Below are 65,230 nucleotides of genomic sequence, written 5' to 3' on the forward strand. Positions count from 1 at the left end.
GAGCATAGCAGGGATACTAAGTCAGATCCATTTCTGGAAGACAGAACTATTCCAACAGGCAGCTTGGCTACAGGACTCTCATCAGCCAGGGCAAATTTTATTAGAACTGCTCTTCAGTCCAAGATTCTTCCTTCCAAACCTTCTTCTTGCCTTCTCTTATCTATAAAGGTCAGGTTTACATTGCAATCTGACAGCTCTTCCAGCCTCTTCCAGTTCTCACCTTGTTATGGGCATTTCCTGCAATCAATCTCTTGCATAACTAATCCCATCTTTTAGTATCTGCTCCTTGGAGAATCTGCGCTAACACTGATGGCAGTAGGAGTGGTGGGTGGTAGGCATTCACTAGTGCTAGGGAGGTGATCTGGCAATGGTCCAAGGTTCATGATGTTTCCTGTTGCTTTCTACTCTTAGTTTGCCTATTGCATCATCATGTAGTCTAGGGGGAGTCTCTTTCTCCTATTGGTGGTAGTAACAGTGGCAGCTGTGATGTTGGCTATGTAGGCCTGAGTCTAGTTCTCTAGTCCAGCTGGTGATTTTGTGAGCTGTTCAATATACTTTCAATATACACATTTTCTGTCTAAATTTGCCAGTCAATTTATGTTGCTCACAACTGAAAACCCTCTGGATTATACATCGAACTGACAAAAACATTCAATCACAATACACCATGATAAGGGTTGTGTATTAGTCCATTCTCACACTGCTATAAAGAAATACCCATGGCTGGGCATGGTGGCTCACACCTGTAACCCCAGCAGTTTGGGAGGCCAAAGTGGGTGGATCACTTGAGGCCAGGAATATGAGACAGAGCAAGACTCCCTATCAAAACAAAGCAAAACAAAACAAAACAAAAAACACTGTGGGATTTAGTCTTGAATCTGTCTCTAAGTCTTCATGTCATCTTGGGTTTCTCTGGAATTTCTAAGATCTCTTCTAACTCTAACATCTGGTGACTCCCCATTTAAGCATGGCAAATTGATTCTACACACAGCACTGTGGTTACACAGCCACTTCAACAGGTAAATCACCAACGTGTCCTAAAGCTATACTCTCACATGTGAAATATGTATAATCATGTTGATAATCACCAAAGATGAGATGCAATGTAAACATCCATCAATAAAGAACTGCTAAAATACATTCTGGTACATCTGCAGTAATTATGAAATACTTAGATTCCACACAGTCCTGCCCTACAGCCATAAAGAAGCTCTGTATGTACTGATATGAAACAGTTTCCAATATATATTAGGGGATAAAAGCAAGGTGCAGGATATCATTTATGGTATGCTATAATTTGTATAAAACTTAAGGATATAAAGAAAAAATATAAGGTTATACATATACATTCATATGCAGAGTATCTCTGGAAGGAGGCACAAGAACCTGGTAACTGATTGCCTCCAGGGAAGGGAAATGGACAACTAAAGAGATGGCAGGGAATATATGTATTAATCTTGTCAAAGCATTAAAAAGAGAATCTTAACCAACCGTGTAATAGACCTCTCTTTTTCAACCACCTAACAGAACCTAAGAGAACAAAGTTAGAGGTGACTTTGTTTCTGAAAGCAGAAAGAAGTTTCTGAGGCTACGTTCTGGCTCGGACTGGCTCAGAAGTACGTAGGTAGCTATCATGGGTCTTAGCTGTTTCCTTCCCTCCCTGCCGCACTTGACTTGAAGGTGCACCTTGAGAGTTGCTTCAGGCAGCTGACAATGCAAAGGAAACTGGAGAGGCTAGAAGCCTCTGTGTCAGTGAGGTCTGGAAGAAGAGTGAAGCAGCAACCAGAAGTTAACATGCTTTCAAGTAAGGCATCTGAACAGACTTTCTCACTGCTTCAGAAACCTGTTGCCGCACCTCCAGGGTAAGTCAAGGGATCAAGTGACACCAGGACCCCAGGCCACGTACCAAGATAACATATCAAATTTTATTTCCACACTCAGTTCCTCTGAAGAGCAAAAGAGTGTCTGTTCTTTTCTTTGGAAATAAATAACACAAATAGCATCCACTGAAAGCTAGTTTTTCAAAAGGACAAAGTTTAAAAAGATATATCATTCATAGCCAAGAACTAACCATAGGTTAACACACTCAGTGGGAAAAGCAATACATCCCGTTGAGACTTATATTATGAAGGATAGTTATATATAAAATTAATGGAAGCATTATGCTTTGAAATACAACTCATTCAGCAAAAAGTCTAGAACTCAGTTTTAACATACCAAATGGGCACATTTAACTTTTTTTTTTTGCAAAAGGTAATTGATTGGTTTTAATTATCATACAAATTGTAATAAACTAAAGAGCTCTTTCATTTAAATAATATCATATCAAAAAAAAAAGAATAAATAATATCATATCAACATTTACTGAGTGCTTACTATGTGCCAAGTACTGTTGTGAACCCTCTATGATCTAATTTAACACCTGCAATGCCCTTATGAGATAGCAGCTATAATCATCTCCAGTTTATAGATAAGGAAGTTGCAACACAGAAAAGTTATGAAAACTTGTCTAAGCTAAAATCGCTGAGGTAGTAGAGCTTGGATTTGAACCGAGCAAGTCAGGCTTTGGTGCCTGGGCCCTAGTCATTTAAAACAGCAAACAAATTGTGTTGAAAATTAAAATATGACCTGCAGGGAAATTTAGGAGTCAATTTGACAATTCCAAGGATACCAGCCAGGAAGAAAATCTGAATTTGTGAAGCTCATGTCTGAACTACTTTAACAGTCACCAAACTGGTTTCCTTACTCTAGTCTCTACACTCTACACTGTCCTACCCTATTAAGCTTCCTAAGATACTGCTATTATCACATCACTCCCTTCACCAAAAGCTCCCATGGGCTCCTTTCTGTCTATCTAATAGATCTCAAACTTGAATGTGCATCATCTACATCTGGGAAGCTTGCTAAAAATACTGATTTCTTAGCCTCCAAGCCAGAAAATTTGATTTAGTAGGTCAAGGTGGGGCCTGAGAATCTGTGTTTTAAGCAAGCCTGGCAAAACATCTGTGGACAGCCCAAACTCTGTGTGCTAGGATTCAAGGCTGTCCATGTCCTGGCCCAAATGCACCTAATTCCCAATATGAGTGCTCTATTTTAGAATAGTCATTGTCCTCAAACTTCTCATGTAGGAGACATTTTTTAACTCGAAACATTTGCCCACCCCTTCCAACCCATCCAGAATAACCTCTTGCCTTCTTTCCTTCTATCCAAACACTGTAACTTACTTTACAAGACTCTTTAAATTCTCCGGCCAAGAGGGTATCGCTTGTTTTCTGAATAACTAAATCTCTACTGTCTGACTCCAATTCTTTTGGTATTTAACTGGTCTCAAGAGTATATGCCTTGCTCCCCTAATAACAGTGATGGCTTTTTCAGGGCAGCCAGAGCTGCAATGTCCATTAGGGTAGCCACAAGCCACACATGGTTATTTAAACCTAAGCTAATTAAGATTAAATAAAATTAAAATTTCAGGCCTGGCACTGTGGCTCATGTCTGTAATCCTACCACTTTGGGAGGCCAAGGCGAGTGGATCACCTTTTGAGGTTAAGAGTTCGAGACCAGCCTGGTCAACATATAGTGAAACCCCGTCTTTACTAAAAATACAAAAATTAGCTAGGCATGGTGGTGCATGCCTGCAATCCCAGCTGCTTGGGAGGCTGAGGTAGGAGAATCGCTTGAACCTGGGAGGCAGAGCTTCCAGTGAGCTGAGATCATGCCACTGTACTCCAGCCTGGGTGACAGAGCCAGACTCTGTCTCAAAATAAATAAATAAAATTTCCGTTCCTCAGTCACACTAGAGCACTATCATATTTCAAGTGCTCAATAACCACATGTGTATGGATATATTGCACAGATATAGAAGATGTCCACATCACAGAAAGTTCTAATGGACAAACACAAAGAGTCTGCTGTGGCTGTCACAGCCGCAGCTACCTTCTTATATATTCTCCCTATTAACATTGCTTCCTGTGAACTTAAGTAAATATGTCTCCTGAGAGCAAAAAGTGATCAAATCTTTTTAAACTCTGATTCCCATTTCCAATAAAAATACGGAGCTCAAAAGATGGATCTCAAATGTAAGTGTCACTCAGCATTTCTTTTTTTTTTTTTTTTTGAGATGTAGTCTCAGCTCACTACCACCTCTGCCTCCTGGGTTCAAGGGATTCTCCTGCCTCAGCCTCCCAAGTAGCTAGGATTACAGGCACACACCACCATTCCTGGCTAATTTTTGTATTTTTAGTAGAGTTGGGGTTTCACCATGTTGGCCAGGGTAATCTTGAACTCCTGACCTCAGGTGATCCACCTGCCTCAGCCTCGAAAAGTGCTGGGATCACAGGCGTGAGCCACCGCACCCAGCCTATCAGTCAGCATTTCTAATCAAGCCTCAACCCTTCCCTTCTCTCAATTCTCATCCTTCTGTACCTCTCTGCTGCATTTGGCACTCTGTAGACCAGACTTTCTTCTCCTACTCAAAATGCTCTCCTCCTTTGCTTCTCTGATACTGTAACAACAACAAGAAGAAAGATCATCACAAATTTATTAATTATTTACTTACCTTGTGCAAGGCACCATGCTGAGCACTTTACATACCTTAACAACCACACTAGGTAAATACTATTATTATCTCCATGTTATAGATGAGGTATCTGAAGTTCAAAGAGGTTAGTTGATCTGCTCAAGGTCACTGAAATAGAGGTAGTAGGACTAGAACCCAAACAGCTCCCAAGGCTATCCTCATGAGTCATTACTAGATCAAATGCATAAAAAAAGGCAGGTCAGATCATCAAAGGACAGAAACAACCCATTCAAAAGGGTCTCCTCTTTTATTTTCCTCCTTTTTGCCTGCCCTTCTAAAACTCTCTTTCTCACTCTATCTCACATACCCCTCTGGTATATTTTCGAGGTCTTGACAGCCTGGGGAATTTAAAGGCAATTGCTAAGTAATTGAGAAAAAAGCAACCACAGGAGCTCCAGGAGAGCAGGGGCCATGTACTGCCTTTCATTTTCCAGAATTTCGTCTTCTCCTATACCCTGTAGACCCTTTACATGAAAACCTACATTGTTCAGCACTCAGAATTTTGATCCAGCTACTATGCAAATAGTCCATTTTAATCATACCAGAGGCCATTTATAGCTTTTTGGTTCTCTGGGTTTGGCTCTGTGTCCAGTAGCTGCTGCCAAAGCTAGTCAAACGTGACTGAGAAGTGCTGGAGGAGTTCAGCTTTAGGTTGGAACAGTCACCAGCTTACTAGTGTTTCACATTACCATAACTTTAATCAGGTCAAACTCAGCATTCCTGGCCAGTAGACAGGGAACGAGAATGTGGGGGGAAAAAAGTTTATAGCAACCTTGCCCTCTGCCTTCATGTAAAACAGATACTAACTCCACTCCCACCAAACTTACCAGGCTCCCATAACATGTTCTATGCTATACAAAGCCTAGCTACCGGAGACAAGGAGCCAAGTTAATGACCGTGCAGACCGTTTAGATTTTGAAGCCTCTACTACTTCGGCTAAGGAAGAATAAGGAAAAGTCCAGTATCTGACAAGACTAGGCTTAATAAGGAAAAAAATGAAAAAAAAAAAAAAAAAAAAAGAAAGGAAGGAAGAATAAGGAAAACTGGCTTCTCGTCCTAGTTATGTAACTGACTCTGTGTGTTTGTGTGTGTGTGTGTTTGTGTGTGTGTATTTAGTGAGAGCTCTTTTCCTTTTACTCTCTATGCACATAACATAAACATTAAATCTATGCATGTACCATAAGCATAAATTCTTTTTAAATTTTCCTTTTACTATCTATGCATGTACCACAAATAATATATAATAGGATATTGTTTTATGTTTTTATACTTTAATACTATTATACAGAATTTTCTATAACTTTTTTTTCCCTCAACAGTATTTTTTTTTTTTTTGAGGTGGAGTTTTGCTCTTGTCGCCCAGGCTGGAGCGCAATGGCACAATCTCAGCTCACTGCAACCTCCACCTGGGTTCAAGCAATTCTCCTGCCTCAGCCTCCTGAGTAGCTGGGATTACAGGTGCCCACCACCAGACCCAGCTAATTTTTGTATTTTTAGTAGAGATGAGGTTTCACCATGTTGGCCAGGCTGGTCTCAAACTCTTGACCTCAGGTGATCCACCCGCCTTGGCCTCCCAAAGTGCTGAGATTACAGGCATGAGCCTTCGTGCCCAGCCAACAGTATGGTTTTGATATATTTTGCTGTAGTTTTGTGTTGCTACATATGGCTATAATTCATTCATTTTAAATGCCGTATGGAATCCCATCAGATGAATACACCATAGTTCGTGCATTCACTCTGTTGATGATCATTCAGGTTGCTTTTCATTTTTTACTGTCTCAAACAAAATCCTTCAATGGACATCTACATATGTATATGTATCCTTATGTACATGTGGGAAAGTTTCTCTTGGTTAAATATCTAAGAGTGATATTACTTTGTCACTGGGATATGCCTAAGTTCAGCTTTGGTAGATACTGCCAAATAGCTTTTTAGAGTAGTTGTACCAATTTATATAATCACCAGTAGTGTACAAAAGTTCCAATAAATCCCCATCTTCACCAATACATGATAATGTCAGTCTTTCTTCATTTGAGCTGTTCTGATGGGTGTGCAACAGTATCTCATTGTGGTTTTAGTTTTAATTTCCCTCATTACTAGTGAGATAGAGCACTTTTCATAGATTTATCATCTGATATGCTCTCTTAAAGCAGATATCAACAGAAATAAGAAAGGGGTGGCATGATGAACATGGGGGGAGGAAGTGAACACTGTAGAAAGGAGAGTCTAAGGACACTAAATCCACCTTTTTGTTTTGTTTTGTTTTGCTTTGTTTTTGAGACTGAGTTTCACTCAGGGTGAAGAGTGGATCAGGAGGGGTAAGTAGAAGATACCTGGTACCCCACCTGTGACACATATACTCAACTGAAATACATCTAAACGAGAACACTGTATTCCTCTGACCAAGCCAAGAGAGAACAGACTACTATTTTGGACAAGGTTAAGCTCAACTAATTAATCACTAAATGAGGATCAATAATTTCCAGAGTATCCCCCAATTAGATGTCCTATAATGATCTAAAACTCAACACAACTGAAACTTAATTCATCTTCCACTGCCACCATAATTTAGCTTTCCCATTTCCCTACCCGTGGTAGCCTTTGGACTTGCCAGTTTCTCAGCCAGCAACATCCTTTCATTTCCTCTCTGCGTATTTACATCTTAATTACCCTTTAAGGTCCAATTCAAATACCTCTCCCTATTCTGACAGGTCTATCCCCAAATTACGTTAGCCACTACTGATGCTCCTTGTCTATGAAGTCCCGTGGCCAGTAATTTAGTCACTATTGTCAAGTACTGCTATTTAACTGGCTTATGTATACATATCATCACGCTAATTAAATACTACACTTCTGAAGGGCAGGAACTATGCATTAACTTTCTTTTTCTCCTCATCAAAGCAAAGCAACTTAGACTTATTACATATAATGAGTATACACCTGAAGAATAAAGATAGGGAAAAAAATAGCAGGGAACCAAATTTCCAATCTCATTTATACATGAAAGCTTTTCAGAAAAACCCTAGCCTGGACTTATGTGGAAATCTATAGGCACAAAGGACAGCTCTGCTTACCGTCTATCCAATTGGCATTTAAAAAACATTCTTCTAAATAACCCTTGGGTTAAACAGAAAATCAAAACAGAGATTAGAAACTGTTTGAAAATAATCAGCAGGGAAATCAGAACCCATCAAAACCTATACTATCCAGCTTAAAGTGGTTCATAAGAAAGTTGTAGCATTACATTCACTTATTTATTCCAATATATTCAAATATATTTCAACTGATAATACATGATTTTTTTTTTTTTGAGAGAGGGTCTGGCCGGGCGCGGTGGCTCAAGCCTGTAATCCCAGCACTTTGGGAGGCTGAGGCGGGTGGATCACGAGGTCAAGAGATCGAGACCATCCTGGTCAACATGGTGAAACCCTGTCTCTATTAAAAATACAAAAAATTAGCTGGGCATGGTGGTGCGTGCCTGTAATCCCAGCTACTCAGGAGGCTGAGGCAGGAGAATTGCCTGAACCCAGGAGGCGGAGGTTGCGGTGAGCCGAGATCGCGCCATTGCACTCCAGCCTGGGTAACATGAGTGAAACTCCGTCTCACAAAAAAAAAAAAAAAAAAAAAAAAAAGAGAGGGGGTCTGGTTCTGTTGCCCAGGCTGGAGTGCAGGGCTACGATCTCGGCTCACTGCCATCCTCTCACCTCAGCCTCCTGAGTAGCTAGGACTACAAACACAGGCCAACATGCCCAGCTAATTTTTGTATTTTTTTGGAGGGATAGAGTTTCACCATGTTGCCCAGGCTGGTATTCTACTGCTGAACTCAAACGATCCACCTACCTCAGCCTACCAAAGTGCTGAGACGGCAGACATGAGCCACCATGACCAGCCAATATGTGAATTATTTTGATTGACAATAAATGCACTGAACAGTCAACTCAAGAATACAGATAAGTAACAAAATAGCATGCCCAAAGAAAGTAGAAAGAAAGAAGTACTTTAAAAAAAATCAATTACCCATTTCTCGCTAGTCCTCCCTCTTACAATAAAACAGAAAACCTTGATGTAAAAACAATCAAGCATGAGAAGACTTTGAAAGGTGGAGAAGACAAGGTGGATTGCCTAGGGACTTAGGATATAAAGAACACTACAGTAGTGAGCTGTCTTCCATAAATTCCAGATGGGGCGCTGGAGAAGCCTGCAACCTGAAACTGCCAACAGGCCCAGACCCAAAAAAGAGGCCCTAGAAAAGAGTGTTCCCTTTAGTTAAATGACCAGGAAATGGGGTGGCCTAGCAGAACAGAAAATCGTTTTGATAATACCCATTCTACTCTAATCAAACATCAAAGGAAAATTTGCCCCTACCCTGTGGTGTCAGCTGTGCCAAACAGAGATACCCATGTCTGCCTCCACATAGCAGCAGTCAGGCAGGGCAACTAGGCCTTGTGCCTCCCCCACAGGAGTGGTATCAGCAGGGCCAAACAGGAGTGAACTTCCACCCTGTCTCCTCAGTTGCAAAGAGGTGGAACCAGTCTATGAGAGGTGGTGCTAGATGGCACTCCACTTTTCCCACTGGGGTAGTCTCAGTAGGGCCATCCCTACCTGACAGCAATGAGTTGGTGTAAGTCATCCTTCCATTCCCCATTCTCCCACCTGGAAGGGCCCCAGCAGTGAGCTGAACTTCCACCCTTGCCTCCAGTGCCAACAAGGTAGAACAAAACAGTGTGGCAGTATTCTGCTTCTCCCTAATCCCTACGTCAACAAGGCCCGACAGGGAGCAGAATTTACAATCTGACCCAGCAGCAGCAAAGTGAAGTGAGTCTGTACTATGCTTTTGCCAGGGAGGAATCTGCAAGGCTGAGTGGGGAACTAAATTTTTACTTCCATCCATTGGCAACAAAGCGGAGCGAGGTGCTTCACTTTTGCCAGCATCAGCAGGGTCCAGCAGAGAGCTGTATATCCACTCCAACGCAGACCCACACACCACATTTAACACAGGGTGACTGCCTCCAAAAAAGGAAAAAGAAACAGGATGTCTCGGTTTTTGGTTTCTTTTTTTGAGAGACGGAGTCTCGCTCTGTCACCCAGGGTGGTGTAGAGTGGTCTTGATCTTCTGACCTCATGATCTGCCCGCCTCAGCCTCCCAAAGTGCTGGGATTACAGGCGTGAGCCACCACACCTGGCTTACTTTTTTTTTTTTGACGGAGTCTTGCGGTGTTGCCCAGGCTGAAGTGCACTGGCACGATCTCGGCTCACTGCAACCTCTGCCTCCCAGGTTCAAGTGATTCTCCTGCCTCAGTTTTCCAGGTAGCTGGGACTACAGGTGTGTGCCACCATGCCCAGCTAATTTTTGTATTTTTAGTAGAGATGGGGTTTCACAATGTGTGGGCCAGGCTGGTCTCAAACTCCTGACCTCAGGTGATCCACCCACCTCGGCCTCCCAAAGTGCTGGGATTACAAGTGTGAGCCACTGTGCCTAGCCGGAAATAGGATGTTTAGTGTCACAACATAATACCTAAAATGTCAAAAATACAATAGAAAATCACTTATACCAAGAAACAGAAAAATCTCAACTTGAATGAGAAAATAAAATCCACAGACTCCAGTGCAGAGCTGACACTGACGTTGGAATTATCTGACAAAGATTTTAAAGAAATCATTATAAAAGTACTTCAACAAGCAATTTAAACTATGCTTGAAACAAATGAAAAAAATTCTCAACAAAGAAACAGAACATATAAAAAAGGACCAAATGAGTATTTTAGAATTAAGTTTTAGAATTAAAAAATAAAACAAAAATTTTAAAACTCACTGGATGGGCTATAGCAGAATGAATATGACAGAAAAAAGAATCGGTGAACTTGAATATAGAACAACAAAAATTACCCAATCTGAACAAGAGAGAAAATAGACTGAAAACAAATGAACAGAGCCTCAGGGTCCTGAAGGACAATTAAACAAGAACAGAACATTCATATCACTGGAGTTCCAGCAGAAAAGAAGAAGGACTAGGGGACTGAAAAAGTTCTGAAAAAATCATAGCTGAAAACTTCCCAAAGGTTAAAATGTTGACACTAGAAGACTGTGGTTCATTATACATAAATTATACATAATATATATATATAAAATTGATGTATAATGCAATAATTAGAACAACCACTTAAATATCTATATAAAATATATATTCATAACCTATATAAATAAATTAAAATGGAATTATATACACCAAACAACAGAGCTGCAAAATAAGCGAAGCAAACACTAACAGAAAAGGAACTACAAATAGATAAATCCACAATTGTGCTCAAAACTTGTAACATTTCTCTCTCAACAAATAACAGATCAAAATCAAAAGGGCTATAGAAGGAGTGAACACCTCCATCAACCATCAAGATCTAGTTGACATTTACAGAACATTTCACCCACCAACAGCAGAGCAGACATTCTTTTAAAGAGCACATGAAATCTTCACCAAAACAGATCATATCCTGTGTCATAAAATAAACCTGAACAAAGAACTGAAACCATGTAAAAGAACTGAAACCATAGAGTATATTTTCTGAGCACAAATTAAACAAGAATTTAAAAACTAAAAGACAGTGGGAAAATCTCCGAACATTTAAAAATTAAGCAACATACATAAATATACCATAGGTCAAAGAAGAAGTCTCAAGGGAAATTTAAAAAATACATAGCACTGAATGCAAATAAAAATACAATATATCAAAATGCAGCTAAAGCAGTGTTGGCAACAAAATTTATAGGACTAAATACTTACATTAGAAAAAAGGAGGACAGAGGGAGGGAGGGGGACAAAGGTTGAAAAACTACCTATTGGGTACTACATTTGCCACTTGGGTAATACCTCCAAATCTAAAATAAAAAATTAAATCCAATTAAATAGAATCTTCCAGGAGAAAAAAAAAGAAAAAGGAAAACAAATAATCATTCCACCTTAAGAAAATAGAACAACAATAGCAAAATACCCAAGGCAAACAGAATAAAGGAAGTAACAATGTTAAGAGCATAAATCAATGAAGTTGAAAACAGAAAAACCATACAGATGATGACTGAAACAAACAGCTGATCCTTTGGGAAAAAAATCAATAAAATTGATAAACCTCTAGAAAGACTGACAAAGGAAAAAGATAGACGACACAATTCACCAATATCAGGAATAAAAGAGGATAATAAGAGAATACTATGAACAACTCTGCATGGATAGCTTTGATAACTTAGATTAAATAGACCAATTTCTCAAAAAGCACGAACTACCATAATTCATCCAATACAAAATAGATAATCTGAATAGCTTTATAACCATTAAAGAAGTTAAACTTATAGTTTAAAAATTCCTAAAAGAAAAATTTCCAGGCCCAGATGGTTTCACTAAGAATTCTACCAAACATTTAAAGAATTAACACAAATTCTACATAATTTTTGCCAGAAAAAAGGAGGGAATTCCAACTGATTTTATGAGGCCAGTATTACCCTGAGACCAAAATCAGACAAAGACAGTATAAAAAAAGAAAGAAAAGAAAAGAAAACTACAGACCAATCCCTCATGAACATAAATACAAAAAATAATAATAATAAAATAAAATATTAGCAAATAGAATCCAGCAATGTATAAAAACAATTATACCTCACAACTAATTGTGGTTTACTCTAGGTATACAAGTCTGGTTCAATATTTAAAAATCAATGTAATCCACCTATCAACAGGCTGAAAAATAAAAACCACATGATCATGTCAAACAATGTAGAAAAAGCATTTGACTAAATTCAACATCCATTCATAATGAAGGCTCTTAGCAAAATAGAAATACAAGGTAATTTCATTAACCTGGTAAAGAATATCCACCAAAAAACTAGAGCTCACATCATACTTAAGATTAGGGGTGGCAGTGGCAGTGGTATGGGGGCCACTGGCCTCCATGTAAAAAAAAAAAAAAAAAGTTGATAGACAATGCTTTCTCCTTAAGATTTTTTCACAGAAAAAAGGCGGGAAAAAGGCAAGGATGTATACTTCTCATCACTGTGATTCAACATAGCACTGGAAGTTTTGTAGGTCAGGTGTAGTGACTCACGACTGTCCGGATCACCTGAAGTCTAGAATTTGAGACAAGCCTGGCCAACATAATGAAACCCCGTCTCTACTAAAAATACAAAAATTAGCCAGGCATGGTGGCAGGTACCTGTAATCCCAGCTACTTGGGAGGGTGAGGCAGGAGAATCGCTTGAACCCAGGAGGTGAAGGTTGCAGTGAGCCAAGATCAGCCACTGCACTCCAGCCTGGGTAACAGAGGAAGACTCTGTCTCAAAAAAAAAAAAAAAAAGGATGGATAACAAAAAATAACGGTAAAGATGTGGCAAAACTGAAACCTACATACATTGCTAGTGAGATTGTAAAATGGTATAGCTGCTTTGAAACTGATCTGGCAGTTCCTTAAAAGGTTAAACATGGAGTTATCATATGACCTAGCCATTCCATTCCTAGGTATATAATAAAGAGAAATGAAAATGCATGCCCACAAAAAACTTGTACATGGATATTCATCACAGCATTATTCATAAGAGCCAAAAAATGAAAACAGCCCAAATGTCCATCAACTAATAAATGAACAAACATAATATGGTATATCTATACAATGGAACATTATTCAGCAGTAAAAATAAATTACTGAAACATGACACAACATGGATGATTTTTCAAAATACTGTTAAGTGAAAGGTGCCTGTCAAAAGATTACATACATATGATTCCATTTATATGATATGTCCAAAATAGGCAATCCAGAGAAACAGAAAGTAGATTAGTGTTGTCTATGGCTAGGGGTAGGGAAAAAAGCCTACTGGATGTTAAGTGGTATAGAGTTTGGGGCAGGGCGCAGTGATAAAATGTTTTAAAATTGATGGCAGCGATAGAGGCAAACTTCTTTAATATACTAAAAAACATTGAACCATACATTTTAAATGGGAGAATTGTATGATATGTGCATTATGTCTCAATCAAACTGTTATTCTTTAAAATGTGGCCTGCGCCCTGGCCACTGGTGCAGGCATGGGCAGGAAAAGAAAAAAAAATTAGTTTTAAAGTAACAAAAATGCATAAAACTATATACACACAAGTGAGTACATGTAAAACTAGGGAAATCTGAATACAGTTTGTGCATTTTATCAATGCCGATTTCGCAGTTCTGATATTGTACTATAGTTACACAAGTGATTATCATTAGCTAAAACTGGGTGAAAGGTACATGGGACTTCCTTGTACTATTTTTACAACTTTCTTTGAACCTATAATTATTTCAAAATAAAGAGTGGTCAGGCGCAGTGGCTCATGCCTGTACTCCCAGCACTTTGGGAGGCCGAGGCAGACAGATCACCTAAGGCCAGGAGTTCAAGACCAGCCTGGCCAACATGGTGAAACCCGGTCTCTACTAAAAGACGGTGGTGGGCACCTGTAATCCCAGCTACTCAGGAGGCTGAGGCAGGAGAATAGCTTGAACCTGGGAGGCAGAGGTTGCAGGGAGCCAAGATCACACCATTGCACTCCAGCCTGGGTGACAGAGCAAGACTCTGTCTCAAAACTAAATAGATAAGGGTAAAAAATAAGCAAAAGCAAAAAACCCTCAATATGAATGTTTATAGCAGCTCTATTTATAATTGCCAAACATTGGAAACAGTCCAAATGCCCTTCAAAGAACAGAATAATCTGTGGGTCTATCCATACAATGGAATGCTATTTAGCAATAAAAGCAAACCAACTACTTATACACACAACAACTTGGATGAATTTCAAAGGCATTACAATGAATGAAAAAAGCCAGCCTCAAAAGTGATTGCACCAAGTCATGGAATCAGCCTAAATGCCCATCAATAATGACAGGATAAAGAAAATGTAATATATATACACCATGGAATACTATGCAGCCATAAAAAGGAATGAGATCATGTCCTTTGCAGGGACATGGATGGAGTTGAAAGCCATTATCCTCAGCAAACTAATGCAGGAACAGAAAACCAAATACCACATGTTCTCACTTATAAGTGGGAGCTGAAAGATGAGAGATGGACTCATGGTAAGGACAACATACACTGGGCACCTGTGGAAGGAGGTGGACGGAGGAGTCCCATCAGGAAGAATTGCTAACAGATGCTGGGCTTAATACCTAGGTGATGGGATGATCTGTGCAGCAAATCACCACAGCACATGTTTACCTATGTAACAAAACTGCACATCCTGCCTATGTACCCCTGAACTTAAAAGCTTTAAAAATCATTTAAAAAATTGTTTTATCACTGCACTCCAGCCTGTGCAACAGAGAGAGATCCTGTTTCTAAAGCAAAAACCAAACCAAACCAAAACTAAACTAAAATGGGTGGATCCATTTACATAACAGTCTCGAAAGGACAACACTGTCATTTTAGAACAGATTATTGGTTGTCAGAAGTTAGGGGTGAGGGGAATGGATAGGAGGGTTAGACTAGAAGTGTAACTATAAAGGGATAGCAAGAGGGAGTTTTTTGGCATAATGGAATTATTCTGTATAATGATTGTGGTGGTAGATACATGAATCTACATGTGTTAAAATGGTATAGATGTCTTTTTAAGAAGTCAGTTTTAATATGTGATCTTTTTTTTTTTTTTAAAGACGGGGTTTCACCATGTTGGTCAGGCTGGTCTTGAACTCCCGACCTAAGGTGATCCGCCCACCTTGGCCTCCAAAGTGCTTGGATTACAGGCGTGAGCCACCATGCCCGGACCAATATGTGATCATTTTTAAAGAGAAAGAAAAGATAAAAGGGATAGAGAGAAAACCAAATTAACAGAGACATTGAAATATTAATTAAAAAAAAATACTATAATATATCAGGGAGTTACATCAGCAAAATGGCAGAGTAGGTAGCTCTAAACTCCTATTCCTCTGTAGAAACAGAAAAACAAACAGAAATCGTCAAAGCCAACTCTTTCAGAACTTTGAAAAACAGTCAAAGGTTTATAGCAACCAAAGTAAACATGGAAAGAACAACAACAAAAAGAAACTCAAATGGCAGGAGAGCTTTGTGGCATTTTTACTCATCCTTGCCCCACTCCTTTTCTGGCTTGGTGGTGGTTTTGAAGATGGCAGCCCGCATTCCAAGTGTAAGATCCTGTTCTCTGGTTCCAGAGACTGTGTAGGTCTATGTATTAGTCCATTCTCACACTGCCATTAATATAAAGAAATGCCTGAGCCTGGGTAATTTATAAAGAAAAAAGGTTTAAGCCAGGCGCAGTGGCTCATGCCTGTAATCCCAGCACTTTTGGAGGCTGAAGTGGGTGGATCACTTGAGGTCAGGAGTTCAAGACCAGCCTGGCCAAAATGGTGAAACTATCTCTAATAAAAATACAAAAATTAGCAGGGCATGGTGGCGCAGCCTGTAATCCCAGCTACTTGAGAGGTTGCAGTGAGTCGAGATCATGCCAGTGCACTTCAGCCTGGGCAACACTGCAAGACTTCATCTCAAAAAAAAAAAAAAAAAAGTAAGCCAGGTGCGGTGGCTCACACATGTAATCCCAGCACTTTGGGAGGCTGAGGCGGGCAGATCATCAGGTCAGAAGATCAAGATCATCCTGGCTAACATGGTGAAACCCCATCTCTACTAAAAATACAAAAAATTAGCCATGCATGGTGACACACACTGTAGTCCCAGCTACTGAGGAAGCTGAGGCAGGAGACTCGCTTGAACCCGGGAGGTGGAGGTTACAGTGAGCCACAATCACACCGCTGCACTCCATCAATGGGTGATAGAGCGAGACTCCATCTCAAAAAAAAAAAAAAAAAGACGCTGAGGTAGGAGAATTGCTTGAACCCAGGAGGCAGAGGTTGCAGTGAGCCAAGATTGCGCCACTGCACTCCAGCCTGGGTGATAAGAGTAAAACTCTGCCGTCTCAAAAAAAAAAAAAAAGAAAAAAGAAATAAAATAAATAAACAGAAAAGAAAGAAAAAAAAGAAAAGAAATGTAATCTCTAATGTTGGAGGTGGGGCCTAGTGAGAGGTGTTTGGGCCATTGGGGTGGAACCCTCATTGCTCGTCCTCATGATAGTGAGTGAATTCTCCTAAGATCTGCTTGTTTAAAAGTGTGTGGTATGTCCCCCAACTCTCTTGCTCTTGCTTTCACCATGTGATGTGCCTGTTCCAACTTCACCTCCTGCCACGAGTAAAAGCTCCCTGAGGCCTCCCCAAAAGCCAAGCAGATGCTGGTACCATGCTTCCTGTACAGCCACTAGGAACTGTGAGCCAATTAAAACTCTTTTCAGGTCTCAGGTATTCCATAATAGTAATGTGAGAATGGCCTAATACAAGATCTAATCAGAATTGAGCCTGTCTCAGTCACATTTTCATTCATCTTCTTCAGTCAGTACTTTTCCTCCATACTTCTAAGCAGGTACCAAAGCAAATAACACGAATTCAGAGTTATCTATAAAATAAGAAAACAACTAAATCAAGATGGGAGAAAGGTACAATAAATTATTCCTCTAACGCATTTCTGGGCATGACGGAAAAGCAGTAGTATCAAGTGGGTTACTTCCCTTGAGGGCTAGCACAAGATCTCAGCTATAGACAGCTCCTCTTGGATGGCAAGTATGGGGAAAAGAAGGGGAAAATGCAACCTCCAGCTGGCCGAAAATCATTCTACATATTTAGAAGAGCCTTCAGCTGAGACCTTTCAAAGGGCTATAAAGTGCCTCATTCAGATAAAGATAAGTGTTCATATAGAGTATCATCCTAACCTGGACACGTTTGTGAATGAAAGGAGGCACTTTTAGTAATCATTCTGGGATGCAGTTTGGCAATTTTTTTCTAAAAATGGCCAGATAGTAAATATTTTAGGTTTTAGAGGCCACATACAGTCTCTGATATATATTCTTTTTCTTTTTAACCTTTTAAGAATGTAGAAACCATTCTTAGCCCAGACACCATAAGAAAACAGGCCAGGAGGCCGGGTGCAGTGGCTCACACCTGTAATCCCAGCACTTTGGGAGGCCAAGGCAGGTGGATTACCTGAGGTCAGGAGTTCGAGACCAGCCTGACCAACATGGTGAAACCCCGTCTCTACTAAAAATACAAAAATTAGTGGGGCGTGGTGGCACATGCCTATGATACCAGTTATTCAGGAGACTGAGGCACGAGAATTGCTTGAACCTGGGAGGCGGAGGTTGCAGTGAGCCAAGATCGCACCACTGCACTCCAGCCTGGGCAATAAGATCGAAACTCCATCTTGAAAAAAAAAAAAAGGGTAATTATGTGTATTAACCAGGGCTCTTCAGAGGAAACAATCAATAGGGAAGAGAGAGAGGGGATGGGGGAAGATAGAGAGAGAGAGAGAGAGAGAGAGACAGAGAGACAGAGAGAGACAGAGAGATTTATCATAAGGAATTGTGTCATGTGATTATGGAGTTTAATAAGTCCCAAGATCTGCAGAGTGAACTGGCAAGCTAGAGATCCAGGAGAACCAATGGTTTAGTTCCAGTCTGAGTCTGAAAGCCTGAGAATCAGATGAGCAAATGATGTAGTTCCAGTCTGAAGGCCAGCAGGCTAGAATTCCAAGAGCCCATGTTTCGAGGCCAACAGCAGAAAAAAAAAAAAAAAAAAAAAAAAAGCTAATGTCTCAGTTCAAAGGCATTATTTAAATGCTAATCCTACTCAAAAACACCTTCTCGCTGGGCACAGTGGCTCACGCCTGTAATCCCAGCACTCTGGGAGGCCGAGGCGGGCAGCTCACAAGGTCAGGAGATCGATACCATCCTGGCCAACATGGTAAAACCCTGTCTCTACTAAAAATACAAAAATTAGCTGGGCGTGGTGACACATGCCCGTAATCCCAGCTACTCGGGAGGCTGAGGCAGGAGAATCACTTGAATCAGGGAGTCACAGGTTGCAGTGAGCCGAGATCATGCCACTTGCACCCCAGCCTGGGTGACAGAGCGAGACTGCGTCTCAAAAAAAAAAAAAAGTTAACCATCACAGTATGTACATAATTCACTGAAGCGTGTAGAGTAAGTGTGATGACCTAAGAAACTTTGAAAATAAGTGCATTCTATAAGACTAAAGGCAAAAACAACTGCACACAGTACCATACTGTAGTTAAGTTGTTTCCTACAGGGACATATAAGTTAACAATTCTGATACTGCTACACATATATACTGGACTTGAACAATTAAGTAAATGGATGGTGGATGGTGGAAGCCAGGTTTCTCACTGTTGGAATGGGAGGTTATAGCCAAGCAAAGGGATAAGGCTAGAATGAGCCACATGATGATGATGGATTAAAGATATCAATATAATATCATGTTTATCTCAAAATACAGTTATCCCTTGGTATCCACAGAGGAATGGCTTTAAAACCTCCTGTGGATACTAAACTCTGAGGATGCTCAAGTCCCTTATATAAAATGGTGTAGTATTTGCATAGAACCTAGGCACATCCTCCCATATACTTTAAATCATCTCTAGGTTGCTTATGATACCTAACATAATGTAAATGCTATGTAAATAATTGTTATGCTATATTTTTTCTTTTGTGACACCATCTCACTTTGTCACCCAGGCTGGAGTGCAGTGCCATGACCACAGCTTACTAAAACCTCAATCTCCCAGGCTGAAGTGATCCTCCCACCTCAGCCTTCTGAGTAGCTGGGACTACAGGCATGTGCCACCATGCCAGGCTAATTTTTTTATTTTTTGTAGTGATGGGTTTTGCACTATGTTGCCCAGGCTGGTCTCAAACTTGTGAGCTCAAGCAATCCTCCTGCCTTGGCCTCCCAAAATGCTGGGATTACAGGCATGAGCCACTGTGCAAAGCCTGTAATTTTTTGTGTTTTTTATTATTGTGTTGTTATTCTGATGTTTTTCAAATATTTTTAATCTATGGTTGGTTGAATCTGTGGATGTTGAACAGGCAGATACAGAGGGTCAATTATAGATACATATGGTCACAAATATATGTATATATATGATACACACTTATATTTCCTTGTTCTGTCACCTGAGAGGACCTAGAAGGAATGATACTCCAGTAGCAACAAGCACATCTAGTGCTCAGATCTTGGTTTCTAAGATCACTCTCCAGTGAAAGGATTCCTTAAGAAATGGCTAATTCTAGGACTGAGGTAGGGAATACAGGAATACAGAAGATGAGCCTGAAGCATCTTCTAGTGCCAAAATGTAAAGATGTGTTTTAAAAAAATAACCCACTGGCTGGGCATTGTGGCTCATGCCTGTAATCCCATCACTTTGGGAGGCCAAGGCTGGTGGATCACCTGAGCTCAGGAGTTCGAGACCAGGCTGGCCAACATGGTGAAACTCCATCTCTACTATGAATACAATAATTAGCCAGGCATGGTGGCATGAGCCTGTAGTCCCAGCTACTCGGAAGGCTGAGACAGGAGAATTGCTTGAACCTGGTAGGTGGAGGTTGCAGTGGGCTGAGATCACGCCACTGCACTCCAGTCAGGGCAACAGAGCAAGACTCTGTCTCAAAAAATAATAATAATAATTTTAAAAACCTACAATGATGAGAGTATGACAGAGGGAGGAGTCAACTGAAAGAGATCCCTAGGCCAAAGTTGGAACAATTTGAGCAAGAAAATAAAGTGGTATGGATTATAATCAGAGTATAAAATAAATATATGTGAACCCATACTGTATAAATAAATGATTTAATAAACAAATGGGTAAGAATAGACAGGACCCCCCCCAATGCAGAAGAATTCCAAACAACTTTTGTAGATACTCCACCTCAAAAATATGGAGGATAACTCCCCATTCCATAAGTGTGGCCAATGCATACTGATTTCCTTCTAAAGAGTATAGACTAGGGGGAGTATCTTTACAGTGGAGAAATCTGACAAACACTGCCTCAGCCAGGTGATCAAGGTTAACATCATCACTAATAAGTCATGTTGACACCATGTATCCTTGATATGATGTGATGAGGATGGCATGTTACCTCTGTGGCCTTCCAAGAACACATAACTTCAGTCTAATCATGAGAAAAACATCAGATAAACACCAAGTGAGGGGTATTCTACAAAATACCTGATGAACATTCCTGTCAAGGTCATCAAAGACAAATACAGTGGCTGTGTGTGGCGTCTCATGCTTATAATTCCACCCCTTTAAGAGGTCACAGTGGGAAGATCACTTGAGGCCAGGAGTTCAAGACCAGCCTGGGCAATAGAGTAAGACCCTGTCTCTAAAAAGAATAAAAAATAAATTAGCCAAGTATGGTTGTGCATGCCTGCAGTTAGGTAGTTGGAAGGCTGAAGCAGGAGGGTTGCTTGAGCCCAGGAGTTTGAGGCTGCAGTGAGGTATGATCACACCAGTGTACCAGCCTGGGCAACAGAGCCAGACCCTGTCTCTAAAAACAAAACAAAACAAACAAAATCTGAGAAGCTTAGGTAAAAACTAAGGAAATTTGAATGAAGTATGGACTTCAGTTAGTAACAGTTCATTAATTGTAACAAATGCAACATCCTAAGATGTTAACAGTGAGAGAAACTGGGTGTTGAGGGTGGTTACAAACAGTTCTGTCTTAGCAATTTTTCTGTATAGCTAAAACCATTCTGAAAAATAAAGCATTCTGGCCAGGCGCAGTGGCTCATGCCTGTAATCCCAGCACTTTGGGAGGCCGAGGCGGGCAGATCATGAGGTCAAGAGACTGAGACCATCCTGGCCAACATGGTGAAACCCCATCTCTACTAAAAATCAAAAAAAAAAAAAAGTTAGCTGGGTATGGTGGTGCATGCCTGTAGTCCCAGCCACTTGGGAGGCTGAGGCAGGAGAATTGCTTGAACCCAGAAGGCAGAGGTTGCAGTGAGCTGAGATCGCGCCACTGCACTCCAGTCTGGTTGCCTGGCGATGGGGCGAGACTCTGTCTCAAAAAAAAAGAAAAGAAAGAAAAATAAAGCATTTTATAAAAAGTCCACTAAGTATGATACATTTTGGCTAGAAGAGATAGAGTTACCCAGAGCAGAGGCAGTTTCTCTGGTACATGAGGTCTGCGAGACCTTTGACCTCATACAGATTCTGAAGCCAGAATGCTTAGGTTTGAATGCTGGCTTTACCATTTATCAGCTAGGGTAACATTTAGCAAGTTATATAAACCCTTTGTGAATAATTTCATCTCTGAAAAGTAGGAATGATAGCCCCTACTTTGTCATGTTGCAGTAAGGATTAAATGAATTAATGTGTATAAAGTGCTTTTAATGAGCCCTGGCACACAGTAAATTATATATAAATATTTTGTAAAACTAATAAAAACTATGATGACTAAAAGTTCCTTTAGTAATTAGCTATAATCATACAAGGTAAGGAGATGTGAGTTTGGTTGTTATGAACCAAGTAGTGGTTGCCATAGACATGTCGGTACCTTGACAACCATTATTAGGACATCGCCATAGCTTTCATAAGTGGACAACCTAAGCTGTGTTAATCTGACAAGAAGGCTAGAAAGTTCAATACATCTTCCTATTACTCTGCATATCTTATGTCTTCCATCCAAAATGAATCAACTTATCGGATAAATAATCACCTCATGGTAAGTAAAACATGACATTATCTTCATTTTACGGATAAGAAATTTGGAAATGGTAGGTTTGGTTGAGGTGATATCACTTCAGGCTACTCAGGAGAGGCACTAGAAATAAAGGATCGGACCAGTAATCCCTAATTCAATCATTTTCCCAGTTTGGTTATCCTACCTACCCTTCCTTGTAAAGGAAGAACTTGTATGATGCCAGTTTGACACTTCTTGGTGGCACTGACAAATACAAAGAGACTGACATCAAGTCAGAAGGCTCTGCCAATTATCAGGAAACAAACATGAAGCAGTTACTGGCCTCTTCGCCAAGGGAGATGGCTATCATGGAACCCAGACAATTAGGCTCTGATGTTTCAGGCTCCAGGTCATATTAGCTTCGTGTGCAAAGCTGGAGTAAGGCTGGTTTTGATCACAGGCCATATATAAGGTTTCTCTTTTGTCTGGCATAAGCCAGAGCCATTCTCAAGGAGGTCTTTATGGAAACCTAATGATATCCCAGGGAGTGAGCTGTGCTATAAGAAATGCTATGAAATGTTAGTATTTTGGAATGACAATTCTCCAAAACAGTAAACGACTGAATGACTCTGCAGAACCCTGATAAATTATCCATTAATAAGCTGGCACATAAACTGTGCCCATCAGATAGCTAAGCAAAACCCATCTAAGCATTAACTGAAGTATTTTGTTAACCCAACCAGGGCTTCCTCCAATTCTGGGCTTCAACATACAGTTGTCCCTCACTAAACTTGGGGGAAATGGGTTCCTGGATCCCTTCATATGCCAATATCTGTGCATTCTCAAATCCTGCAGTTTGCACTGTGAAACCCATGTATATGAAAAGTCAGCCCTGCATATACATGAGTTTCACATTCACAAATATCCTCATTTTGTTGAAAAAAATCCTGGTATAAGTAGACTCACGCAGTTCAAAGCCACGTTGTTTAAGGGTCAACTGTAATCAGTCATTAGGGAGAGGTAAATCAAAACCACAATGAAATACCTACCTCACACCTACTAGGACAGCTATAAACAAAAAAACAAGCATTGCTGGTGGGAATGTAGGATATTGTAGCCACTATGCACAACAGTCTGGCAGTTCCTAAAGAGGTTAAATATAGATTTAACATATAACCCAGCAATAAAAGTCCTAGATATATACCCAAGAGAAAAGAAAACATATCCACACAAAAATTTATATACAAATGTTTATAGAAGCATTATTCATAAGAGCCAAAAAGTGGAAACAATCCACTTTTCAAGGATGAACCTTGAAGTGAATACCTTAGGCATTCACTTCCAAATCCAGCTGCACAATGACATCACCGGGGAAGCTTCTGCAGCAGCTCCCTGGAAATTTTTGAGGATGGGACACCTGGATTAATATTTGAAATCCATTAAACTGGATGATCTCTAAGGTCACTTATGGCTCCAAAGATTGTATAAAATCTACAATAATGGGTCACCAACACCCACATCTTTGAAGAAGAGACATTATTGGTACTTGAAACAGATCTCCCAATAGGTCCTTCTGGAAACCTAAGTTGGTTCTTCTCTTAGGCATCATCCCAATCTCCCCAAGGTTGGATAAAGATATTCTTAATGAAAGAATGAATTATGGCTGAAGGGATAGGCCACATCTGATTATGTCCGTGTAGGCTGCAATACTAAGAAATCACCCCATTATAAAGAAAGTTACTCTTTAGCACAGAGCCTGTCACTGCAGTTGAGAATAACTAGTCCCTCCTTCTATGACATTTATAGAACTGGTTGGTTGGATAGAATGAAGTAATAGACTTCTAACAATCCCAGGCTTTCTGTTTGTCAGCACCTGTTTAGTCATAAGCTGACTAAAGGTTCAATGTTTATAATGGGACTTATTTCTTATTTTCTTTCTTAATATTTAAGAACCAAGCTGGGCCGGGCGCGGTGGCTCAAGCCTGTAATCCCAGCACTTTGGGAGGCTGAGGCGGGTGGATCACGAGGTCAAGAGATCGAGACCATCCTGGTCAACACAGTGAAACCCTGTCTCTACTAAAAATACAAAAAAATTAGCTGGGCATGGTGATGCGTGCCTGTAATCCCAGGTACTCAGGAGGCTGAGGCAGGAGAATTGCCTGAACCCAGGAGGCGGAGGTTGCGGTGAGCCGAGATCGCGCCATTGCACTCCAGCCTGGGTAACAAGAGCGAAACTCCGTCTCAAAAAAAAAAAAAAAAAAGAACCAAGCTGAATCATGTTCTTCTCTTAATATTTCTTCTCTTAATATTTAAGAACCAAGCTGAATCATGTTCCGGCTTTTGACCGCCTGCTGGTCTCGACTAAAGACACCAGAAGAGACACGAAGGTAATATTACAATTATTTCCCTAGGCCTACTCCATTATTTCCTCCCACAAATCTGCCCATAGTCCCTCAAGGGACAAATCTTCATAATATATGTTGTTAGGTGAAGTGATTAAGCAGTGTTTGTAAGATTGGAGGCAGGGTTGAGGAGGGATGGCCAATTGCACAAGGTTAAGTAAATCAAGGAAGAAAAGCATCCTTGGGGGCTTTGCTGAGGGGCTCCATACCACCTTCTACTGCTTTGGCTAGGCCTTTTATGGTACATGCATTGGGATTACTGCAGGTCAGAATCCCAGACACTAAGGAAGAGTATAACTCTATGTTTAGCTTAAAACCTAACTGTTGTTTTAAGACTTTGGCTCATTTTTCTTTTTTCATTTCTAGGAATGTGACCATACCTATCATTGGCTTGGACAACTCAGGCAAAACTCTTCTCGTGGAGACATTCCAAAAATGTAAGGAACTAAGAGCATTAGACACTGGTGTGGGTATCCCATGCACTCCAGAATCCAGTTAATAATCATTCCTTCCCAGCATTACTTCATGGCCCTCAGTTTCCCTCTTTTTGTGGATAAACACCTCCCAACACACACACTCGAGAGTCTCTCTCCCTCCCTCCCTTCCCCACGTTACAAAAACAGCCTGTTTATGTAATGTCTGTCACCTGCTCCCTTTACAAGATATCCTAATTGAAAGTCCTTTCATAGGGTCGGCACACATGAATTAAAACTATGTAAAGCATTGCAGTCAGTTATGAAGGATAGCATGTTTGAAATGATGTCTAGTTTCAGGGCTCAACTAAAGTGCAATTTGATCTAGATAAGAGAGACAAGTGTGGGATGATGAAGTTTAATAACAGGAAATTCTGTGACAGCTAATATGCAGAGTTGGAGCTTGAGAAATGTTGTCAGTTCCGATATGTGCAAGTTTAATACCAGATCTCTAGTTTAGTATCTTGACATTTCAAGAAGCAGTTACAGAGAATTTCAGAAAGCTACTATACTACTTGTTAAGGAGCAATCAAAGAAGCCAGTACTATCTGTCACAGGATGCCCTCCACCCATGTTTATTGAATAAATGAAGTAGTATGATGACATGGTTGAGTTTTATCTAACCTGGCATCCTTGAACAAAAAGGGCTAACCTGACTCCTCTGCCACTGACCTACCTGAACTCCTCATCAATTTCCTTAAACTATAGCAACAGCCTTCTGGCTGATCTTGTCATCTCCAGTTGTCCCCCCAGTATTCAATCCACATAGCTACCAGAAGGACTTAATATAAAAGTCTGATCATGGCACTTCCCTGCTCAAAACTGTTCAATGCCATTATCTTCAAGATAAAACTTAAGTTTCTTAGCAGCACACAAAGCCCTCTCTGAGTTGGTCCCTGAGTCTTCCTCCAGCTTCATTTCTCATGCTCTCTGCACATGCCCTCTAATAAAGCCACAACAAATTACTTGCCATCCCCCTTTCCTAGTTCTGTACATATTGTCCCACTACTTAGCATTTTACCTCCACCATGATCTACCTGCTAAATCAGAAGCCTCAAGTCACAGCACAGCTGGACGTCAGGAAAGCCTTCACTATCAGTGCCCTCCTTCAGCTCCCACTCTATTCCACGCATCGCTCTGGCACGCACTTATTACAACATCATCAGGCAACTGCAAGTCCATCCCCTAAATTGTGAGCCTCTTGAGGAGAAATAATGGATCTTTTCCTCTCTGTATCTTTAGCCTGTGACTTTTTAGCATTTTCAGGTAGGTATTCAGTAAGTATTCATGGAATGGATATTCTGCCCATTCCACCATTCACCTGATACAACATGTTGCCATTTTCTTTTCTATTCTTTATTCTTTTTTTTTTACCCATTTATTTATTTTATTGCATTTTAGGTTTTGGGGTACATGTGGAGAACATGCAAGATTGTGTGATTTGCTGCCTTCCTCCCCATCACCTACATCTGGCATCTCTCCCCTTGCTATCTCTCCCGAACTCCCTACCCACCACCGTCCCTCCCCTATTTCCGCCCAACTGACCCTTTGTGTAGTGCTCCCCTCCCTGTGTCCATGTGTTCTCATTGTTCAACACCCGCCTATGAGTGAGAACATGCAGTGTTTGATCTTCTGCTCTTCTGTCAGTTTGCTGAGAATGATGGTTTCCAGGTTCATCCATGTCCCTACAAAGGACACAAACTCATCGGATGGAGTCTTGCTCTGTTGCCCAGGCTGGAGTGCAGTGACACAATCTCAGCTCACTGCAACCTCTGCCTCCCAAGTTCAAGCGATTCTGTGAATCTGAATGCCTCAGCCTCCCAAGTAGCTGGGATTACAGGTGTGCACCACCACACCTGGCTAACTTTTTGGATTTTAGTAAAGATGGGGTTTCACCATGTTGGCAGGGCTGGTCTTGAACTCCTGGCCTCAAACAATCTTCCTGCCTCAGCTTCCCAAAGTGCTGGAATTACAGGTGTGAGCCACTGTGCCTGGCAACATGTTGCCATTTTCTATAACAACTTCCTCTGTCCCATTAGCGGCTCCAAGCCTCATATTTTAACCAATGGGTTCAGCCTTGTATTCCCGCTTGTAGGAAACAAACTTAACTCCTTGCTTCACCCTATTCTCTAATAGGCAGAAATATTTAAGAAGTTAAATAGCAGTAGGAAAAATCCAGGAGCCAGGAAGAATCACAAGATTATTGAAAACAGTGGGGATAATTTTCTAGAACCCCAACTCAACCTCGCCCCTGGATTTCCTTTAGTCCGGGTATGCCGTAGGAATCTATATTTTAAGACTTCCCACTGGGCGCAGTGGCACGTGCCTGTTGTCCCAGCTACTTGGGAGGCTGAGGTGGGAAGATCCCTTGAGCCCAGGAGTTCTGGGCTGTAGTGCACTATGCCGACCGGGTGTCCGCACTAAGTTCGGCATCAATATGGTGACCTCCCGGGAGCAGGGGACAACCAGGTTACCTAAGGAGGGGTGAACGGGCCCAGGTCAGAAACGGAGCAGGTCAAAACTCCCGTGCTGATCAGTAGTCGGATCGCCCCTGTGAATAGCCACTGCACTCCAGCCTGGGCAACATAAGGAGACCCCATCTCTTAAAAAAAAAAAAAAAAGTAGAATTCCCCAGGGGTTTCTGATGGCCAGCCAGCTTTTGGAAGCACTCACCTGGAATTAATGGTATGCTATTTTGCCTGTGAGAATAGTGTCTGTTTCCCATTTTAATTCCTAGAGGACACTGCCTAGAGTCTATTTACTTTGTTACTGCATAATTTGCCTTGTGCTCAGTGAATACCTGGGGAGTGATTCATAAATCTATTGGTTGTGACTACATTCACAGGGAATTTTTTAATGGGCATGGATATCACATTCTGAAGAATGTCTCAGGCCACTTCTGTCTATGCAGGACCACCAGAATCAATCTAATAGGTTCCTCTGTGTCCAAAATTGAATAATTCACCTCCCTTGTCCCTGTGAGTTTTGTTGTTGTTGTTTGGTTTTGGGTTTTGTTTTGTTTTGAGACGGAGTTTCACTATTGTTGCCCAGGCTAGAGTGCAATGGCGCAATCTCGCCCCCCTGCAACCTTAGCCTCCTGGGTTCAAACAATTCTTCTGCCTCAGCCTCCCAAGTAAGTGGGATTACAGGCCTGTGCCACCATGCCTGGCTAATTTTTGTATTTTTAGTCGAGATGTGATCTCAACATGTTGGCCAGGCTGGTCTCAAACCCCTGTCCTCAAGTGATCTGCCTGCCTTGGCTTCCCAGAGTGCTGGGATTACAGGCATGAACCGTGCCCAGCCGTATCCTACTCTTTGTCTCCACGAGTTCAATTATTTTACTCTATGGCTTCCATGAATGAGTGAGAACATGTGAAATTTATCTTTCTGTGCCATAAAATATCTTTCTGTTAACATAATGTACTTGTTCTGTCTGTGTTGCTGCAAATGACAAGATCTTATTCTTTTTTATGGCTAAATTTTATGTATCCATTGTGTATATGTACTACATTTTCTTTATCCATTCATCTGTTGATGGACACTTAGGTTGCTTCCAAATCTGGGCTATTGTGAACAGTGCTGCAATAAACATAGGACACCAGATAGCTCTTTGACATACTGATTTCCTTTCTTTTGCATACATATACAGCAAGTGGATTGCTACATCACATGGTAGTTCTATGTTTAGTTTCTTGAGGAATCTTCATAGTGGAACATAATTTATCTTCCCACCAACAGTGTATGAGGGTCCCCCTTTCTCCACAGCCTTCCCAGAATGATCAATGTGCTGAGGAGAAGAATGCATATCCTGCATTCATTGGATGAAATGTTCTATAAATATCTATTAGGTCCATTTGCTCTATATTGCAGATTAGGTACAATGTTTCATTGCTGATCTGTATAATCTGTCCAATGTTGAAAGTGGGGTGCTGGAATCTCCAATTATTACTGTATTGGGGTCTATCTCTCTCTCTTTATTTAGCTCTAACAACATTTGCTTTGTATATCTGGATGCTCCAGTGTTGGGTGCATATATATTTATTATTTTTATATACACTTGCTGAAGTGATTCCCTTATCATTATATAATGACATGCTTTGTCTCTTTTTATAGTTTTTGTCTTGAAATCTGTTTTGTCTGAAGTATAGCTACTCCTGCTCTTTTGGGTTTCCATTTGCATGGGATATAATTTTATAACCCTTTCAGTCTATATGTGTCTTTGTAGATGAAGTGTGTTTCTTGTAGGAAACAGATTGTGGTTTTTTGTTTGTGATTTTTTCCACTCATTCACCCTATGTCTTTTGATTGGAGAGTTTAGTCTATCTACATTCAATGTTATTATTAATAAGGACTTACTGCCATTTTGTTATTTGCTTTCTGGTTGTTTTGTGGTCTTTTCCTTCCTTCCTGTCTTCCTTTTTGTGAAAGTGATTTTCTCTGGTAGTATGTTTTGAGTTATTGCTTTATATTTTTGTGTATCAGTTGTAGGTTTTTTGATTTGAAGTTACCATGAGGCTTGCAAATAACATCTTATAACCCATTATTTTATTTTATTTTAATATTCATCCACTGCCGCCTGGAAACCCCATTATTTTAAACTGATGACAACTGTGATTGCAAAAACAAGAAAAAACTAATATTAATTGTACACTTTAACTTCATCCCCTCTGCTTTTTAACTTTTCGTTGTTTCTACTTGTATCTTATTATACTGTCTTTAAAAGTTGCTATAGTTGTTACTTTTGATAAGCTCATCTTTTAGTCTTCCTACTCAAGCTATGAGTACTTTACATACCACAATTACAGGGTTATAACAATGCTCTGTATTTGTCTGTGTGACTTACTGTTACCAGTGAGTTTTATACCTTCAGGTGATTTCTTATTGCTCATTAACATCTTTTTCTTTCAGATTGAAGTACTCCCTTTAGCATTTCTTGTAGGAGAGGGTTGGTGTTGACAAAATCCCTCAGCTTTTCTTTGCCTGGGAAAGTATTTCTCCTTCATGTTTGAAAGATAATTTTGCTGGATATAATATTCTAGGATAAAAGTTTGTTTGTTTGTTTTTTCCTTCAGCACTTTAAGTATATCATGCCACTATCTCCTGGCCTGCAAGGTTTCCATAGAGAAATTTGCTGCCAGAAATACTGGAGCTCCTTTATATCTTATAGTCTTGCTGCTTTTAGGATCTTTATCCTTGACCTTTGGGAGTTTGATTATTAAATGTCTTGAGGTAGTCTTGCTAGGGTTAAATCTGCTTGGCTCGCCGTAACCTACTTAAGTATTCATATATTTCTGTAGGTTTGGAAAGTTCTCTGTTATTATTCCTTTGAATAAACTTTCCAGTCCAATCTCTCTCTCTCTCTATACCTCCTCTTTAAGGCATTTGCCCTTTTGAGGCAATGATGTATTTTCCAGATCCTGTAGGTGTGCTTTTCTTTTTTTTCTTTTCTTTTGACTCCTCTACGTTTTTTGTTTGAGATGGAGTCTTGCTCTATAGCTCAGGCTGGAGTGCAGTGGCATGATTTTGGCTCACTGCAACCTCCGCCTCCTGGGTTCAAGTAATTCTTCTGCCTCAGCCTCTCAAGTTAGTTGGGATTACAGGCACAAGCCAACACGCCCAGCTAATTTTTGCATTTTTAATAGAGATGATATTTCACCATGTTGGTCAGGCTGGTCTTCAACTCCTGGCCTCAGTGATCCACCCGTCTCAGCCTCCCAAAGTGCTGGGATTACAGGAGTGAGCCACTGAGCCTGGCCTATGTATTTTCAAGCAGCCTGTCTTAAAATTTACTAAGTCTTTCTTCTGCTTGATTGATTCTGCTGTTGAGAGACTCTTCAGTTTGTCAACTGAATTTTTCAGCTCCAGAATTTCTGCTTTTTAATTATTTCAATCTTTGTTAAATTTGTCTCATAGATTCTGAATTCCTTTTCTGTGTTATCTTGGATTTCAATGATCTTCCTCAAAATAACTATTTTGAATTATCTGTCACGTCATAATTTGTTACTGGTGCCTTATTTAGTTCTTTTGGTGAGGTCATGTTTTCCTGAATGGTCTTGATGTTTATTGATGTTCATCAATGTCTGAGCATTGAAGAGTTAGGTATTTAACCTATGCAGGCTGGGGTTGTTTATACCCATCCTTCTTGAGAAGGATTCAAAGGGAATTGAGTGTTGTAATCAAGTCTTTGGTCACTGCAGCTGTATATGCATTAGGGGACATCCTAAGCCTAGTAATGCTGTGACTCTTGTAAAGCTGTAGAGGTACCATCTTGGTGGTCTTGGGTAAGATCTGAGAGAATTCCCTGGTTTGCCAGGCAAAGTCTCTTGTTCTTTTCCCTTTCTCCCAAACAAATGGAGTCTCTCTCTCTGTGCTGAGCTGCCTGAAGTTGGGGAAGGGGTGATACAAGTGCTTCTGTGGCTACCACCACTGAGACTGCTAGGTCACACATGAAGCCAACATAGTACAGGGTCTCACTCAAGACCTGCGGCAACTATTTCCTTGCTATCTCTGATATTTACCCAAGCCCAAGGGCACTTTAGTCTGTAGGTGATGAATCCTGCTAGGACAGGGAATTTCCCTTCAGTGCAGCAGGTTCCCTTCTGGCCCAGGGTGGGTCTAGAAATGCCACCCAGGAGCTAGGGCCTGGGGTCAGGGGCTTTAGAAATTTGCTTGGTGCTTTATTTTACTGGGGCTGAGCAAGTAACCAGGTTGCAAGACAAAGTCCTCTTTATATTTCTCTTTCCTTTCCTCAAGCAAAAGGGGTCTTTGCCCATGGCCACCACTGCCCCAAGCCCATAGCGACTATAGCCTAGCTACCACCAATTTTTATTCAAGGCCCAAGGGCTCTTTAGTCAGCAGGTAGTGAGTCCTACCAGGCCTGGGTCTGTCCCTTCAGGGTAGTGTGTTCCTTTCTGGCCCAAAGTGAGTCTAGAGATGCCCTCCAGGAGCTAAGGCCTGGAATCAGGGACTTTAAGAGTCTGCTTGGTGCTATATTTTACACTGGTGGAGCTAGTACTGAAGTTGCAAGACAAAGTCCTTTTTACTCTTTTCTCTCCTTTCCTCAAGCAGGAGTCTCTCCCTATGGCCACTACCACTGAAAATGTGCTGGGTCACACCTGAAGCCAGCATAATACCAGGTCTTGCCCAAGACCCATGGTGACTGCTGCCTGGCACTTGCTCTGGATGTTTACTCAAGGCCCAAGGGCTCTTTAGTCAGGTGGTGGTGAATCCTGCCAGGACTGAGTCCTTCCCTTCAGGGCACTGGGTTCCCTCTGGCCCAGGATGGGTCTAGAAATGTCATCGGGGACCTATGGCCTGAAATGGGGGCTTCAGGACTCTGCTTGGTACTTTATTTTTTTGTGGCTGAGCTGATATTCAAGTTGTACTACAATGTTCTCTTTATTCTTCCCTCTCCTCCCGGAGCTACAAGCTGTGCTGCCTGGCACTGTGGGGAAGGGTGACACAAGCACTCCCTTGGTCACCCCGGCTGGTGACTCACTAGGTTGCATGCCCCCTAAGTCCTTGGCTCCAAGCCAATCAAAGCACCAGAACTTGCCCAGGAACTGCAGTCCTTGTGGCCTGGACTGTCTTTCAAGTTTATTTAGCACCCCAGAGCAGGCCGTGGTGACAGGGCTTGCTGGAACTCAGGTTCCAACTGTTGGGATGGACAATTTCTCTCTGGCTAGGGCTGGTCTAAATGCTTCCTCCATGAGTGCTAGGCAAATTCTTCCCTGTGTAGCTTTCTGCTGTGACAGGGCAGCACTGAGTTCCAATCCAAAGTCCTGCAATCACTGTACTCTCTCTTCCAAATACAAATTCTCTCTCTGTGCCATGTGGTGCTGCCAGGGGAGGGGAATGGGTGGTGCTGGTGATTCAAGACTGTCTTTCCTACCCTCTTCAGTTCCTCTTTCCTTGACATGATGTTATTACCAAGGCGGGGTGTGGGGGCTCATGCTTGTAATCCCAGGACATTGTGAGGCTAAGACAGGCAGATTGCTTGAGCCCAAGAGTTCAAGACCAGCCTGGGCAACATGCCAAAACTGTCTCTACAAAAAAAAAAAAAAAAATCAGACAGGTATGGTAGCATATGCCTGTAATCCCAGTTACTCAGGAGGCTAAGGTGGAAGGATCACTTGAGTCCAGGAAGTCAAGGCTGCAGTGAGCTGAGACTGAGTCACCGCACTCCAGCATACACAACAGAGTGAGACCCTGTCTCAAAAAAAGAAAAATATAACCAGATACTGCGATCGCTCTCCTGATTTTTGGTTCTTATGAAGGTGCTTTCATATGGATAGTTGTTCAATTTGGTGTTCCTGCAGAGGTGACCATTACTGAAGGATTCTATTTGGCTATCTTACACCACCTCCTCCAAACCATTCACTATAACTGTTTTGTCTGGCATGGTCATCTAAGGCAAGAAAAAACCCAAGCACTGGTACAAGCGGGTGTCCTAAATGAGACATTTAGACCAGTGCCTTTCAAACCTGGCTATGTATTTCAATCACCTGGGGAGCTTTTTAAAAAAAAACATGATGCTTCAGCCCCACCCCAGATCTATGGAATCAAACACTGAGAGAATGAGGCCCGGTGTTATAGGGTTTAAAAGCTCTACAGGTGGCTGGGCGCAGTGGCTTATGTCTGTAATCCCAGCACTTTGGGAGGCCGAGGCCAGGCGGATCACCTGAAGTCAGGAGTTCGAGACCAGCCTGGCCAACATAGTAAAATCACATCTCTACTAAAAATACAAAAATTGGCTGAGTGTGGTGGTGGGTGCCTGTAATCCCAGCTATGCAGGAGGCTGAGGCAGGAGAATCACTTGAACCTGGGAGGCAAAGGGTGCAGTGAGCCAAGATGGTGCAACTGTACTCCAGTCTAAAAAAAAAAAAAGCTCTACAGGTGATCATGGAGAACAGTGAAGAACAGTAAATACTAAGAACCAATAACTAGAATCACCTGTGGAGTTTTCAAACCTACTGACAAGGGATCTGGCAGTTCAAAAACTTTGGTCTGGAAAGAAGCTATGGAATCTATAGTTCCCCCCACCCCCCTCCTTTTTTTTTTTTGAGACAGAGTCTCACTCTGTCACCCAGACTGGAGTGCAGTGGTACAGTGGTGTGATCATGGCTCACTGCAGCCTTGATTGCCCAGGCTCTAGCAATCCTCCCACCTTAGCCTTCCAAGTAGCTGGGACTACAGGTATGTAGCACCACACCCAGCTAGCTAGCTCATGGAATCCCTATCGTTACAAGCTCACCAGATGATGCTGAGACACAATCAGGCATGAGTTTCAAGGCTCTCCAGGGCAGTGGTACTCAAGCTTTAAAGTGCAGAAGAATCACCTCAGGATTTTGTTAGCTGTAGGGAGTTTGTTAAACATGCAAATGCTTGTGTCCCAAGCATAGAAGTTTTGATTCATTTGGTCTGGGTTAGGCCTTAACAATCACCCCCATGTAATTCTCAATTATATGGTGCCCAGAACATGCTTTATGAAACACTCCACTAGGGATACAGAGATGAATTAGACTCAGTACCTGTTCTTAGTGTGTTTATACATTAATAGAGGAAATGAGAAATGTAATTGTCAGAGAAGAACTCCTTACAGTACCTAGAGTTTGCCAACAATAGAATGCATTAACTGAAGGAACTGGTAAGGTTTGAAGTAAAAAAAAAAAGGAAACTAAGGAAATTTTTTTTTTTCTCTGACAGGGAAAAATATATAGTGCTTTTCTTAATGCAAGAAACTCTACCTTTAGAGTTTTAACCTATTCTTTTTTTTTTTTTTTTTTTTTGGAGGCAGAGTCTCATTCTGTCACCCAGACTGGAGTGCAACGGCACGATATTGGCTCGCTGCAACCTCCGCCTCCTGGGTTCAAGCGATTCTCCTGCTTCAGCCTCCTGAGTAGTTGGGATTACAGGTGCTCATCATCACGCCTGGCCACTTTTTGTATTTTTAGTGGAGACAGGGTTTCATTATGTTGGCCAGGCTGGTCTCAAACTCCTGATCTCAGGTGATCTGCCCACCTCAGCCTCCCAAAATGCTGGGATTATAGGCCTGAGCCACCACGCCTGGCCCACTTATTATTTTTAAGTAATCTAATACAGATATAGCAAATATCATATCAAAGTTGTGACTGAAAATTATCTGAAAGCCATAATTTAAAAGTTCATTGCCTAACATGAAATCAGAAAAGATGTTATGAAAATCACATTAAAACATAATAACATATACATATACACACATATATATGTATTCTCATTTCCAAAGACCAGAAAGCATATTACTAACTTTTCACGTTAATGATTCATTTTCGCAATCCTATGGAAAATGTCACATGCAGATCTACGACTATAAATAAGAAGTTATTGATTCTAGTTTTAGGGTTCCCAGGTATGGGTATAGAGAATGTATTATGTCATTTTGCTCCTAATGTGGGAAGAGAGCTAGGCTAGAGCAGTCACTTCAACAGACTGGCACGCATATAAAGGCTGCTATTTTTTGTTTGTTTTTGAGACAGAGTCTAGTTCTGTCGCCAGACTGCAGTGCAGTGGCACAATCTTGGCTCTCTGCAACCTCCACCTCCCAGGTTCAAGTGATTCTCCTGCCTCAGCCTCCCAAGTAGCTGGAATTACAGGCACGCACCGTCACGCCCAGCTAATTTTTGTATTTTTATTAGAAATGGAATTTCACCATGTTGGCCAGGCTGGTCTTGAACTGCTAACCTCAGGTGATCCCCACGCCTCAGCCTCCCAAAGTGCTGGGATTACAGGCGTGAGTCACCACACCCAGCCAAGGCTGCTGTTTTCAACTGCGTTTCCATGGGAGCTGAATGAGGTATGGAATTCCCTATGAGATTTTATCTTCTGGCTATAGCTTTTCAAAAGAAAATGTATCTGACTCTAGCACGGTTTCTTGGAAGAGGTATGTGGGAGACGACTTCATACCCTTATCTGCAGTAACAAACACCGTAAACATTTATTGAACACCTACTGTGTGTATGGTAATGCAGACATCCTCCTTCATATAGCTTTTGTTTTAATTGGAGAGACAAGGCAAGCACAAAAAGAGGTGAAGGACCAGCTCAACAGACCATGTGGTCAACAAGAAAGAGAGAAGTGCTGGGCATGGTGGCTCATGCCTGTAATCCCAGCACTTTGGGAGGCTGAGGCAGGAAGATCACCTGAGGTCAGGAGTTTGAGACCAGCCTGGTCAACATAGTGAAACCCCATCTCTACTAAAAATACAAAAAATTAGCTGGGTGTGGTTGTGCGTGCCTGTAATCCCAGCTACTCGGGAGGCTAAGGCAGAATTGCTTGAACTCAGGAGGTAGAGGTTGTACTGAGCCAAGATCATGCCACTGCACTCTAGCCTGGGTGACAGATCAAGATTCAGTCTCAAAGAAAAAGAGAGAAGTGAGAAGTAGATAGGCCAGAGAAGGGTTTCTAAACAGTACTTGAGCTGGGTATTGAAGAAAGGGTGGGAGAGAAGGGCCTTCTGTTCACCTGTTCATTTATCAGATTAATTCAATGATGACTGTGCTTGGCATCACAAATATAATGGTGAATAAATTTCAATAAAATTGAAAGCGTCCCTGTCCTATTGCAGTTTATAACCCAGACAAATAAATCATGGAATTTACAACACTGTAATACGTGCTATAACAATGGTAAGCCCAGAAGAAAGGTACCCTATCCAGATCGCTGGTGGTGTGTGGAAAAACTCTAGAATAAACAAGATCAAAATTGATATTTTAAAAAATAGGCATTAACTAAGCAAAGAGTAGAAATGTTCTAAGCAGAGAGAACGGCATCCTGTAAAAGCCCAGGGAAAGAGGGAGCATGACATTGACGTAGAATGGGAGAAGTAGGGGCAAAGGACCTAAGGGAAGAACAAATTGGGTATGTACCAGGGACAGTGTGGACACCCGTCAGGTTACAGCGCTAGAAGATAGGTCTGGCAGGTTAGGAGGTGAAGGAGTCTGTATTATATCTGGGACCCGTGGATGCTCACTAAAGGTTACTGAGCCAGGAGAAGACAGGATGGGTAAAGCAATGATTTAGGAAGATAGTCCCTAAGTATGGGCAGGGTGGCAGGATGCTTCAGTAGGATTTCTCCGAGCAGGCTCTAGTCAGGGTTCAACAAATTATTTGATCTAACTATATTTCCCTACTTTGTGATTACTTTTCCTCTCTTCCCCGCTGCAAAGTACTTCCCAGTAGGATAGACAACTGTATGAAATCGGAACTGACTCTACGCCTGTTAGAGGAGTATGGAGTTTCCATCTAAGTGATTGCTTCTCTTATTTTCCCCTGTGCGTAGTACTTCCCAGTAAGACAGACCATTGTATGAAATCGGAACTGACTACACTTTTGTTAGATAAGTATGAACTTTCCATCTATGACCTGAATGGAGACCTGAAGGGCCGAGAAGCATGGCCAAACTACTACGCACAAGCACATGGGCTTGTTTTCGTCCTGGATTCCAGTGATATAAGACGCATGCAGGACGTGAGGATCATCTTAACACATCTGCTGCCTGATAAAAGAGTGGCAGGGAAACCCATCTTACTGTAAGATTCTGCCTTTGTCCTATTTTCCCTTCCCAATTTGCACCCTCAAAAGTATAGAAATGAAGGGTGAGGTGGTCCCTTTGTCACACCCAGCTATGCCTCCTGTTCCCTTAGGCTCAGTGAGGTAGAGCAGCCCAGTTCTCTGTGGGCTGTTCTCAAGAGCTACTTTCTACCACACATTGCCATGGGGGGCATATTACCTAACTGTACAAAAGCAATTTTAAAGGAAAGCATCAAAGGGAAATGAAAAGTGGTATCCACCACCATCACCCGTTGACTCTTCCTGAAGACTACCTTCCTGAATTTGCTTATCATCTTTTTCAGGCTCTGATCCTGAAACTCATGATGGCAGAGAACCCCTATCTTGTATAATTGAGGTCAATGACCTCCTCTGATCAGATTGCTCAAAAGTTACATAACTAGCACTTATTCCAGGGAGATAATGCAGGTGGCCAATTTTCATCCCTGCCCCCAACTTCCTTTATGCCTCTTTCATTCCTCATTAGCAACCCCAATTAGAGCATGAACAGAATTTGGGAAACGATGTAAAAACTCCAAATCTGTTCATAGCCCAGTTAGCAATTATAATTAAAGTTTGATAGCATAATGTAGGGGAAGTGAGAAATGAGCCCTGGGGGGACTATCTTGGATTCAAATGATTTGTGCTATACTTTCCTTCATTTGGAGTTGGCTAGAAAAATGTCTAGTTCATCTGATTAGGTATGTCTTTAAACTTAATTCCTGGATATTTAGCAGTTATAGTAGAATTTGTTCTCCTCCTCTTTCCCTTTTTTTCTCGCCTTTTGCTTCTATTTTGGTTTCAGTCTTTCACTCTTTTTTCCTCCCTCTCTCATATGCCGTTTTAGCCTAGCAAACAAACAGGACAAGAAGAAGGCCCTCATGCCTGGTGATATTATTGATTATCTGTTTCTAGACAAACTTGTGAAAGAGAATAAATGCCCATGCCGATTGGTAAGTGTCAACCCCTTTCTTCCCTCTTCCTCTAGAGCCCAGCTAATGCAGCCCTTGGCTCCTTCTATAATCAGCCCCATATGTTGGGTTTGAGGCAAAGCCTCTCCCTGTCAGGCGACACCCACAGTGATTCCTGACTTGATGGTGGTAACAAATACTGCATTCTGCCTTCGAAATAGCTCTGTAAAGTGGACACGTGATTATCTCCATTTTATGGATAAAAAAGTCAAGGCTCAGAGACTCTATGTGACTTGCTCAAGGTCACACATCCAAGACACCACAACCACTTTATTAAAGGACCTCATCTTTTGTGTCTGTCATTTACCTTCTCAGATGTGAATGCTGAGTGGCTCCTAGAAGTCTCAGAGCCTCTCTAGGCATAGCAGAGCTTATGTGTTCCTCCACTCTTTGAATAAGAGTGACTGGTTCTGCTGGTCCCAGAGATCCCAGGCTCCAGGTCTGCAGCCTTCTCTTCTCTTTTGTCACAGGAGCCATGTTCAGCCATCAGCAATCCTGACAGAAGAAACCATCAGCCCATAGTTGAAGGACTGCGCTGGCTGTTAGCTGTCATTGCTACTCGCCAACTACCACCCACCTTGAGCATCCCAATCTCCAAGGAAAACAGAGGCTCTGGAGAAAGATGCTCTTCAAGCAGGTACTGAGATGCCTCTATGAGATTTACTGATAAGAAAAGCAGCGGGGGTCAGTCTTCCTCACAAGCTAGGTGTTCTGGGAGGTGCTTGGATTCTGGGTGACATTGAGCAAGTCTCTTGATATCAGTTGGCTCAAATGGGGCTAGGGCAATGCCCACCAACAATCCAACATTGTTAGGTATACCCCATCCCTAGCATAACTTGAGTGGTCATGTGAGGGGAATGATTTTAATAAAGGTAAGCCAACCTATCAGCATTAGAGCTTCTCTAAAACAGGGTTACTAATCTCTAATTAGAGTAGAGAAATGTGGAGGAGAAGAGGAACATGATCCCCTTAAGGAGCCTACTGGCATTATTCTATGGATGAATGTCATGAACCTACTCTGTATTCTCAGCTTCTAGTTCTATAATCCTCCCAATAATGAGGAATGATGGGAGAGGACAGAAATGTTGAAAAGAGGAAAAAGAATATAGTAGGTGATCAGAGTTTTGAGGAGCAAAAGGCCTAAATATCCCCTTGCTCTGTTGTCATTTTCATTGCCCAAAGGCATATGGCAGGGATGGGGTAGTAGCTCCATAGATAAATAAGCTTAGAGTGTGTCTGTTTCTACTACTGCTGTCCTTTCCATCTTCTTCCAGCTTCTCCACCAGAAGTGAAATGCCAAAGAAGAAAAGGCAGCATCTAGAACAATATTCAGTAGAAGCTAAGCCTCTAAAGTCAATCCTACAGGTAAATGGCTCTTTAAATGCTAATACTCAGTGGCCAGTCCCTGCAACACATGGGCACCAACTGACTTTTTCCCCCTATCTTCTTGCTGTACAGAAAGAAGGTACAAGATTACGGCCTAAAAAGAATATGTCAGTAACATTTGCTTTACATGATGAACCCATGAAAGAAGCTGAACATTCTAGAAGAACTAGAACTCAGAATACTATGGAGCTTTGCTACAAACGAAGCTCCATATGTTGATGACAATATTTTTTAAGGTAATGTTGGATCAGTGGTTAGAGAAGAAAATGTACATAGGCCTTCCCTAACAATTTCTACAATAGTATTCCAATTTCGAGCCTGAAATTCTTTCCTCACTCTATGGTTGGTGATTAGAAGAGAAATAGAAGTACAGGAAGAGTGCTTGGATACCATCTTCTGGTAGTCCAGTATGATGCCCCAGCACTGGCTGACACAAGATCTGTAGATGGCTATAGGATGTTATCTTAAAGTTCATGATTCCAGTGGTGGAAATATAAGTACTTTAAAAACATGAACACACTATGAACCAGTAATCCCAATTCTTGAGCTGTCTCCAAAGATAATTACACAAGTACCACAAAAATGATGCTCAAGGATGTTTAATCACAGCACTATGTACAGTAACTAAAAGTGGGAAACAGCCTATATGTCCAATAATGGAGAATGGATAAACAAATTAGGATGCATCTATACCATGGAATACTATGCATACATTAAAAAGGCTAATGTGGACTTATATTTACTGACGTGGAAAGTTTCCCACAACCTGGCATTTTTGTAAGGGAAAATAGCAAGTTAGAGTACAGCATGTATAGCATGATACATATACAGATATAGAGATATCTGGAGGGATATCACCAAAAGATACTAGGTAATTGTGAGATGTAAAAGGCCTAGGTGCTGTACTTTTGGATTTTTATTAGAAATTTTCTTTTTTTATAATAAGCAGATATCATTTCTCCTAATACAAAAAAAGGCATTTTTTAAAAAGCTATGAGGGCTTAGAGGCTGTAGTTACTGGTCACTCCTTCTCAGTATTCCTTAGGACCCCAGTCTCCAAGATTGTCAACTATCAATATTATAATGTCACCTCAGCTCTGAAAGGGACATGGCCTTTCATACTCCTGGCTACCTTGGAGCCTTGGGTTGTTACACCTACATAGACAGTGTTGGACTTGGCGTGGGCCACTAACGAGGAGACACACACTGCTCTGAGGACAAGGGGTGAGGATGAGAGTAGAGTAGAGTGGAAGGCAGTGGTAGAAGAGGAAGTGTTTTTTTAGATATCAGTAACTACCCCTAAATCTTTGTCCAAAATTTAAATCCATTTTCCTTTCTATAACCCCAGAACTTAGTGCAAAAATGAGAATGGATACCTGGGACACAGAAGAGATGTTACTAGAAAATTCGTGTGAAGAAGCCTTTGGTTCCTATAGTTAGTACTCCTTAAATGAAGGGCAGAGGGGAGAGAGCAACAGTGAGAGAAAGTACGAGGCCAGGGGAGAGGATGGGTGGAGTGCAGTCTATACCCTGTTGGAAACTGGCCAATACCCTCCTAGCCTGAAATGGTCTGGGAAGCACAGGAAACCTGGCACTTGGCTTCACTTACAATAACTGGCCTTTTTCTCTTTTTACTTTCAACAGACTACTAAAAACAGTGGGAAATCAAAAGAAACATCTGATATCCCTCCCTCAGCAAACAGGTTCATCTCCAGAACTATCACGACTACTCAGTTTTTAAATTTCTATTTGATAATGTCTCTACACTCCCCATACAACTCCACCTACTCATCCTTGAGAACCCCTGTTATTCCTGTATATCTGTATTCTAGCCATCAAATCAATCCTATACTCAGTGAGAGGCTCAAGAAAAGTGAGATGGCATCCATTGAGAATGAAGACCATCTTCGTAAAAAGAACAGGGACTTTACATCTTTGTACCCAGACGTTGCTGACAAAGCTTGTGGACAATAAGTCAGGGGTGATCAACCAAAATTGAGCCTTAGAAATACACATTTTTTCTTTAAGGTTCTTGGGCAGAAAAGGAGTGGCAAAAATAAATAGAATTTATTTGCTGAGAATTATGCTGTAATGAATCATTTTCAGTCACACCTCCATAAATAACTTTGTTTTAAAGCCCCAGCCACTGTGAAGCCCAGAACAATTGCTTTGCCGTTCCCAGGAACAGCAACTGCTGCCTCTACTAACATTTTGGTTAGCTATGCAAAAAATACAGGCACTTGAATGCATTCACCCCTCTATCCCAAGGGTGGTAGTGGTAGTGGTGGTAGTTATTTACTATTACTACCACTATAGGTTGAGTATCCCTTATCTGAAATGCTTGGGACTGAAAGCATTTCAGATTTCAGATTTATTTTGATTTGAGAATATTTGCATTATATGTACTTACTAGTTAAGCATCCCTAAATCCAAAAATTTCTAGTTTTCAAGGATTTTGGATTTTGGATTTTGAGATTAGGGATGCTCAATCTGTATTACTTTCACCATAGCAATGCAGCCACCATTTATTGAGTGATTCTGGATGCCAGGCCAGTGCTAAGTTCTTTATATCTATTATGTTATTCACAACAACCCTTGGGGGTAAGTATATACCTGATGGCATTTCACGGATGAGGAAACTAAGCGGCAGAAAAGTCAAATAAACTTGCCCAAGATCCCACAGCCTACAAAAAGCAGAGCAGGATGTTCTCACTCATATATGGGAGATTAAAAAAGTAGATCTCATGAAGATAGAGAATAGACTGGCAGTTACCAGAGGACAGGAAAGTGCGGGGCGGTGCGGGAATGAAGAGAAGTTGATTAATGGAAACATATATACAATATGATAGATTGGTAGGGTGACTATAGTTTATAATAATCTATTGTATATTTCAAACTAGCTAGAAGAGAATAACCCAAATGTTCTAGCATAAAGACAAATATTTAAGGTGATGGATATCCCAATTACACTGATTTGATCTTCATAAATTATATGAATGTATTAAATTATCTTATGTACCAACAAAATGTGTACATCTATTATATATCGATTTATAAATTAAATTGAATTTTAAAATTTGGAGGAGAGAAGGAAAAAAAAAGTAGAGCAGGGAATTCAATCCCGATATTTCTGACTCTAGAGCAATTTAAAGCCAGAAAGAAAGAGAAAGCTGTATCTAAGAAAAAATGCTGGCCGGGTGCAGTGGCTTATGCCTAGCACTTTGGGAGGCCAAGGCAGGTGGATCACTAGAGGTCAGGAGTTCAATACCAGCCTGGCAAATACGGTGAAACACCATCTCTACTAAAAATACAAAAATTAAGGCCAGGCACGGTGGCACACGCCTGTAATCCCAGCACTCTGGGAGGCCGAGGCGGGCAGATCACCTGAGGTCAGGAGTTCAAGACCAGCCTGACCAACATGGTGAAACTCCATCCTAAAAAAAAAAAAAAAAAAAATTAGCTGGGCATGGTGGCACAAGCCTGTAATCCCAGCTACTCTGGAGGCTGAGGCCAGAGAATCGCTTGAACCTTGGAGGTAGAGGCTGCAGTGAACTGAGATCACTCCACTGCACTCCAGCCTGTGCAACAGAGTGAGGTTCTGTCTCAAAAAAAAAAAAAAAGAAAAAATGCTGAAGTATTTTCATGCCTGTGTCAGCAGAATTATGTTAATATCAATAGGCACACCAATAGTGGTAGCACACATGATTGATTCAGCACTTTCATTTTGCCAGGCACTGGGCTAAGTTCTTTATAAATATCATTGCCTTTAATCTTCAAAAGCCTATGAAGTTGATTCTATCACCACCATCTTACAGAGGCAGACAATGATGTTCAGAGAGGTTAAATAATTTGTCCTTGGGCATTCTGGGACAGGAGGTGGCAGAAACAGTTTTCAAACTAAGGTCCTACTCTCTCCCCTTGCTCTTAACTCTCTACCCTATCCATCTTACCAAGCAGTATAAATCAACTAACTCATAAGTGCTTCTGAGGGATAGAAACTTTGTACACAAAGATCCCTCTTACAACCCCATCTAGAAGGTCTGACACTGCTGATGGCTGCAGCATTTGCTCTTATCTTCAAAGGAACCAACCCAAGCACTTTATAGGTCTTTGATAGGATTCTGACTGAGGCACAGCTTAGGAATCCCGAAGCTGAAAGGAACGTTACAGAGCCTCTAGTCCAACCCCTGTTGTTATAAAAATGAGGAACTTGAGGTACAGAGAGATTAAGTGGCTTGCCCAAGATGATACAGCTGATGGCTGGCAGAGCTGCTCCTAAAAATCCAGATCTCGTGTGCCCAAGTCAGTGCTCTACTCTGTTAAAAAATACTGCATCCTCCCTGAGTCTTCTTTGGCCTCTCAGCCCATCTACCTACCTCTAATTTGCCTGATAAATATTGCTGGAGAATTCTGCTGACAATCATTCTCACCTGGGGATGGAACAAATATCTCTACTGAATAAGAATTTTATCAGGCAGGAGACCACGATTCAATAAACCATAAGAAAATTGGATCATGCACATTTCTCTTTATGACATACGTGTTTATGAGGCAGGCATACTTTCTCAGCCAATAGAGAAGGGGAAGTAGATGGGAAAAAGGGATGGGAGTGTACCTTATGAAGGTGAGCTGGGTGAAGAATTTAAGTTGAACAACATCTAATAAAACTGAATTTCAGTTTATTGGCACACTTCCCTTTGTGCAATGTAGGTGTTCCGAGGTGTCAACCAAATTTTCCTACATAGAATCTATCAACCACAGAAAGTTATTTAAATACCTTCCCCACGATACAATTAGTGTACCCTTAGTCATGTAAAGGGAAAAAAATTCTTTGAGTGAATATTAATTTTGTTGTTACAGGCTGCTAATATACTTTCCAAACCCCTTATCAAGCTGGATGACTAGGCAATATCCCCCAGTGAAGGCAGGAATAACAGTGCCTACCTCACAGGCCTATTGTAAAGTTTAAAAGGGATGATACAGGCCAGGTGCGGTGGCTCATGTCTGTAATCCCAGCACTTTGGGAGGCCGAGGCAAGCGGATCATGAGGTCAAGAGATCGAGACCAGCCTGGCCATGGTGAAAGCCCGTCTTTACTAAAACACAAAAAATTAGCCAGGCATGGTGGCATGTGCCTGTAGTCCCAGCTACTCAGGAGGCTGAGGCAGGGGAATCACTTGAATCCGGGAGACATAGGTTGCAGTGAGCCAAGATAGTGCCACTGGACTCCAACCAGGCAAAAGAGCAAGACTCCATCTCAAAAAAAATAAATAAATAATAAATAAAAGGGATGATACACACAACAATGTCTTTTTTTTTTTTTTTTTTTTTTTTTTGAGACGGAGTTTCACTCACGTTACCCAGGCTGGAGTGCAATGGCACGATCTTGGCTCATCGCAACCTCCGCCTCCTGGGTTCAGGCAATTCTCCTGCCTCAGCCTCCTGAGTAGCTGGGACTACAGGCACGTGCCACCATGCCCAGCTGATTTTTTGTATTTTTAGTAGAGACGGGGTTTCACCATGTTGACCAGGATGGTCTCGATCTCTTGACCTCGTGATCCACCCGCCTCGGCCTCCCAAAGTGCTGGGATTACAGGCTTGAGCCACCGCGCCCGGCCTACAACAATGTTTAGAATAGTGCCTGGTATATCCTAAGTAGGATATTAAATGTTAGCTACCATTATGTTGATTTAGGGAAGTAGCTCGGTGAGATCATTAGAAAGCTCTAGTCCCCCTTCTGGGATAGGTATCCACTTTTCTGTAGAGAACAACACAAAAAGAGATGTCTTAGACTCTCAAGCACAAAGAGCATAGAGAATCTAGAATTACAACCAATGCCTCCCATATTTTTGAGAATCCTAAATCTGTCAAAGAGGTTTTACAAATCTTTCTCAGTGGGACAGTCCAGGGACCAAAATAAGGATAGTTTCTTGAGCTTGGAGAGCAAATTTTCTTAAAGGCAAGTAGTTGCCTTGGGGTTTCTTTTCTTTAGTTGTCAATGTCTTGGCCACTCTCCAGGACGTTTAGAATCTAGCTCCCATCAGAGGCACTTGCAATTTATGAATGACCCTGGCCTATCATTCACTTATATGGCCCTGAAGATGTTTCTGTCTTATCTTTCAGGACAGACCTAAGCATTCTGACTAGAGAATTCACTATGAATAGTAGACAGGTCCTTCTGCTCTGAATGGTTTTCAACTCCTGCACTCCAGTCCGCATTCGTCATTCATGTGTTAATGTCTACCTGCCGGAAGTACTCTGTCAGCAGGGCTGTTGAGCAGTCTATGATTTCTGTAGGAAATGGGTCATACATTCAGCCCACAGCAAAGATTAAGAAAAAACAATGGTAATTCAGGGTTGGAGCATGGAAACCAATAGTAGCTAAACTAGTTATAAATCCCCCAGAGATTCAAGTGTTCGGTGTTTGGGCCTTATCAGTTGTGTTTTTATTTTTGTTTTAGTGGCAGAGTCTTGCTCTATCGCCAAGGCTGTAGCACTGTGGCACAATCATAGCTCACTGCAACCTCAAATTCCTAGGCTTAAGCAATCCTCCCACCTTGGCCTCCCAAAGTGCTGAGACTACAGGTGTGAGCTGCTGTCTGTGCCCAGCCCCAGCTGTGTTTTGAATATCACTCTTTCCTCTCAATAACCTCTTCAAATCAATCATTTTCAAGGCAGTTGCTACTGACAAGATGTAGTAAGTGCACTGAACATAACATCTCTCTTCTCAAGAGAATCCTTTCAACCAGTAGTCTTAATGATAAGATGTCTATGGCTGAGTTAAGGGTCAAGCCTAGACTCACTGCTTTGTTACTCAGCCCTATAAACCCTTTATTGGAAGACCAAAACTTAAATTTCTGATAGGAAGGAGTATAGAGAATGAGAACTGTCACCCAACTTTCCAAAATTGAAACCATTCCCTCATCCCACTGCATTTTTATAGCTGCAACTAAAAGAACTATAGCTGTGGCACCCCTGACCTGTGCCTTATTCCTTCAGCTGTAATAAAATATTCTCCCATTCCCCTTGCCTTTTTTCTCATGTCAAGCTCTGTGGGAAACAAGGTGGCATTGTTAACCCAGGCAGGAAAAAGTGGCAGATGCTTTCTGCTATTGGCATGTAGATAATATCAGCTCAGGGGGCATGTACTTCTACCCCTGTGCCTGGTAAGTGCCAGGCTCAGGTCCAAGGAGCCTGAGGTGGCTCTGCTGTTGGGTGGTGGGAGAGTAATGTTAGCAAAGCACTCAGGCTGTGCTGTGCACTGACGACTCAAGAATCCCACACGATCCCACACTCATGCTAGTCGCCACTTCCAGGAACTAAAATAGACCTCTGGTGCTAAGAGACAGCAGGCCTTTAGATCTGCTCAGAAAAATAAGCCCAGTCCTAACAACTGGCATGCTATTCGATACAATAGATTGTTACACAGCCATTAAAGATGGCAATTATGTGCAGTCTGCAGGTGGAAAGCAGAATGTGAAATAATGTTAAGTAAGTGAAAACAGCAAAACATGAAAGAGCAGATACACATGCTGATCCTAACTATGTAAAGCAAATATATAAGAGTACTCATCTAAAGAACTTAAAAGAATAAAGAATGCCACAGTTCTTTTACATTCCATACCCCCTACTCCAACACATTCTTAATATACATTTGTCCTTTTTTTAGAGAATTGTCATGCTGATTACACGAGGTTACTAAGACACCAGCTTTTTAGCTAACACAGGCATTAACTCCACTGATAATGTGATTCAGGGACTAAAGGAGAACTGAACACTAAGGGGGCTAGTGCCCTGTCATTTGGAGCAACGTGGATGGAACTAGAGATCATTATGTTAAATGAAATAAGCTAGGCACACAAAGACAAATATCACATGCTCTCACTCATATGTGGGCACTAACAAAGTTGATCTCATGGAGGTAGAGAATAGAATGATAGATACCAGAGGCTGGGAAGGGTGGCAGGGCACAGCTAAAGAAAGGTTGGTTAAGGAATACAAACATATAGTTATAATGGAAGGAATAAGTTCTAATGTCCTATAGCACAATTGGGTGACTATAGCTAACAATAATTTACTGTATATTTCAAAAAAGCTAGAAGAGTTCAAACATTCCCAACAAAGAAAAAATGTTTGAGGTGACAAATATGTCAATTACCCTGATCTGATCATTAAATATTGTATGCATATATCAAAACATCATATGTATCCGAAAAAATATGTACAGCTATTATGTATTAACAAAAAATGGCCTGGATCATTCCTCTTCCTCTCCCAGCCCCCTTACGTTCAGGGAACTTGTTCAAACACAATTACCATTTCAGGTTTGGCACTACAGTGAGAAATTTCTTCCCAACTCCAAGCCTACCAAATAAATCTAAGATGGGAGATTAAGAAAACCTACATTTCCAGCTTGGGCAACATAGTGAGACTTTGTCTCTACTAAAAATAAAAAATTAGTCAGGCATGTTGGCACGTGCCTGTAGTCCCAGCTACTCAGGAGGCTGAAACAAAAGGATCACTTGAGCCCAAGAGACCGACGCTACAATGAGCTATAATCACAACACTGCACCCCAGCCTGGGCAACAGAGTGAGATGCTACTCAAAACACAAACCAAAAAACAAAAAATAACTTATATTTGAACCTCTTTTAGTTGGGCCACTGTGTTTTGAACTAGGCTTGCTTATACGGAAAGAAAGGAACTAGTTTTGTTTATTTTTTGATAGGCTTCTAGAAGTTCCTTATTTGTAAAAGAATTGTTACATGCTACTCCTCTGGTCACCTTGTCAGGGGTGGTACTTACAGTCAGTCAAACATCTAGCACATATCTGGGTATCTGAGTGAGTAAATTTCTCTCCCTCAAGATGTGGCCTTAACACCTGCTCAAACTTGGTTTTTCTAGAATTAGCTTTCAATCAGTATAGTTTTCTAGAGACTATAGTTTCTTTTAACTTTGCATTTTGAAATAATCTTAGATTTACTCAAGAGTTGTAACTATAGTACAGAAAGTTCATGTCAACCCTTCACCCAGCTTCCCCAAGGGTAGCATCTCATTTTCTGCTACACAAAACTATTATATTAACATTAGCATCATACTAGTTACTAGACAATAGACTTTATTTTGACTTCAGTGTTTTCAGGAGTGTTCTTTTTGTTGTTGCTGTTCAAGATTTAATTCAGGATCCCATACAACATTTACAGATTGGTTAATTAAAAAAAACCCAACCCTACAAACAGGTTTCCTCTTAAGGAGTTGAAAGGGCAAGCTAGCAGGTATTCTAAGTAATTTATGATCCTGAGCCACTCTACCCAGAAGGGAACTCCATCACTTCTGTACCAAAGCCCTTAATCCATGACACCTCATCACAGTTATTTTCAGAAAACATGTCTTACATTAGCACTTCTCACAGTAGTACAAAACGATTTGACAAGTAGGTTATTTTTAGCAACCAACATTATGAAGGTGACAAAATGAGAGGGATAGCCTTTCTTGTCTGCTTTCTATGCTTCGTTTTTCTTCAAACTGTATTTAAACTTTTTACTAGAAGCTGTAATATTTGACTAAAACATAAATGCTGAGAAACACCCAGACCAACAGAGAAGGGACTCTGCAACGTGTTTGGTTTGATTTGCCTAAAATTAATTATTGAAAACACAGGAAATAAGCCTGGTGCAGTGGCTCACGCCTATAATCCCAGTACTTTGGAAAGCCGAGGTGGGCGGATCACTTGAGGTCAGGAGTTTCAGACCAGCCTGGCCAATATGGTAAAACCCAGTCTCTAGTACAAATACAAAAATACAGGTGGCACACGCCTGTAATCCCAGCTACTGGGGAGGCTGAGGCAGGAGAATCACTTGAACCCGGGAGGAAGGGGTTACAGTGAGCCAGGATCACACCACTGCACTCCAGCCTGGGCAACAAGAGTGAGACTCCATCTTAAAAAAAAAAAAAAAGAAAATTTACATAAAACAGATTGATTATTTTTGCCAGTTAATCTCAAGAATGGGAAGGGAAAGCAGGCCATGACATCCATTTATTCATCAACAAATAATCAGATGATTAAGAATGACACCCATTACAAAATTATCCAGGCATGGTGGCACATGCCTGTAATTTCAGCTACTTGGGAGGCTGAGGAAGGAGAATCACCTGAACTCAGGAGGCAAAGGTTGCAGTGAGCCGAGATCATGCCACCGCTCTCCAGCCTGGGCAACAGGGCAAGATTCCATCTCAAAAAAAAAAGAATGACACCCATTTCATACATGCGATGTGCCAAGCACTTGGCAAAGTGTTTTATATATCCATAGTTTCACTAAATTCATCACAGCAATCTCCATAAGTGCTATTATCCTTATTTTACATGGAGAGGAGTGTTAAAAAGAACATTGGAGAGGTCAAGTAACTTGCCCTAGATCATACAGCATGTAAGTGATAGAGTCAGGATTGAGGCCAGGTCAGCCTGACTCCAAAACTGCTCTGCTTGGTCAGTATGGTATATCGCCTATCTAATAATCTGCCATGTTTCAGACACTGTGGTAGGTGTTACACATACAACAGTGACGAAGATATAGCCCTTGTCCTCTCAAACCTAACAGTCTAGTTGGAGGAGACAGACTACTAAACAGCTTAGTATAGCCATCTCTTCTTTGATATTCCTTGGCTTGTTTATGTGTAAAGGTAATCAGTAAAGGCAAATGGTAAATACCAATATCCTGAAATATTTCAATCCCTTTTGTAGGTCCTCAGAGCAAAGGCCTCTCCGCTCCATGTATCATGAGTGTCCCAAACAGTTAAAGTTGAGGATATTTACATGTTCCTCCATTGTGTGGCTCTAGGCCACATGTGGGCACTGCCACCCTGCATAGTCTCCTTTGAAGAGAGACAATGAGAAACATAATACAGAAATACAAGTATTAATGAAATAGAATCATCTGATGGAAAAATTTTTTTAAGTGTCAGACATAATAGCTGTATTTCATTTCAATTATCCTTTTGGACTTACATTAATTGGCAAGTACTAAGGGATCTTCATGACTGCACTTTATGGGCATGCCATTTTGAAATATACTCCTTAGGAAAGTGACAATGATGCCTCCATAAGCTATACATTTGCAATCTGATTTTGAAGATAAAGAGTTGGAAGACTTAACATCTCAACAAATGACAATCACTCTTTTCTCCCAGCCCAAAAACAATCAAATGGCATTATCAAATACCCTAATACTGTGCTTCTCAATGCTGGATGCACATTGGAATCACTGGCTCACTGCAACCTCTGCTTCCTGCGTTCAAGTGATTCTCCTGTCTCAGCCTCCCAAGTAGCTAGGATTACAGGCACCTGCCACCATGTCCAGCTAATTTTTTGTATTTTTAGTAGAGACGGGGTTTCACCATGTTGGCCAGGCTGGTCTGGAACTCCTGACCTCAGATGATCTACCTGCCTTGGCCTCCAAAAGTGCCAGGATTACAGGTGTGAGAGTTAATTTTATTAGCTTGGGTTAGGATTTGTAATCTTGTGCTAGGATTACTAGCAACTGATGATACCTAAGTCCCACTTTCTACCACACCCCTCAAAATAATGGCAGAAGGAATGAGATAGGAAGTGCATTAAATGAATTTAAAAAACCTTTGCAAGGCTGGGCGCAGTGGTTCACATCTGTAATCCCAGCACTTTAGGAGGCCAAGGCGGGCGGATCACCTGAGGTAGGGAGTTTGACACTAGCCTGGCCAACATGGAGAAACCCCATCTCTACTAAAAATACAAAAAATTAGCCAGGCATGGTGGCACATGCCTGTAATCCCAGCTACTCGGGAGGCTGAGGCAGGAGAATAGCTTGAACCCAGGCGGCAGAGGTTGCGGTAAGCCAAAATCGTGCCATTGCACTCCAGCCTGGGCAACAAGAGCAAAACTCTGCCTCAAAAAAACAAAAAACAAAACCTTTGCAAAGGCCAAGTATGGTGGCTCATGCCTGTAATCCCAGCACTTTGGGAGGCAGAGGCGAGCAGACCACGAGGTCAGGACTTCGAGACCAGCCTGGCCAACATGGTAAAACCCAGTCTCTAGTAAATATACAGACAAAAAAATTAGACGGGCATGGTGGTGCATGCCTGTAATCTCAGCTACTCAGGAGGCTGAAGCAGGAGAATTGCTTGAATCCAGGAGGCAGAGGTTACAGTGAGCCGAGATTGTACCACTGCACTCCAGCCTGGGCGACAGAGCTAAAAAAAAAAATAAAAATTAAAAATTAAAAAAAAAAACCTTTGCAAAGAACTGCAAACCAGTACTCAGAACACCTGGGTTGGTCTAGAAGTGTAGCAAGAGAAAGACAAGCTATCTGGCCTATGTATTACCCGACTACTGTAGTTACATTTTATCTATAACCTGGTGTGCACTTTTACTCATCACACCAAACACCGAGCTTAGAGACCAAAAATCCAAAGTGATTCTCATCCTTGGCTACACACGAGTCATCTGGAGAGCTTTTAGAATAATGATGCTAGGGCTACACCCAAAATGAATTAAATCACAATGTGAAGGGATGACAGCGAGGAACCTGTTTTTGAAGGTCTCTAGGTGACTCTAATGTGCAACCAAGGCTGAGAATAATTGCTCTAAACCAGTCATTCTCAAACTTGAATGCACACCGGAATCACCTGAAAGGCATGTTCAACTAAATTGCCCTAGCCCCAGCGTTTCTGATTCAGTTGGGGTAGAGCCCAGATGTATGCATGTCTAACAAGTTTCCAGGTGATGCCAAAGCTGCTGGTCCAGAAATCACACTGACAGGTAAAACTCAACCACTGGTTCGAAACTTTGACTGCATACTAGAATCACCGGGCAGGGTGGACAGTAATTTTAAAAAGACTGATGACTAAGCCCCTCCCCAAACCAATGAAATTGGAATGTCGGGGCCCAGGCATCAATATTTTAATTATTTTTTTTGAGACTGAGCCTCATGCTGTCACCTAGGCTGGAGGGCAGTGGTGCAATCATGGCTCTCTGCAGCCTCCAACCTCCCAGGCCCAAGTAATCCTCCTGCCTCAGCCTCCTGAGTAGCTGGGACTACAGGCACACACCACCATGCATGGAAAATTTTTTATTTTTTGTAGACATGGAAGTCTCACTATGTTGCCCAGGCTGGTCTCAAACTCCTAGATGCAAGCAGTCCTCCTGCCTCAGTCTCCCAAAGTGCTGGGATTACAGGCATGAGTCATTGCACCTGGCCCAGATTTTGATTTCTAAACACCATTCTACACTGAAAGGAACTAGGGCTCACTGGAAATGGCTGGTTCCAGGACTGGGACAAGGAAAATGCACAGTGACCCTGGGAATCTTGTGCCAGAATCTAAGGAAGTGCTCAAATACTAATGGAGCATGTTAAGTGACATGAGAGTCAGCTGAAGGGACGCCCACTGGCCAAACTGTAGAAAATTTGAGCATCAAAAGGAAAATCACTGAACTGAACTTAAAACATGGAACTCAAATAAGAAAATCACTGAATCAAGCGATATTAAAAAAAAAAAAAAAGAAAAAAAAGAAAGAAAGAAAAAGGGAAATAACTTTGTCACTATTATGCCGGACAACTATCAACTACAGTGTGGACAGCACCAGGCTCAAGAGGCCGAAGAAGAGATCCAGAGACAGCAAACAAGACATGGGGTTGTTTTTTTTTTTTTTACTAGGGGCTTACATTCAAGGGAGAGTCCAGTGGCAATGGGATGGACAGAACTGCAACCACTTGCAAAAGCATGGAATTTATACAGCATTTTCACCTAACACCTTCTCCCTAACAACCTGCACCTGGCAACCTTCATCTAAACCAAAACAAAGGGCCTCAATTTCCTTTATGGCCTGCATTTCACCAGACAGGCCAGGAGCTCAGATGTTCCTCACAGATAAGAAATGGATCTTCAGGTTCCCTAGCTGGAAACTCCCAATCGCATTCAGGTGTATCTGCCATACAGGGTCATTCTCAGGATATGCTTCAGTTATTGTTATCAGATGCTTTTGCCATACAGTCACCATAGTAATTATTAGGAAGTAATTATTAAGCTAACTTCTTGCTCTAAAAATTGCTATCAAAGGGGAAAGACTTAGGCCTTTATTTGGCCTTTTTGGAGGAACTCTAGTTCATACCCTCTAGGTGACAAAAAGCTCATCTTTATAAATAAAGAGTGACAACTGGCCGGGTGTGGTGGCTCATGCCTGTAATCCCAGCACTTTGGGAGTCCAAGGTGGGCAGATCACCTAGGGTCAGGAGTTCGAAACCAGCCTGGCCAACATTGTAAAACCTCGTCTCTACCAAAAATATAAAATTAGCCAGGCCTGGTGGCAGGTGCCTATAATTGCAGCTACTTGGAAGGCGGAGGCAGGTAATTGTTTGAACCTGAGAGGCAGAAGTTGCAGTAAGCTGAGATCACGCCATTGCACTCCAGCCTGAGCAATAAGAGCAAAACTGCATCTCAAAAAAATAAAGAAGTGACAGCTAATAAACACAGACTGATTGACAGAATTAGGAAATCATGGCTTTGCAATCCCCAATTAAACTATTGATTTACCATCAGTGGGTACACAAAAATAAAAATAAAATCAATAAAAGAGTTAGAAAATAATTCTTTGTTGTTGGGACAGGGTCTTGCTCTGCCACCCAGGCTGGAGTGCAGTGACACAATCTGATCATGGCTTACTGCAGCCTCTACCTCTCAGGCTCAAGCAAATCTCCTACCTCAGACCCCCAAGGAGCTGAAAATACAAGTGTGTGCCACCATGCCAAGCTATTTTTTTTTTTTTTTTGTAGAGACATGGTCTCACCATATTCCCTGGGCTGTTCTCAAACTCCTGCACTCAAGAAATCCTCCCGCTTCAGTCTCCCAAAGTGCTGTAAATTACAGGTGTGAGCCACCACATCTGACCAAAAATAAATTTAAAAATTAAAAAAAAAAAATGACTGAGTCAGGAAACAGTAATCAATGGATGCTAACATCTTTAGGGAAGAAGTTGTTGGAAAACAGGATAGTCACATGGTATTAGAGCGACATCCCATAGATTTTTTTTTTTTTGAGATGGAGTTTTGCTCTTGTTGCCCAGGCTGGAGTACAATGGTGCAATCTCGACTCACTGCAACCTCCGCCTCCTGGGTTCAAGCAATTCTCCTGCCTCAGCCTCCTGAGTAGCTTGATTACAGGTATGTGCCACCATGCCCGGCTAATTTTTGTATTTTTAGTAGAGACGAGGTTTTACCATGTTGGCTGGGCTGGTCTCGAACTCCTGACATCAGGTGATTCACCTACTCAGCCTCCCAGAGTGCTGGGGATTACAGGCATGAGCCACCATGCATGGCCAACATCCCACAGATTTCTTATTAATTACAAAGAATAAAATTACATGGAAAGTTCTGAGGACCATCAACCTAACCATCACCTTTACTACAAGTGAGCAACTGAAATAATTTACCTCCTAATGGGATGCAACATGAAGTACACACCATCACTTAAGTTTGTGGGTTTTTTTTTTTTCCCACAAGAGAAGATCTTCTCTGTCACCCAGGCTGTAGTGCAGTGGCATCATCACAGCTCACTGCAGCCTCAACCTCCTGGGCTCAACCAATCCTTCCACCTCAGCCTCCTAAGTATCTGGGACTACAAGCAAGCATACACCACTAAGTCCAGCTAATTGATAAATTTTGGATTATTTTGAGACAGAGTCTTGTTCTGTCATGCAGGCTGGAGTACAGTGGTAAAACCATGGCTCACACCCAGACTCCACCTCCCAGGCTCAAGCAATCCTCCTGCCTCAGCCTCCAAAAGTAGCTGGAACTACATGTATGTACCATTGTGCCTGGCTAATTTTTTTTTACTTTTTGTGGAGATAGGGTTTTGCCATGTTGCCCGGGCTGGAGAAAAAGATTTTAAAACTTTCCTTCATGATATTGTTTTTGAAAAACAAACTTTTAAAACTGATATAAAACCCTATCAAACACACAAAAACATATTTTTGTTCTCAAGATTTAGTTCTCTATGTTACTCAGGCTGTTCTTGAACTCCTGGGTTTAAGTGATCCTCCTGCCTCTGCCTGAGCCACTGCCCACAGACCACTTAAGTATTCTTGTCAAAAATGTGTTTTTTTTTTTATTTTTTTTTTTGAGACAGAGTTTCACTCTTGTTGTTCAGGCTGGAGTGCAATGGCACAATCTGCTCACTGCAATCTCCACCTCCCAGGTTTAAGCGATTCTCCTGCCTCAGCCTCCCGAATAGCTGGGATTACAGGCATGCACCACCACACTCAGCGAATTTTGCATTTTAAGCATAGACGGGGTTTCTCATTTTATTTATTTATTATTATTATTTTTTAATAAAGCCTACAGCACCTGGTATTCCCGGGCGGTCTCCCATCCAAGTACTAACCAGGCCCGACCCTGCTTAGCTTCCGAGAACAGACGAGATCAGGTGCATTCAGGGTGGTATGGCCGTAGACTAGACGGGGTTTCTCAATGTTGGTCAGGCTGATCTCCAACTCCCGACCTCAGGTGATCCACCCGCCTCCCAAAGTGCTGGGATTATAGGTGTTAGCCACCGTGCTCGGCTGTCAAAAATGTTTTAATGTGAGCCTAATCAAGCCACTAGACCTAAATTCAACTTTACAAAAAATGAAGGGGCCAGAAAAAGTTAAACATGAATATAAGTAAACAAAACATGCTGGTTTACCCAGAACCGAGGGGTTTCTCACAAGATCAGTGTTCAAACTAGGAGAGGCCTAGGCAAACCACGACAGTTGGTTACCTTAAAATCAGACAAATCCGGCCGGGCGCGGTGGCTCAAGCCTGTAATCCCAGCACTTTGGGAGGCCGAGGCGGGTGGATCACAAGGTCAAGAGATCGAGACCATCCTGGTCAATATGGTGAAACCCCGTCTCTACTAAAACTACAAAAAATTAGCTGGGCATGGTGGCACGCGCTGTAGTCCCAGCTACTCAGGAGGCTGAGGCAGGAGAATTGCTTGAACCCAGGAGGCGGAGGTTGCGGTGAGCCGAGATCGCGCCATTGCACTCCAGCCTGGGTAAAAAGAGTGAAACTCCGTCTCCAAAAAAAAAAAAAAAAAAAAAAAAAAAAAAATCAGACAAATCCATATGGAACAGACCTGGTCTCCAAAAAGTCAGTATCTTGGGGGAAAAGAAGTGAGGAGACCATTCTAGATTAACAGAGACTACAGAGGCCTGACACGGAGGCTCACATCTGTAATCCCAGCACTTTGGGAGGCGAGTTCAAGACCAGCCTGGCCAACATAGTGAAACCCCATATCTACTAAAAATACAAAAATTAGCCAGGTGTGGTGGCGCATGCCTGTAATCCCAGCTACTTGAGAGGCTGAGGCAGGAGAATCACTTGAACTCAGGAGGTGGAGACTGCAGTGAGTTGAGATCATGCCACTGCACTCCAGCCTGGGCTATGACAGAGCAAGACCATATTCAAAAAAAAAAAAGAGAGAGACATACTAAAGAGACACACAACCACCAAATGTAATGTGTGAATTGGCCATAAAAAACATTTTGGGGACAGTTGAGGAAACTGAATATAAAGCAGTGCTACCCTGCCAGTCCACAGATGTAAATGAACAATGTCACTAAGTCAGTACACTGTTTAATTCAGCTGCCATTTTTTTTTTTTTTTTTGGTAAAAATATATATATTTTTTTGAGACGGAGTTTCCCTCTTGTTGCCCAGGCTGGAGTGCAATGGCACGATCTCGGCTCACCACAACTTCCGCCTTCCAGGTTCAAGCGATTCTTCTGCCTCAGCCTCCCGAGTAGCTGGGACTACAGGTGCATGCTACCACGCACAGCTAATTTTGTATTTTTAGCAGAGACAGGGTTTCTCCATGTTGTCAGGCTGGTCTCAAACTCCTGACCTCAGGTGATCCACTGGCCTCAGACTCCCAAAGTGCTGGGATTACAGGCGTGAGCCACCGCACCCGGCCAAAGAGACTTTTTTGATAAAGAATGTGGTACTGTAGCACTTTGGGAGGGCGAGTTGGGCAGATTACCTGAGGTCAGTAGTTCAAGACCAGCCTGGCCAACATGGTGAAACCCCAGCTCTACTACAAAATACAAAAAAAATTAGCCAGGCGAGCCAGGCACAATGGCTTAAACCTGTAATCCCAGCACTCTAGGAGGCTGAGGTGGGCTGATCATGAGGTCAAGAGATCAAGACCATCCTGGCCAACATGGTGAAACCCCGTCTCTACAAAAAGTGCAAAAATTAGCTAGACTCACATGGTGGCATGCGCCTGTGGTCCCAACTATTTGGGAGGTTGAGGCAGAAGAATCACTTGAACCCGGGAGGCAGAGGTTGCAGTGAGCCGAGATTGTGTCACTACACTCCAGCCTGGCAACAGAGCGAGACTCTGTCTCAAAAATAATAATAATAATAATAATGATAAAAATAAGAAAATTAGCCAGGCATGATGGCACATGCCTATAATCCCAGCTACTCAGGAGGCTGAGGCTCGAAAATTGCTTGAGCCCAGGAGACAGAGGTTGCAGTGAGCCAAGATTACGCCACTGCACTCCAGCCTGGGTTACAGAGCAAGACTCCAACTCAAAAAAAAAAAAAAAAAAGGCGGGCAAGGTGGCTCATGCTTGTAATGCCAGAACTTTGGGAGGCCGAGACAGGCAGATCACCTGAGGTCAGGAGTTTGACCTGCCGGACCAACATGGTGAAACCCTGTCTCTACTAAAAATGTAAGAATTAGCCGGGTGTGGTGGTGGGTGCCTGTAATCCCAGCTACCCAGGAGGCTGTGGCAGAAGAATCGCTTGAACCCAGGAGGCAGAGGTTACAGTAAGCCAAATTGTGCCACTGCATTCCAGCCTGGGCGACAGAGTGAGACTCTGGCTCAAAAAAAAAAAAAAAAAAAAAAAAATGTGGTACTATGATATACACTGGTATAAACTCTTTATCTGCTTGTGAACCATCAGGCAGTCTCCAGACCACACTTCAAGAAGCAGTGGACTATATATTAGATGGCATTAGTGAAGATTAGTGAGGTACTGCTAATTTTCTTAGTTGAACTCATATAATGGTTATGTAAAAAATGTCCTTGGCCGGGCGCGGTGGCTTGCGCCTGTAATCCCAGCACTCTGGGAGGCCAAGGCGGGTGGATCATGAGGTCAAGAGATCGAGACCATCCTGGCCAACATGGTGAAACCCCGTCTCTACTAAAAATACAAAAATTAGCTGGGTATGGTGGCACACGCCTGTAGTCCCAGCTACTCGGGAGGCTGAGGCAGAATTGCTTGAACCCGAGAGGTGGAGGTTGCAGTGAGCCAAGGTCTCACCACTGCATTCCAGCCTGGGTCCTGGCGACAGAGGGAGACCCTGTCACAAACAAACAAACAAAAAAGTCCTTATGCTTAGAAGATAGATGTGTCTGTATACATGTGTCTGTATACCTTATACAGATAAGATGAGGTATCTAAAGATGAAGAGTCAACTGGGTGTGGTGGCTTATGCCTAGAATCTCAGCACTTTGGGAGGCCAAGGTGGGAGGATCGCTTGAGCCCAGAAGTTTGAGACCAGCCTAGGCAAGACAGTGAGATCTCATCACTACAAAAAAATTAAAAATAGCCAGGCATGGTGGCACACATGTGTAGTCTCAGCTACTTGGAAGACTGAGATAGAAGGATCCCTTGAGCCCAGAAGATCAAGGTAGCAGTGAGCCATGATCATGATACTGCACTACAGCCTGGGCAACAAAGTAAGACCCTATATCAAAACAAAGAATTATGACTCACTGAAGACTCAGATGATTTTTAGCATTTTAAAAGCAATAAAGTACATGTTAATTAAGGTACATACACTGGTTTTTTATATGTAATGCCATTGCACGCTTAATAGACTATAGTATAAGCAATATTTATATGACCGGGAAACCATAAAATTTATGTTACTTGCTTTGAGATATTCACTTTGTTGTGGCAATCTGGAACCAAACCCACAATATCTCTGAGGGTATAACTAAAAACAAGTAATAAAATTATCAGGAAGTTGATTTCCATAGCCGATCCTATATTTATTCATTAAATATTCCTTGAGGGGCTGGGCACGGTGGCTAACGCATGTAATCCCAACACTTTGGGAGGCCAAGGCGGGTGGATCACCTGAGGTCAGGAGTTGGAGACCAGCCTGACCAATATCATGAAACCCTGTCTCTACTAAAAAAAAAATACAAAAATTAGCCGGGTGTGGTGGCATGCACCTGTGATCCCAGCTACTCAGAAGGCTACTTCAGGAAAATCACTTGAACCCAGGAGGTGGAGGTTGCAGTGAGCCAAGATTGCGCCACTGCACCCCAGCCTGGGCAACAAGAGCAAGACTCCATCTCAAAAAAAGAAAAAATATTCCTTGAGGGAGGAATATCTAAGTTAAAAACAGGTGAGTAGAGTTAAGCCAAAGAGGTAGGGAAAGGAGCATTCCAAGCTGGGGAAACAGAATGTGAAAAGGACCAGAATGGAAGAACTTTCTCCTTTTCAGGGAAAGAATTCAATGTATCTAGAGAAATGGAGTTTGTCGGATTATGAAGTGGCTCTTGAGCTTCATCAACAATTGGACTTTATTTTAAAAGTAATAAAAAGTTGGCCAGGTGCGGTGGCTCATGCCTGTAATCTCAGCACTTTGGGAGGCCAAGATGGGCAGATCATTTGAGGTCAGCAGTTTGAGACCAGCCTGGTCAACACGGTGAAACCCTGTCCTGACTAAAAATACCAAAAAAGTAAGCCAGGCATGGTGGCATGCATCTGTTATTTCAGCTACTCGGGAGGCTGAGGCACGAGAATTGCTTGAACCCAGGAGGCAGATGTTGCCGTAAGCTGAGATTGCACCACTGCACTCCAGCCTGGGTGACAGAGTGAGGCCCTATCTCAAAAAAATAAAAATAAATAAAATAAAATAAAACAACAGGAAACCAACGACAGATTTTAAGTAATGGAGAAACATGAAATTTGCTATTCTTTTTTTTGAGACAGAGTTTTACTCTTGCTGCTCAGGCTGGAGTGCAGTGGCATGATCTCAGCTCACAGCAACCTCCACCTCCCGGGTTCAAGCAATTCTCCTGCCTCAGCCTCCCAAGTAGCTGGGACAACAGGCATGCACCACCACACCTGGCTAATTTTGTATTTTTTTTTTTTTAGTAGAGATGGGGTTTCTCCATGTTGATCAGGCTGGTCTCAAATTCCCAACCTCAGGTGATCCCCCTGCCTCGGCCTCCTAAAGTGTTGGGATTACAGGTGTGAGCCACCATGCCTGACCATTTTTTTAATAGATGAGAGGGTTATACATTGCCCAGGCTGGCCTTGAACGCCTGACTTGCCTCCTCATGTGCAAAGACAACTGGCCTGACCCACTGCGGCTCCCTCGAGATTTGCATTTTTTCTTAAGAGATAGGGTCTTGCTATATTGTCCAGGCTGGTCTTGAACTCCTAGGCTCAAGCAATCCTCCAGCCTCAGCCTCCCCAGTAGCTGGGATTTCAGGTGTGAGCCATGGTGCTGGAATGAAGGGGAGAAAGAGTGAATACAAGCAGCAACAGTTAGGAAGATGATTATTGATGCAATAATCTGGAGAGAGATGATGGAAGCCTGCAGGGATGGCAGCTTGGTGAAAAATTGGATGGGGGCAATAGTACAGAAGGACTCAGAAATCATTCCCAGGCTCTGGCTTGGGTGGCTGAGTAAACTGCTAAATTTATTAGGACTGAGAATAGAGGAGGAAGAACATGTTTAAGGAAAAGATGAAAAGCATTCAACATTAGATATATTGAGTTTGAAGTATCTAGAAGGTATCTAAGAGGAAGTTACCTTGTAGGTAGTTGGATACAGGAATGAAAAGGAACTCTCTGGTTTCTGGCCTAAGTGATTGATATAGATGGTATTGCCCTTTGCTGATATAGGGAATAAATGGAAAAATAATTGCTTTTTTGAAAATTTCAGTTATAAAAATAATATAACCCCATCATATAGAATTTAAAAATAAGGAAATGAAAAAAATTTATGTGACTACCATAAACCAACACTTTGGGAGGCCAAGGTGGGTGGATCACCTGAGGTCAGGGGTTCAAGACCAGTTTGGCCAACACAGTAAAACCCCGTTTCTACTAAAAATACAAAAATTAGCTGGGCATGGTGGCAGGCGCCTGTAATCCCAGCTACTCAGGAGGCTAAGGCAGAGGAATCGCTTGAACCCAGGAGGCAGAGGTTGCAGTGAGCTGGGATCACGCCACTGTACTCCACCCTAGGTGACAGAGCGAGACTCCATCTCAAAAAATCTCTCTGGCTGCCCCTCCTTGGGTTAGATAATTATTATAGACAGCAAGGGTTCAGCTGGAAGATGTCTTTGATATACAAACAAATTCAGAGCTATATCCCCTCTATCTGGCATGGGTACCCCAAGAGACAACATTCCAGTGTCCTAATCACCCCATGGCCAAGTACCAGACAACTAGGGAGCACCCCTGAACCTTATTCAAAATAGCCAATCCTAAACTGTTCACTCTGCACTGCATTGCCTTTCCCAAGGAAACTGAAGTAAAGGCAGTGGCCTAAACTTTCCCCTCTTCTGTCTTCTGCCTCCTGCCCACCCTGGTGTCTTTCCCATGTAGCCCTATGTGGCATGCTGTGTCTCCTGTTGCTAGGACCTGTGAGCACAATAGACTTAAAGCCTCTCCTGTGTCTCCTCTTGTGGCTGTACCTGACCCACTATCTGATAAAAGAATAGAAAACATTATATAGTAGCTTTAACAGCCATATTTTTCTAAGAAGGAGGCTTCTCTAAAGTGTTTGATTAAGAAGAATTAAAAATACCAGCTAACAACGCTTTTACTAAGTTACACGTCCATAGGCCTTTAGAGTACTAAAACATAATCTAAATTGGTGGGCAAGTACCCAAGAACAACTCCAGGGTTGATGAAATCACAGACCAGAGAATGTTAAATATAGAGTCAGTTTTCAATATCCACTTTATTATGCTACATATTAGATTTTGGAGCTTTCTGCCTCCACACTACACAGCACAATTATAGGTATTGAGTCTCTTTGAAAAGCTCCTTTCCCTTAGGGTCTCTCCAATAACCAATTCTTCCTCCATGAGTGAGTTAATTGGTGCTATTGCTCCTAGGGATAACGACATTTTCTTTTTTTTTTTTTGAGATGGAGTCTCGCTCTGTCACCCAGGCTGGAGTGCAGTGACACGATTTCAGCTCACTGTAACCTCTGCCTCCCAGGTTCAAGCAATTCTCCAGCCTCAGCTTCCTGAGTAGCTGGGATTACTGGTGCCCAACACCAGGGATAACTACATTTTCAAGGAGCATTCGAGAGGCCTTAAAGCCAAGAAAATCCAAAGGAATTAATCTCATATGATCACTCAGTCATCCTGTATTCACTTCATGGCTTACTCTGCTTTTTAAAAACCTCTACTGTTTTTGGTTTTAATCCTTGACTATCTTATGAATCCAGAAGTCTTAGAAATATCTAAAAATAGTAGCATCTCTGAGCAAATACACAGACCCCAGTCAATGTAAAATTATTACCAGCTGCTAAAAAAAGCTCATTTGTTACCACACCATAAGCAGAATCAGATGGAGGACACAAGACTATAAACTAGAGCCAAGGCTGACAGCAATAGGAAGAAACAGTCCAGATCCAGGAATTGAGAGTGGTCAAACCCAAGCAAACAGGCATGATAGAAAGGGAATCTGAAAACTAAGGTTAAGTCTGCCTCAGCTGGGTGCAGTGGCTCACGCCTGTAATCCCAGCACTTTTGGAGGTCAAGACAGGTGGATTACTTGAGGTCAGGAGTTTGGAACCAGCCTGGCCAGCATGGTGAAACCCCGTCTCTTCTAAAAATACAAAAATTAGCTGGGCATGGTGGCACATGCTTGTAATTCTAGCTACTGGGGAAGCTGAGGCATGAGAATTGCTTGAATCCAGGAGGTAGAGGTTGCAGTGAGCCGAGATCATGCCATTGCACTCCAGCCTGGGCAAGAGCAAGACTCCATCTCAAAAAAAAAAAATCTACCTCAGACCAGAGGCCTATTACATTCTTCCTATTCACAAACCAAAGATTGGTTTCCACTGTAATGCTCCCAGGGTCTGTAATGTAGCAATATGCCAAACCTAAAAGTTTCTGAAACTTCAGCCTAAACAAATAGCCTGCAGTCTTCTAGGAGGCTGCTCATCGAGTGAAGAGGAGCACCAGCTCACAGTGTGGGGTGTGGGGGAACAAATCCACAGGTACAGCTTGCTGCAGGACAAAGGGCTCACCTAAGAGCTTCTTAGCAGGGTTTAGAGGACAGCACAGCCTGTAGAAAGAGAACACAGCATCAGTTCCTAGGAATAAAAGAACCCACAGGAACACAACTGCTTAAAATAGAGGCCCTTCCACTGTGTTCCCACAGGCTCCCTGTGCTTCTCCTATACAGCATTTATTTTATTTAATATAACTATTTTTCTTCACCATCTTCCTTACTAAATTATAATCTTTTTAAGGGTAGAAATAAGGTAAACACTGCTTAATATTCATCTCTGCGTTCCCAGTATGTGGCACAGAATAAGGGTTCAATACGTATTTGGTGAACAGAGCTGAAGGGCCTGTATGTTTATAAGGCCTTAAGATACATAACCTCCAAAGTGTTCTAAAAAGGGTTGTACCAATTTACATCCAAAACAGGAAAGCAGAAGAGTAAATGTTTGCCTGGATAACATTCAATACAGTCATGTATCACTTAAGGACAGGGGTACATTCTGAAAACTGCACTGTTAGGCAATTTCTTCACTGTGTAAACATAATAGAGCATACTTACACATATCTAGATGACAGAGCCTACTACACACCTAGGTTATACGTTAAAGCCTGTTTCTCCTCAGCTACAAATCTGTACAGCATGTTACTATACTGAATACTGTAGACAACTGTAATACAATGATAAGTATTTATATATCTAAACATTAAAAAGTAAAAATATAGGCCGGGCGCGGTGGCTCATGCCAATAATCCCAGCACTTTGGGAGGCCGAGGAGGGTGGATCACGAGGTCAAGAGATCGAGACCATCCTGGTCAACAAGGTGAAACCCCGTCTCTACTAAAAATACAAAAATTAGCTGGGCATGATGGTGCGTGCCTGTAGTCCCAGCTACTCGGGAGGCTGAGGCAGGAGAATTGCTTGAACCCAGAAGGCAGAGGTTACGGTGAGCCGAGATCGTGCCATTGCACTCCAGTCTGGGCAACAACAGTGAAACTCCATCTCAAA

General features: G+C 41.9%; 2 protein-coding genes and 1 non-coding gene across 6 annotated transcripts in view; 1 reads left to right on the forward strand and 2 right to left on the reverse strand.

Moving 5' to 3' along the window:
• The first annotated feature begins 24,449 nt into the window (after positions 1-24,449).
• Positions 24,450-40,290, forward strand: ARL13A (ADP ribosylation factor like GTPase 13A). Its single transcript, XM_032257788.1, has 7 exons — positions 24,450-24,508; positions 24,890-24,960; positions 37,313-37,562; positions 38,429-38,534; positions 39,023-39,189; positions 39,827-39,917; positions 40,011-40,290. The coding sequence occupies exons 1-7, from the start codon at positions 24,450-24,452 to the stop codon at positions 40,155-40,157; spliced, it is 891 nt and encodes a 296-aa protein (XP_032113679.1). The 3' UTR covers positions 40,158-40,290.
• Positions 40,291-56,294: 16,004 nt separating this feature from the next.
• On the reverse strand, positions 56,295-56,413 carry LOC116536168. The gene has a single exon (XR_004262507.1). It is a non-coding gene; the product is annotated as a 5S ribosomal RNA (ribosomal RNA).
• Positions 56,414-62,918: 6,505 nt separating this feature from the next.
• The window catches only part of TRMT2B (tRNA methyltransferase 2 homolog B), a 39,482-nt gene continuing 37,170 nt past the window's right edge, over positions 62,919-65,230 (reverse strand). For all 4 annotated transcript variants that reach the window (XM_032257786.1, XM_032257784.1, XM_032257785.1 and 1 more), the window contains exon 13: positions 62,919-64,282. In XM_032257786.1, coding sequence (XP_032113677.1) covers positions 64,156-64,282 — 127 coding nt within the window. In that variant the 3' untranslated portion in view covers positions 62,919-64,155. The remainder of the gene's footprint in view (positions 64,283-65,230) is intronic.

This window comes from Sapajus apella, unplaced genomic scaffold (assembly GCF_009761245.1).
Source record: "Sapajus apella isolate SASKATOON/1434 unplaced genomic scaffold, GSC_monkey_1.0 scaffold98, whole genome shotgun sequence".
Lineage (NCBI taxonomy): Eukaryota > Metazoa > Chordata > Mammalia > Primates > Cebidae > Sapajus > Sapajus apella.

What these genes read in the sequence shown, in the direction of transcription:
- ARL13A (XM_032257788.1), top strand. Translation starts at nt 24,450, where the DNA reads ATGTTCCGGCTTTTGACCGCCTGCTGGTCTCGACTAAAGACACCAGAA. An exon ending in GCAGGGAAACCCATCTTACT is followed by an intron (nt 37,563 to 38,428) that starts GTAAGATTCTGC and finishes ATGCCGTTTTAG; the next exon opens with CCTAGCAAACAAACAGGACA. An exon ending in CTCTAAAGTCAATCCTACAG is followed by an intron (nt 39,918 to 40,010) that starts GTAAATGGCTCT and finishes CTTGCTGTACAG; the next exon opens with AAAGAAGGTACAAGATTACG.